The sequence below is a fragment of the Mastomys coucha genome, unplaced genomic scaffold, assembly GCF_008632895.1.
Source record: "Mastomys coucha isolate ucsf_1 unplaced genomic scaffold, UCSF_Mcou_1 pScaffold14, whole genome shotgun sequence".
Classification (NCBI taxonomy): domain Eukaryota; kingdom Metazoa; phylum Chordata; class Mammalia; order Rodentia; family Muridae; genus Mastomys; species Mastomys coucha.
The window spans coordinates 31,552,533-31,619,332 of NW_022196896.1; the positions used below are offsets into that span (position 1 = coordinate 31,552,533).

At 39.9% G+C, this 66,800-nt stretch overlaps 2 protein-coding genes across 5 annotated transcripts; one reads left to right on the top strand and one right to left on the bottom strand.

Annotated features, from left to right (window-relative positions):
* Positions 1 to 7,871: 7,871 nt before the first annotated feature.
* Positions 7,872 to 27,191, bottom strand: LOC116088113 (polyglutamine-repeat protein pqn-41-like). Of its 4 annotated transcripts, XR_004117776.1 has the most exons (5): positions 26,750 to 26,858; positions 11,911 to 12,030; positions 11,028 to 11,070; positions 9,896 to 9,946; positions 9,694 to 9,808 (listed from the first exon to the last, which is right to left on the bottom strand). XR_004117776.1 is itself a non-coding variant. In XM_031366701.1 (4 exons), exons 1-3 carry the CDS (start codon positions 26,978 to 26,980, stop codon positions 9,942 to 9,944), a joined length of 279 nt encoding a protein of 92 aa, XP_031222561.1. In that variant the 5' UTR covers positions 26,981 to 27,191; the 3' UTR covers positions 7,872 to 7,916; positions 9,896 to 9,941. The 4 variants fall into 4 exon arrangements, 3 of the variants coding, with proteins under 3 accessions (XP_031222561.1, XP_031222560.1, XP_031222559.1); XM_031366701.1 differs by lacking the exons at positions 9,694 to 9,808; positions 11,911 to 12,030 and adding an exon at positions 7,872 to 7,916 and having other exon boundaries at positions 26,750 to 27,191; XM_031366700.1 differs by lacking the exon at positions 11,911 to 12,030 and having other exon boundaries at positions 26,750 to 27,191.
* Impad1 (inositol monophosphatase domain containing 1) lies at positions 26,685 to 51,013 on the top strand. Its single transcript, XM_031366698.1, has 5 exons — positions 26,685 to 27,344; positions 37,660 to 37,822; positions 38,918 to 39,013; positions 44,025 to 44,186; positions 45,556 to 51,013. Exons 1-5 carry the CDS (start codon positions 26,964 to 26,966, stop codon positions 45,822 to 45,824), a joined length of 1,071 nt encoding a protein of 356 aa, XP_031222558.1. The 5' UTR covers positions 26,685 to 26,963; the 3' UTR covers positions 45,825 to 51,013.
* The last annotated feature ends 15,787 nt before the right edge of the window (positions 51,014 to 66,800 follow it).

The window sequence follows — 66,800 nt, forward strand, 5'->3', positions numbered from 1 at the left end:
AGATTTGAGAGACTTGGGAAGTAAATTCAGGACCATTGTCTGATTGGAGAGAGGTTGGGACACCAAACGGGGGGAAGATCTCTCAGAGGAGGAGATCAGAGAGTGTCTGAGCCCTTTTGTTAGTAGTGGGAAATGCCTCTACCCACCCTGAAAAGGTGTCTTCCTAGACCAGGAGGTACTTGGCACGCCTGACAGTGGGCATGTGGGTAAAGTCAAGTTGCCAGTCAGTTCTAGGAAGGGAACCTCTAGCCTGATGGGTAGGAAAAGGGGTGCTACAATACTTTGAGTTGGGGTCAGACTTCTGACAGATTTTGTAAGAAGCAGTGATAGATTTTAAGAAGCTTAAGTCCTCAGGAGTAGGCTGTAGGGAGAGAAAGGATTGAGCTTGGCACCTGCTAGAGTCCAGAAATTGGATGACAACAGGAGAATGGTGTTTAGCAACAGAGGGGTTTTGTACGTCCCAGACTTGGGTATCTACCTGAGAAGCTGGTAAAGGAAATAACATGGTAGTGTTAGTAGGTTGCCTGGCTAGGAGAAGGAGCAGAGGAACCGCTGGCGAGCCTGGGTTTAGGCGAATGTGGGGAGCAAATGAAATAGAGGCTCCCAGCCTAGCTAGAAGATCTTTTCCCAATAAGGGGCAGGACACATTGGCACTGCCAAAAAGGAATGGGTGAAAGATACACCCCTAAAAATGCAGCTAAGTGGTGGGGTCTGGAGAGGGAAGTAAGGTTGTCCTCCTACCCCGACAATAGGAGAACCAGAAGGAGAAGTAGGCCCCCAAAACTCTGTCAGGACCAAGTAAGTGGCTCCAGTGTCCAAGAGGAAGGAGATGGACTGCCCACATACCACAATATTTACCCGGGACTCCCTGCTAGTGATGGCAGTGGTCGGGTCAGGGGAGCTCGGGCCTCCTCAGTCAGCCATAGCCAAGCCTAGGAGATCAGTTGAAGGGTTATCTGGGAGTGATGTCCCTTTGTTTTGCATAACATGAGGGCAATCAGCAACCCAATGTCCCTCTTGATGGCACCTAGGGCATGACCCTCTTGGCTTGCGGAAGTTAGGGCAGGATTTTGCCCAATGACCTTTTCTACCACATTTGTACCAGCCTGATGGTCTCTGAGTCTTAGGAGACCATGAGTCCAGGGTAGTGGCTGGGGCTGGTCGGACAGCCTTTTCCAGCATATGGTATTTTAGTTTGCAGACTTTATCATCTCTCCCATGGTACACTTTGAAGGCCAGTGCTAAGACTTCTGCCTGTGGAGTTAGGGGTCTCCTCTCTAGTTTTTTAAGTTTAGCTCTTATGTCGGGGTAGCTCTGGGAGAAGAAGTAGGTCATCAGAAGTTGCTTACCTTCTGGGTTGTCAAGGTCCACATTGGTATGCTGTAATAAAGCCTTCTTAAGGCGTTCTAAAAATTGAGATAGATTCTCTTGTTCATCTTGGACAACCTCTTGGAGTTTTTCAAAATTTATGGGCTTTAAGGTCGCTTTTCTAAGACTAGCCAGAAGGCATGTAATGAACCTGTCTCTGGCTAAAATACCACCTACAGAATTGTAATTCCACTGGGGATCTTGTTCCGGTACTGTCTCAGAGCCAATTGGGTATGTGTTGTCTGTCTGGTGAATTCTGTCTGCATGCACTCTCGCCTCTTCCAATACTCGCCTGCGTTCTTCAGGAAGTAAGTTGTTAGTAAGGATCATATAAACATCATGGAAAGTCAAGCTGTAAGACTGAGTGATATACTGGAACTCTTTAATAAACTTGAGTTAGAAGTATAGGACCCCAGCCTGTTTTCTATTTGGGAAAGTTCACAAAGCGAGAACGGAACATGTACTCTGATGAGACCATCTACTCCAGCAACTTCCCGTAGAGGTAGGACAGTTGCTGGGTCAGGTGTCTTTGGGGAGGAAGGACTTGAAGGTTTGGCTGCAGTCTTAGAGTGGGTGACAGGAGGAGTGAAGGTAGGTGCCAATGTGGGGCATTTGGAGTGGCCCACATCTGGCACAGAAGTTGAGGGGTCTAGAGAGGGAGAGCTAGCAGGCTCTGGAGCATCCTGGTGAGGAGGAGAAACTGAGGCGACAGTTTGGGTTTTTGGCGGCGAGGAGACAGGATTACGGCAAAAAGGGGGTGGTTCATTAGCTGGATCTAGCATTGTAGTGTCATCTAGAGGAGGTTGAGGTTGTGTAGATTTCATGGCTAAGAGAAGTTGGGTTGGGGAACAAGAAGAGCACAAGGAGGGACTGGAACGGAGATAGATGAATGCTTGAACATAGGGAACCTCTTTCCATTTACAGCTTGCTCACAGTATGTCTTAAGATCCCTTAAAATAACTGGATCTAGAGTGCCATTAAGTGGCCACTTTGAATTCCCATCTAGTTGATATTTAATCCAGACCTTATTGCAGAGATATATTAATTTTGATGCCTTCAAGTCAGATGTTAGCTTTAAAGATTTGAGATTTTCTAGGAGACATCCCAGTGGGGTGCATGGAGGAACTGCCGAAGATATTCTGGAACCCATTGGCGGGTGGTTGGATGTTCGTACCAGCGTCCTGAGAACAATCCAAGCACCAAAAAGTTAATTGCCAAGGCTAGTGGTTCAAGTCGTCACGAGAAACCCTAGTGGCAATCTAGCAAGCCCTAGTGAGCCTGCTATGGGAAGGTAACCCACCCTGGATCCAGGGGTTGACGGCTGCAAGAGCCCAGTGAGAGATTAGTAGCAAGAGTTACTTCTGAGGGAGGGGCACCCAATGGCAGAAAAGTCCTAACTTGTATGTCAAAGGGGGCTGTAACTCTGTAGTTTCCAGGGAAGGTTGGCCAGACCTTATCTGGAAAGCTGGAGGTCCTCCCCTTGACTGATCCTATTAATTAAGATGCGAACCGCTACGTTTGAGTCTCGGCACCAAATGATGTGTTGGAATGGCGGATCGCGTCAGGAAGTATCACACTAGGCCCAAACAGTTCCACAAGTAAGAGGTTTAATTGAGAGGGAGTAGGGGTAGTGGCACGCAAAGAGAGGAGAGAGAGAGAGAGAGAGAGAGAGAGAGAGAGAGAGAGAGAGAGAGCAAAGAGAGCAACATGGAGGAAAGTTCCCATATATATATATATATATATGGGTTGTGACGTAGCAGCCACGCAGGTAAAGGTGGGAGGTGAGCCCAACGGATTCTGGGAATATGGTGGCTGTTGTCCTGGCAACAGGTCTGTGGACCCACCCATGTATCACCGTAGGTTCTGGATGCTAACACTGAACATAGTTCTCAAAAGAACTACGAGTGGCTAAGACATATTTTTAAATATTTGACATCTTTGCATAAGGTGAATGAAAATTAAAACTATGTTGAGATTTCACTTTACTCCTGTCAGAATGACTACAATTAAAAACCTAAACCTTACTAATGCTGGCATGAATGTGGGGAAAAGGAAACATTTACTCACTGATGGTGAAAGTGCAAATTGGTACAGCCTCTATGAAAATTAGTGTATTCCCAAAAACTAAAAATAGATCTACCATATGTTCTACATTGACCACTCTTGGGCATATAGACCCAAGGTTTTCTAGATCCTTCTACAGGAGATGTATGCTCACCTATGTCCTTTGCTCAACCATGATATTGTGAGTGCTTTATTACTCACAATATCAATAAAAGTAGTTGAGATGTTCACCAATGGACAATCACAATGTGGTCCATATACTTGCTGCAAGATTTTAAATCAGAAATCCTCTCATAACACCCATGAGCAGTGATGTAGAAGTATATAGTATTTTTCCTCTTGGGGAACAATGTTCTTGGTGTATTCTTGGTGACTGGAAACTAAACGTTGTTGCACAACATTTGATCACACTGTGAACCCCAAGACTGTGTTATTTACTGAAAGAAAAAATAAAACGTGTGCTGTGACTCATCCTTAGCACACAACTTTTATCTAAGAGCTTTCTGTTTATTGTAAACAAGTTCTTGTGATGTGGCTCAGCCCTAGCACATACCTTTAATCCAAGAGTTAAATAAAGTCAACCGCAGGTCAAAAGCAACCAGCCAGCCCCAGGGAGTGAACATAACTAAACAGAAAGTAGCGTCTTTGAGTTGAAGAGTATTTAAGATAGCATAGAGAAGGAGTAAGAGCTTTTTCCTTCTGGGACATTGGTTGAGTAAGAAGGATGCTGGTTGCTTTTAGTGCTTCTCTGAGCTAGCAGGTTTTCACCCCAGAATTTGGCTCCTAAGTCTTCACTGGTAAAATTGAATGACTGGGATTTCTATTTTTTTTTATATTATTTTATTTATTTATTTATTTATTTAGTTAGTTAGTTAGTTAGTTAGTTAGATAGTTAGTTAGTTAGTTTTTTTTGAGACAGGGTTTCTCTGTGTAGCCCTGTTTGTCCTGGGGGATTTTTATTTCATAAAACAACAAAATGGCATGCTTTAAATGATGGCTCCTAGATTTGTAAATGAAATGATCTTTCCAGTTAACCGTTTCTGCTCCACTTACGTTCAGTTCCATGACCTGCTATGGGAAGACATGATATTCAAAGTCCCCAGAGGAGAAATATAGTTGACTACATTTTTATCCAACTCTGCCAACTTGACTCCATTTTCTTCCCTTCAGAGGCTCTTAGGCAATTGTTTTCATCTCTCTTCAGATTTGAGCCTTCTAGGAAACCACTATCTATGGCTTTTAAATGCTTGTAAAGAAAAATTAACAGAAGATTATGCTTTCTGAAGACAAAGTGTATGAGAGCTGACTCCAGATTTCAGAGAACCTGGGTTCAATTCCTAGCACCAACATGAAAACTCACAACATCTGTACTATAGTTCCAGAAGATCTGAAACCCTCTTCTGGCCTTCGTGGGCATTATAGGCACATGATGCATAGATATATGTGCATGTAAAACACCATATACATAAAAATAAAACATTTAAAAATACATTTACTAATAATTGCTTACCTTCTTAGAATTGTTGTTATGGTATTTTCTAAAGAAAATATACAACCCATACCCCAAAGAGAGAAATAATAAGACATTCTTAGCAGCTAAGTAGAAACTCTTCTAGTCTTCCTCTTTATAATTCTATATGCTAATGCTATATGCTATTATATGACAAATACAATTAATTCACTTGGTACTGGCAACCATATATTCATATTAAATATTATTGCCATTCATTCTGACTATTTAATCACATTCTTTAAAATATACAATTAAGGAAAAAATGAATGAGGGTAGTATTGTAAATAAACAAAGCCATGGGATGCTGTTAAGTTTTTATTAACTCTGATAGTCTTACTAAAGGAACCACATAAAGTAACTAAAAAAGTAAAGAAATTTTTTTAACATCTGTTGAAATATTAACTGATCCTAAAATAAGTACTCACTATAAAATGCATCTGGGGTATGCGTTTGTGTGTGTGTGTGTGTGTGTGTGTGTGTGTGTGTGTGTGTGTACCTCAAGGTAGTCATATGATTCAAAATTGCATTTCTAAATGAAGGAACTCTCTGAGTTGCTTGTGGCCATTTCATTCATATTAGTGTGTACACAGGAAGATGATATGCTTTGTGTATAGCAGGCACATGTCTACAGTGAACTAAAAACATTAATTGATAATATCATTTAAGACAGTTGTTATCTATCAATTACTTAAAATTGATTTCTAGACATTTACCAGTAACATTATCTGCAAACTAATAATAAGCATATTTCAAGAACACTGAGGATAAAAGTGAAGTGGCCATATGGAGTCTTGACTTGTTCTTGTTATCCAGAGCCAAATAAATACGTTAAGTTCAGCTCATTCTTTTAAATACTCTCCAAACCTGACATGAACCTTATAAAGTACACAGCCTCCATGAAGGTATTCGACTAATGTGTGACCAACCAACTGGATAGAGGAACTGTAACCTTATATGGAACAATTGCAAGACAAGTTTTTAAGGTCCTGGTGCTGGAGCCTAATGTGCTTGTGTCTGTGCTTTAGCTCCTGGCTCCTCCCTGAATCTTGCAGACAGCTTGTAGAACAGTATACATGCCTATAAAGTGGGTTTCTAGTATCAAATGATAGTGTAGCATCTGCTTCCCCTAAAATTGCCAAGGTGGTGCCCAATGTGAACCAGAAAGTTTGTTTGTTATGGATACCCCACCCCAGCAGCTACCACCCTACATACTCAAAGTGAAAGGCAGGAGATAACTCAACTGGAGATAAAGAACCTGTTTGGACTAGATTATCAGCAACTCTGAGATTTTTGTGGCTTGTTCCCTTAGGCCATCAAAGCTCTGAAGCAGCAGAGCCAACACTAAAGAACAGGTAAAGCCATACGTTTCCCCTCTGTTCTATCCTTTACTATCTCAGGGTTTATAAGTTCTTGTTAGCCCTAAGGATGATCAAGTGGTGATTAGCAATTCCCCATATCATACCCAGGCCACAGTCCAAGTAATGGGAACAATTTTACTGTAGACATGAAGTTTCCTATTAAGTAACTTAACATCCAAGTGCTGTTGGGGTGGGGAGGGTGAATATTTAAAAGCACAAGTGTGACTGGGCAGTGGTGGTGCACGCCTTTAATCCCAACACTTGGGAGGCAGAGGCAGATGATTTCTGAGTTCAAGGCCAGCCTGGTCCACAGAGTGAGTTTCAGGACACCTAGGGCTACACAGAGAAACCTTGTTTTGAAAAACAAAACAAAACAAAACAAAAAAGTAGAAAGTAAAATTCCTCTCTGTGGTAGCCTGTAGGAGGCTTACAGAGAGCCTCTGAGCTCATTATATCTAATAGAAAGAGGGATTACACATTCTACATTTAAGTGAAAAAGAGTTCATTATTACAGCAGCTGAGGAAAATCTCAGACAAAAATAGTTGGTTGTTAATGCAGAACCACCAGCTGCAGGAAGATTTCCTTAAAATTGGCTAACAAAGCCTGCCTAAACCCTGTGAAACTGGGCTCACATCTAAGAGAAGACTTATACAAGAATCTAGCTAGTAAGTCCTCCTGGTAAAATGGTGGATTAGAAGCTGGCTTCAGACAATCTGGTCATGAAGTTTCTGGAAAAGAAAAAAAAAAAAAGAGCCATGTGAAATGGAGAGGAGAGGAGGAGTGTCATTACTTTCCAGAAGTGCTAGGGCGGTCCTAAGGCGGCCCTAATGGGAAAGCTATATATCCCTCTATGTGGCTCACGGAATGTCACAGGAAATGGGATAGAAAGAATGTCAGGACCAGATGGATCGCTAATCATTCCACATCTAATTATGTAACTTTTCAAGGATGTATGCTCTTCATGGAGTGAATGGTGAACTCCTGTACCTAAATTAACAGTAGACTAGAAGTTGGATATGTGCAAAGGGGGCATAAGGGGGCAGCAAGGGAAATAGCAAAGCACAGAGATGTTTAGTGAAAATACACTCCCAAAACCATTTGTTTTGCACTAACCAAAAACAAACAAACAAAAAACCCAAAACAAACAAACAAAAAACCCAAACACATTAAAAGCAAACTATCTACTAAGCAGTAATACTGATACCCTAGCATCTTTCATAGAACATGAGATTTGACCTTAGCTGTTAACTGAGGATCATGAGAGAGCTCTTAGCAAAACTGTTTCCTGAATTAACTTAGGTAGAACCACCAGTGAAATACTTTCACTCTCTTAGCAGTACACAATTGTGAGATCTTATAAAAGATAACGCAGTTTTGTAGGGTCAACACATTTCTTAAAGAAGAAGGTAGTCAGATCTGTACAAGATAGAAAGAGCAGAGTCCAGTGCGATTGGCTCAAAGGGAGCCTATATGATTCCTGGAAGGGCTTTGTCCTCCTTTTTAGAGAATTCCAATGTGATATTCCACCTGGCTTTGTCAGCAGAGGAGAGTCTTCAGAGCCCAGGCTTTTCTGTCATCTACAGCTTAATTTCTTCTCTCTTCAGGAATGTTCCTAGGACAGACATGAAGAAGAAGAGATCCCTGTGGCTGTCATTCCCTTCCAGCTTTATTTTTGTTTTCATGGTTGTAGAGGTAAAAACAAGGACAAACCTGCAACCTGGACACATTCTTTTTCCATACAGCAAGGGCAGAAAGCAAGCATTCCCGAAATTTCTTGTCATGAACATGACAACAGCTTTCAACTGAGACCTGGGTGTTTTCAATAAGCTTTCTAGAAAATCAGTGCAATAGTCCTTTGACTCTTGAGCATATTCTGAGCAGTAGACATTTCTTTGTGAAAATTATGCCCAAGGTCACTAAAGGCCGTGTCCCTGAAATCTTTGGTACTGGGGAGATAATTCCCTACAATCAGGACCTGACTCATCTGTACATACCAGGAGCCATCGTGGAGAAGCTAAAAAACTAGGAGGTCATTTTCCTGAGATGGTTCTGCCGTGGACTGTAAAATTATGATGAATTTGCTTCTTTAGCCATGGCCAAGAAGATTACATTTTAGGAAAGATTCCTGCTATTAATATGCTTTATCTGTTATTATTAACTATATATAGCAATTGCAAGCTATCGGCCCACACTTTTGAGCAGATTTCTGTAGAATAATAGAGATGTACTATCTTGTAGTGACATTATGAGACAAATAGAGGATTTCTTAATTCTTAATAATGATACTAGAAGAATTACTAAAATTATATTAGTAATTATTAAAATCTTTTATAATAGAACTGCTATTAAGCCCTTCCTGATACCAAATCTGCAATGAGAACTCTGCCAATCTTTAAGTGTCATGAGTTAATTGCTTCTGAGGTATAAAAAGGGCACTTACAACTTAGAACACATTCCAAAAGATTATAAAATAATTAATCAAAGGTCATAAAATGGAGCTAATGATTTATTACAGGGCAAGGATAGAAGATAAAATATTGACTGGGTTTTTCTATACAAAACTTCAATGATAACTTAGTTATGGTCTTTTAACTCTCCATGAACCTGTTGAGCTTGTGACAGATAGTGAATATTTAGTCAGATAATTACTCTTAGTGGATGTACATGTAAACAAGTTGTAAACTTATTTAATTTGTAATTTGAATTTATTTTTGAATTTCTAGTTAACTTTTGTAAAAAACAAAGTTGAATAAATGTGTGATCTATTCTCTTAGGAAAGGTACAAAACACTAGGAAAGATTACTTTTCATGGCATTGGGGGCAAAGGCATTGAGAGCAAGGGCATTATTATTGTTACATCAGAGCAGAAGGAGAGGGCAAGATTAGGAGAAGAGAGCAGACTATTTTAGAGAAGAGCCTTCTTAGAGAACTTCTATAAACTTTTTTTCTAAAAACTTTTTTGAAGAACTTCTTAGCAAAAGAACAATTTTTTTAGAGAGAACTTAGAAATAAAGGCTAAAATCACTTTTCTTTTTAAAAATCTTGTATTTATTTATTTATTTATTTATTTATTTTCTCCCCATTCACCCTCTGTTCCACATCCCATACTTTCTCCCCATCCCTTGTCTCCATGAGGATGTTCCCACCCCCAACTTCCCCACCCAACCAGAACTCTAAACTCCCTGGGGCCTCCAGTGTCTTGAGGGTTACATGCGTCTTCTCTGATTGAACCCAGACCTAGCAGTTCACTGCTGTATATGTGTTGGGGGCCTCATATCAGCTGGTGTATACTGCCTGATTGGTGGTCCAGTGTCTGAGAGATCTCAGGGGTCCAGGTTAACTGAGACTGCTGGTCCTCCTACAGGGTTGCCCTCCTCCTCAGCTTCTTCCAGACTTTCCCTAATTCAACCACAGAGGTCAGCAGCTTCTGTCCATTGATTGGGTGCAAGTATGTGCATCTAGTGTCCCTTTTTCTTCAGGATGGAAGTCAGAAATGTGCAGTTCCTGAGGAGATAGAACAAAGGCTACTCTATTTAATCCCTAGCAGTTTTACTATGAGGTACTAAATGCCAAAGACTGAAGTTTTCTCACCTCAGAATAACTCAGACAGGCAGATCAGCTACTACAGCAAAGTGACTTAGACTGAAAGACAGGTAAAAACCTTATTATTAAACAGCAACCATAAATATCTCGTAAGACCAAGTCTTGCCCCTTCTGATGTTCTTCCCCTGTCAGCTACTTTCAAGAGAGAATGAGAAAGAAGAACAGCCAGGGCTGGCCCCCAGCATGTACACAGATTAGTGATGGACCTTGGGAAATGATCTAAACTGTATGCAATGACTAACTAGGAGAAACATCATGGCTTAGTGTGCATAGAGTTCGTCATTTACTAGCCCTGCATGAACAAGAAAGTGGGAGCCTAGTGGTTTGGCAGTGACATAGCCCACTCTTCCCACATTTCTTTGGGCAGCATTAGTCATATGGCACCAACCTAGCTGCAAGGAAGACCGATAAAGGAAGGTTTGAGTATGTGGTGAACATTAAATGTCTCTTTTGTAAGTTAGAAAAATTGAAAGAAAGGTTATTCCACAGTAGAGTCATATTTAGTTAGTACCTGACTAATTCTGTGTTCTGTGGTGACACCAGACTCAGTTTCAAAAACCATGGTCTTTGACATGAGCCTTCCAAGCTCAGTTATTCTTCTAAATTTTTTGTCACAAATGGTGCAGTTCTCTTGGTTTTCTTAGTCTTTATTCTTTGTCAAGAAGTTTTAGTCATCAAGACTAATTATAATGCACTTGCTAATGTTTTCCACTCAGATTCAGTTTAAGCATAGAGTTGGGTTTTTGCTGTTTCTACAAGCATCATTTTTGATTGTTTATTCCATTCAACATTCTTGTTTTCTCTGTTATATTAATTTAAAACCTATCTGAATTGTCACCATAGCTATACTAGCATAATCTTTCAAGAGCTCTGCATGACATGAGAAATGAACAAGTGCCATTGCCTTCTACTGAATCACTGTGTCAAAATACTATGCTTTTTATTCGTGAGCACTTACAGCTCTACACATGGCTCCTGAGGCTCACTCACAGAGTGAATAATGAACTTTCAGAAAATTTTCTTAGAATATTTTCAGGCAAAGATGATAATGTAAAATACCATTTAATTAACAGCAAGTTGATTAGTTAATTATTAACAATATAACAAGAAAATAAATTACCTGCTAAATGTTTTCTCTTCTTTGACAATGTTTTGAACTGTACCTGAGGAGTTATTTATTCCAATGTAAGAAAGAGATAGAATTCTTCCACCATAAGAACATTTCTAACTTCTAATCTGAGTATAGTAATTATTTATATATGAACAAGAATATATATGCATGTGTATTCATGAACAAAATTGTGTATATATACATATGAACAAGAATATGCATATGTGTGTATGAACAATAATATAAATATATATGAACAAGAATATATATTTACATATGTGTATGAATATGAAGCATAATGTATGTGTGTATGTAAACAAGAATATATATAGGTATGGTACAGGAACAAGAATATATATATACACACACACACACACATATATAGATATATGTGTGTGTGTGTGTGTGTGTGTGTGTGTGTATTTGTGTGTGTGTAAACAAACATACCTGTCTGCCACATTGTGGGCTGATGCATTATATCATGGTTTTAAGATACAATAATTTAACTATGTCATTACCATGGGACATAAAGAAAAAATGTTTCAAAGAAATTATAAAGAATATTCAGTATTCCTGGTTTCCAAAGTATTAAATGATTAGAGGTCCCCCTCTCTCTTTCCCCTTGCTTTCCCTCCCTCCTTTCCCTCCCTTCCTCCTTCCCTCTCTCCATCCATCCATCCCTTCCTCCCTCCTATCTCTTTTCTCTCAGTTTTCCTCAATATGTCAGCTGCCATGCTCCAGTTTGCTCTGCAGTGATCTTTTCGTCAGGATCTCTGACTGTAACTGGGTTCCATGGCCATATTCAACCTTCAAAGAAGCTGAAGGCACATGTTTATTACAATTATCTCATTAACCCATGTACCATTTGCATGCTAGACACACACATACCTACCTTGCTCACAGAAACAGGGGTCTCTCAGTAAGGAAAACAAAAGAAGAGTGCAGGACAGAGGCAGTTTGGTGCAGAGTCAAAGGGTGAATGGTTGATCCTAGAGGTAAAGAAGCAGCTGCCCTAAAGGAGAAGTGAAGGTCATTGATGGAGACAGACAGTGAGTGAAGGTCATCGATGGAGACAGACAGTGTGGTGTACTAAGTTGAGGTTCTGCTTCTACTGTCCTTTTCATCAGCTAGATTATCACCTATGACTCTAAACCATGCTTGAGGATAGTTTAATGCTGCATGTGGATTTCCAAACATATTTGTATATTTGCCCAGTGAAAAGAGACATTCAATTTGTTGTTGAAGGTTCTATAGCTAGTGATATAACCCAGATTATGACCTGTACAGTCCAGTTGGCAAAAAAATCTCCGAGTTCTTACCCTGAAGATCTGCCAGATAGGCTATTTTTACTGACGTTAGGATAAGGGTCACACTACTCAAAACCAATTTTGCACGGCTATATACTTTTAACAGCTAAACAGTGTGCTAAGCGATTTATATCAACTATCTCATTAACCTGAAAGCAACCCAATTTTATTTTATGGTTCCAAATAAAGCATGATTCTAAGAAAATAAGAAATTTCTTTGTCATTCTAAGAAGCCCTGGATTACATGTTCTTTTCTTCCTCAGTGTAGTCTCTTTCTGAAAAGAAGTAAGACCAGAAAAGTGTTTGGTTTTTTTTTTGTTTTGTTTTGTTTTGTTTTTTTTGGTTTTTTGGTTTTGTTTTTGTTTATTTTTGCTACTTGGCATATTCTTTTCCACTCTTATTTTTATATTATCTGGTTTGGAGTTGTCATTTTAATGAGAGGAAAAGATTTTAATGAAATATTACTTGTTCTGAGTAGATAATATGCAAAATAGTCATTTCTATTGGCCCAGTGATATGGCTCAGCAAATTAGATATTTGCCCCCAAGCCTGGAAAAACCTCGGTTCAATCCTGGGGACCAACATGGTGGAAGCAGAGAGCTATCTCTCCCAATTTTCCTTCTCATATGTGCTGTGATATGTATACACACACACACACACACACACACAAACACACACACACTAAATAAAAAATCTAAAAGGATGGCACCTTCGTATTTCTTAATGAACTATTGAGTAGTGAGAGTTCAGGATGTTGAATCTCAGAATTACTGGCCAATGACAAATGCAATTAAGCGTTAAGAACAAAACACCATTTGTGGGCCCAACTCTGCTTCTGCCATTGGGGTATTCAAGCACCTTTATGAGTCTGGACGGAATGAAAGGAACTAAGCTTGTGTTTCTGGATTGCTGGCTCATGGTCCAGCAGAGTGATAGCCTGTGAGAGAAGGCCCTCTCTGAGATAGGGTTCAGTGTTACAGCTCTTCTTTATGGGGAGAAGACAGCTCTTCTGCACTGTATTCTGTGAAACAGCAGCTCTCTTTTATTGAGCTTGCACTAGGGCATATAGACCTCGGGGAGTGGGTAGGAGTTTTCAGGGAAAGTGTACATTATTGGCTGAGGTTAGGGTGCTGGGGATGCTTGATTGGCATGAGGAGGGATCCCAGGTGCTTAAATCTGTTATTTGGCCAAGACACTATGACTATGTAACTACCTCAAAAAGGATGGACGTGGGAGTTGTGGAGGTTGTGGGGCTACAGACTGCAGGGCCTAGAGGTGGAGAATAGAGAGCCATGATCCTTTCTATTGCTGGTCTCAAGATGTGAATTTGGTCTCAGAGTGAGACTCTGGGGTTTTGGAAGCTTCTCCCCTCACTCTTGTTCCAGGCTGCTCTCCCTGGCTGTACTTGCCTCACTTCCATTGTAAGTAAAATGCTGGCAGTGGAAAAAGTAAAAGAGCTTGTTTTTAGCTCAAGGGACTGCAGAAGGCCACAGGGTGTTGGGAACTGAGAGTCCATAGTGCTGGGCCACAGAACATTCTATGCCAGCTTCTGCAGAAACAGAGTACATATGGGAGTACTTTCTATCACTCAGAACTCAGAGGCTTGCCCATAAACTCTGGTTCCTAAAGCTTGGAATTTTGTGTGATCAGACATGTTTGTATCACACCTAGCATCAGAGTTCTAGCTAGATTCAATGTTGATTTATTTCTAAGGATCCTCTGCCTTCTTATATTTGGTTGTGAGCCTAGCCTTTAACGGCTGAGCCATCTCTCCAGCCCTATCCTCTGCCTTCTTAAAGCCCACAAAGTACTTACATTACAAGAAAGAAGCCACTTACCAGAACAAGTAGGGCATCAAACAAATGCTCTCACATTAAATAAAATCAAAGGGAAACTCATGGCAGTCACCTTCGTGTGCGACGTGGGGTAGATATACTGTAGCTTGGGCAGAATGTGCGTATTTGCCAGGGTGGGCGTTTCACTTCAGCCACTTGCCTCCTCTCTTCCCCTCTCCAACCCCTTTTGGTATTTATTATTAGTCCTGGAAATCTTCCTATAAGCATGCTCATATATTTACTTTTTGTTATTTTTATTGTCATTTGTCATTAAGATTAACAGTGAACTACTAAAGCAATCATGGCATTTCTACTTTGTTTTTACACTTGTATGTTTGATCTTAGCCAAAAGACCAAGAGGTGTTTCTGCACTGCTTTTAATATTTGAAAAAAACCTTTCCCTAGTGCTTACCAGGCTCTGTCTTGTCTCCTTGGCTGCTTTTGCTTCTCCTACTGAGAAGTGTGGTTTTAAAAACTACTGAGCTTCTACCTGTAGTTAAACTCACAACCATTTGACCATAACTTTTGCCTCTCTATAATTGTCTCTCTTCCTTACCATTTTGATTTGCTTTCCACCCTCTAAAGATTTTATGTTATCAACATATAGTACATACATATACATGCTATACACATATGTATACTAACATAGACATGATGTTCCATCCCTTGTTAACTTTGACATATAAACACTTCACATTAAAACACAGCCTTTCCTTTATTGTTTCTCAAGAGCTCATGTTAACATCATATTTTAATTCAGTGCAGTACAATTTAAAAGTTAATACTCTAAATTTTTTTCAACAATTTAAAAGTCCAAATTCTCTTTAAAAATCTGAAGTCTCTTAACTCTGAAAATCCTCTAAACTCCAAACTGTTACATGTTTTCTTCTTTTAAGAGGGAAGAATTGGGGCATAACTCTAATCGTATTAAAGCAAAGCCCAAATTAAATCAATCCCTGTAGCTCAGCATTCAATGTCTGGAACTCATTTATAATCTTCTGGGTTCCAAGCAGCTTGCATGGTTCTACTTTTCTTGCTCTGCGATCCATGGTGAACACGGCTTGTCTGGTAGGCTCTGGATGACTCCAGTCCACACCTGCTACTGTCCTTGCTGGTTTTTCCATTATCCTGGAGTCTCCACAGCAACTGAGGCTGCACCTTCATCCATGGCTCTTCCTGGTCTCTTTTCAAGGACTTCATGACTACTTCAGTCCTACAAGCTTTAATGCCATCAAAACCAGTACAAATCCAGCTGCCAGCCTGAGCCAGCTGGATAGACCACAGTTTGTAAGGGCTGACCCTGAGGATGGGCTTCCCTAAGATTTTACCTCAATGATTCCAGTCTCTTGAATCACAGCTGACTTTCCAGCCCCAGAAAACCAGCGTCCATTACTCTAGTACAGCACAAACAATTTCACGTTCATAAATTTGAAACTATTATACAAACAGCCCTGGCAGAGCCTGCTTCTCACCGAAAGCTCACAAGCTAGGCCTCCATTGTCTGCACTTCTCTCAGCATTGTCTTCCAAGCTCCCACAGAACAACGCACTAAATTCTAAGCACTCAACAGTTTTTCTAGCTTACTCAAACAGTCTGGTCTGTTACAGCAACGTCCCACTTCCAGTAACAATTTCTATTCCAGATTGAAATGTGTTGTTGAAATAAACACAAAATGTGACTAAAAAGTACCTTGGTGAGAAAGGGGTTTGTTTCATTGTATGGGTGATTGTAGGGAATTCAGGAAGCCCTGAATGTTAGAAGTCCTGAGTAGAGGTATATTGTAAACATAGGGATCATCACACTGAGGATTCTAAGGCCTTGGAGCCATAGGAAACTGGCCAAGCTGGTTCTATGTAAATCAGACTTTGAAAGGCAATGCTTCACATATTTTTCTCTGGTCCAAGTACAAGTGTTTATGGATGATCAATCAATGTGTATAAAAAATTAGCAACTATGGTTTCCTTCTCCTCCCCTGGACTTTTGCAGCCTGAGATTATTTGCCTATAAAGGCTTCCTACTAAAACTAGGTAGCCCCTCCCTATGTGAGATACATAGTAAACTTCTTGAGGTTCTAGGTTGCCAGTGGTAGTAGGTGCCTTCCATCAGAAGTAACATCTTATGCAGATTATAACATATTAGTAATTAAATCCAAACTACCAACAGTGCATCTGTGCCATAATAAGGAAAGAACTAAAATCACTTCCCCTTAGAGTCATGTAACCAAGGGTAAATCCAGGTTTGAATTTTCTACTTCAGTGCTCCTTGTATTCTCAACATTTTCTGTTGCATGAGTCTGAATCTGTGCCCATCTGAAGACTGTCTTATGAATCTGTTTGTTCCTGTGAGTCTGTTTCATGAGTTGTGTGTGAGAGTGTTCTCTGTCTATCTGCAAATAGAGTGGCTGTCTACATCTATCCTTAACAAAGGGCTTTGCTCTGTCTTTGTTGAACAGCATAGAAAGCATCACATGGGGGTAGGAATGGCTATTAGAAATCTTTAACAGAGCTTTACAAGGGATTATGTCACTGGTTTCAACTGATCCCAACTGACCCAGTAAATTAGCCAATGACCATAAATGGCTGTTTTCAACCTTTGTGGTTGAAGCTTCTCTATCTGCTGCTTTCAGCAAATGATACACAAGAGTACTTACTGCCTTAGTTACTATTCTATTCCTCTGATGAAACACCATGACCAAGGCAGCTTATAAAGAAAGGTATTTAATTTGAGGCTTGTTTACAGTTTCAGAGGGTTAGTTTTTATCATCAACATGCGGAGAGGCATGGTGGCAGATAGGTAGGCATGGTGCTGGAACAATAGCTAAGAGATTATATCCTGGCCCACAGGCAGGAGAAAGAGGCTAGGCCCTCAAAGACCACCTCCAGTGACACACCCCCTCCAACAAGGCCACATCTTTTAATCATAAACAAACAGCTCCACCAATTGACGACCAAATATTCAAACATATGACCTATGAAAGCCGTTCTCATTCAAGCCACCACACATACATAATTTAAGATTTCAGCTAGGCACTGACATAGGTTGTGAAAGTTGATTACATGTGAAATCCAAGCCAAGCAAGGTTGATGGTTAGATTGCTCTCTTAAAGGCAGGCTAAACAAACAGACTAAGTACACAATAGGATGTCAGTCTCACATCTTCAATGACATCGAGGTGTATTATTAACTCTGGATATTAAGCCTAGCAGAAATCCCAGTCTCTTAGAAAGAAATAGATATTTTTAGAATATTGTGTACTATACTACCTGACCCAAGCTTTCCTGTAGGTGTGATTCTATGCTGTCCTTTCTTTGCTTCCCTTAATCAGGGTTCCAAGATCCAAGACACAAAAGTTGAGGTAGGTTACCATTCATCATCAAGGGAAGCCAGTGGAGGAACTCAAAGACAAAATATTAGAGTCAGGAATTGAAGCAAGAGCACATAGTAGCATTCCTTGTTGGGTTGTTCCCTGCTGGCTTGCTCAGTTTATTAATCCTGCCAAGCCCCACCTAGCTGGCATGGTGGGATGGACTCTCCTTAACCAACTAGCAATTTAAGAAAAATGCCTCTTAGACATGCCCACAGGTCAATCTGATGGAGGCAATACCTCAATTGAGGTTCCCTCTGGAGGGGATGCTAGGTTTGTGTGACAACTATGACAATATGGCTTTATTTTGTGATATTTAAGATTATTGTAAACTTAGGAAGACAGTACAGAGATTTCACAAACTGATTCACCCTCCACTCTAGACTCTAAGAGCTGATGCTGCTCTAAGGGGGCTTTTCTCTTGGCTTGGCTTTGTCAAGAGCTAACTGACCTTACCTGCCTGCCTGCCTGCCTGCCTGCCTTCCTTCCTTCCTTCCTTCCTTATTTTCCCTCCTCCCTCTCTTCTTCATTTTTCTCCTCTGCCTCTTCCTCTTCTTCTAAAAGGATTTTGTTTTGTATTCCTGGCTGGCTTTAAACTTATTATGCAGCCCAGGCTAGCCTCAGACTCACTGTACTTTCCTGCCTCAGGCTCCACAGTGCTGGGATTGTGAGCTTGCACAATCATTCCCAGATATTCTTTATTTCCAAGGGCCTAAGACCTCTTTTTCTTAGTGTGGGTCTATCCCAACTCTTCTTATTCAAGAAGAGGTAAAGACACTTGCAAGAGAAAGGCTTTGGTAGCAGAAAACACACCATCCAGCAACTCTGTTTAAAGACATCCGTACTCACTTACCTTCTCTGATCATCTACTTTTATGTTCTCCATATCCAGAACAGAATAAATGGTCACATTTTCTTGATAATATATGGCAGCTATATGTTTTCTTGAGAATGTAGGTGTTGGCCCGTCTGCTCAGATAAAAAGATATCCTGGGACTCAGAAGTACAGAAATCACACAACTTGGAGAGGATGCCTTAGTAGGGGCATTGCAGCTCCCAGAGGACAGTATTCCCAGATGAGCTGAGGCAACTCAGGAGCCTCAGCTCTGCTCCACTTCTTCCCTTCTTCTCTCTCTTCACTGCTTCTTGGCTTCTTCCAATGAGAGGGTCACACCAGGTGCAAATCTCACAAAAGAGCTTTATCAGGAAGGTCCAGGGATGGTTGCCTCTACTCTATCTGGGAAAGGACAGTAGGGAACTGAGCACAGTCTTTATACAGGATTTCATAGTGGGCAGAGAATTCCAAGGTGGAGAGTTCCAAGGTGAGGATTAGTGGAATTTCAAGTCTTAAGCTTGGCAGTATTCAGAGATTGGTGTGTTTTATTGTTCGGGGAAAGATGGGATTTCATGCTCAGGGATTTGTAAATTTCTGTGGCAAGCTCAAGGATTATTGGGGTCTTGTTTAGACCTTTCATTTAAGATTAGCATCATCTGGGAAGGGTCCTACTGAGGGGCTGGAGGTGACCTTTGTGACAATTACAGAGGTTTGAAATGCCATTATGACAGTTAGGGAGGTCTGGTGGAGGTGTCTGGCTGTAGGAGCTTCTCAGGCAGGGCCTAGATACTCCCTGCCTTGAGGGTCTACAAAGTTTACAAAGTATTTACTGTTTAAAAGGTATGAAAAGTTTGCAAATGGAATCCACAATTGCTTCCCCCTGCTGCCTCAATGTGGAGAGCCAACAGTAGGCACTCTTTAACTTGTGAACAGCAGCTAAAATCTGAAAAATCTGTTTTAAGGGGAAACAAATAAAACTCTATATAAAGTGTTGCTGCATGTGGTAATACATGTGGATTCTTTCGCTTTCTTCTCCAATCACAATGCATCACTGCATCATGTACTCAGTGCACAGTATCTAGTGAGGCATGTGCCAGATAGCAAGGAGGTTGTGAAGGAAGACTAGATTATAACCCTGGAGAACCAAGAATTGTGATAAACTAAATAATTGGCTTTTGTTTAAACACATTAAGTCCACAGCATTCATGCCAGCTAATGATAGTGAATCAGACCAGCCACCGAAAAATAGGGATATGGGTACTGTTTCCCCAAATGCCAATGTTCTTAAAGGGACAGGAAGATGATATCACAGAGCCTTTTAAGTGGACAGAAAGAGGAAAGTGTTGTGGGTGGCCCTGGTGTTGATTGTATTTTGATGTTAATTCTGCTTTTTTAGGAGGGGTTGTCTGGAACACTGAATGAGTCAAGTACTCTGGTGACTTCTTGTGATCCATCCCCAATGAGTAAAGGAGGCAATCACTAGGCGAGTAGGTGGGACTTCCAGGTTGGATGGGGGAAGAGTGGATGCAGGAAGAGCTAAAGGATGAGATGTAGCTACAAGTGTCTCCCAGTTTCAATGGTGGACCTGCCAGGATTTGCCACTGGAGGATTTAGATTTAATGGCTTACAAGATTAGGATTCTCATTGTTTGCCCAGCAATTTAGTTACCATTGTTTCTGACCTAAGTTTGTGTGGTGTTTTCCTTCATGGAAGTTCACCGGGGTTCCAGAGAGGAAGGTACAGTGGTAAAGAATGGGTTTTCCTGATGTGCCCCACAAAAGGCTGTGAGAGTTTTGAAGCATGAGGCTGGTGTGGTAGTGAACTGCTAGTGGGAACTTATCGAGCTGGGTGGAGAGATTTTGGAGTTTAGAGTCAGAAAGTCTCTACGAGATAAGAACAGGCCAGCCATTGCCAACCAGTGCATGACCAGTCAGCCTGCTGGGGCAGAGAGCAGATGGTTTTATCACTGGATGAGGTCACTTTTTAAATCTTTCCAACAACACTTGATCAGTTGTCTGTCAGTCAGTCCAATGACCACTAGATCACCACAGGCTACTCCATGTCCAAACACTCAGACAAGTGAATTCCTTAGTCAATGATAGATAGCCAGAACAAGTTAACACAATTGATGAATATGGATAAAAGAGAAAAGCACAAGAGAAAGGCAAATGATTGAGAGGATGGTCTAAGCCTTTTGGAAGATGGGCCTTGTTGCTTTGGTTGTATGAAAACGGATGATATTTAGAGTTTTGGGTGTTAGGCATAAATAACTAGGGAGATAATAAAGTGCTAAATGGAGCAGCAAAGATTATGAGCATAATAGAAAGAGAATTGCCTGATAAAGGGAGGTAAGATAGAAAGGAAGCCAGACTCACGGGGTGCAAAGCCTGTGTGGATTTGGCTAGGAAGGAAGAGTAGGGGCAGTGTATAGTGGGGAGAAAATTGTGCCCATAGGGACAAGCAACATCCACTGTTGAAAATCAAGACAAGTTAAAGAAAACCAGTATTTCATGTTCACATCTTTGTTCTCTCTTTTGGCTCAGCTTCACAAACCCTTACCTAGACGTGGCAATTTGGGCTCCAGATGGCAGTAAAGGCTCCAGTGCAGAAACCTTAGGATGACTTCTGTAATTCTTTCTTGAGCATTTTCCACTTCTTCCTTTTGGCTCTAACTTTACTGCATCCAATACACATACACGGTATCCATTTTACACTTTCTCCTGGTGTTTCCTACCCAGGTCAATTTAGAAGGACTAAAGATCACAAATTGACCAGGACATTCTTCTTCTTCAGAATCTGTATTTCACATGTTGTGTGGCCTATGAGGAGACTGAGCGTCTCTCCATCTCCTAGCAGGTACTTCCTCCTCACCCTCATTCCACTTTTGTTCAGCCATTCTTCCTCCCTTCAGGAGTCGATGAAAAGAATGGAGTGCACACCAAGCTGCTCTTACCTCCTTAAGACATTGCACAAGGGCTGTCTTGTTGGGAACATTTCATAGTTTGTGGCAAAAATGAAGATATCACCCCAACTTGATATATATACAATAGTGGTATATTAAAAGTCATATGCAAGATTTGTTTATTTTCTTCTTTTTTTCCAACAGAGTCTCATGCAGGCCAGGTTGGCCTGGAACTCACTTATTTACCCTCAACTGGCCGCAAACTCCTGATTCTCCTGACTCAGCCTAAGTGCTGTGAATACATCTGTGTGCTACTACACCAAGACAAGCTTTGTGTTTCATGTGGCTCCCCCTTCCCCTTTTTCCCTTTCCTTGATGCTAAGGAGCTTAAAGAAAACTAGGCAAGCTACAAGTCAAGAATATACAATTTTTAAGCTGGGCAGTGGTGATGCATGCCTTTAATCCCAGCACTTGGGAGGCAGAGGCAGGCAGATCTCTGAGTTCAAGGCTAGCCTGGTCTACAGAATGAGTTCCAGGACAGCCAGGGCTACACAGAGAAATCCTGTTTAGAAAAAACAAACAAACAAACAAAAAACAAAAACAAAACAAAACAAAAAAACAATTAAGCGATGCCCTCTTCCTTTCTTTTAAAAATGAGTTTGAGAAAGATGACATAGTAGGTAAGACAACAGCCTGCCCTTCCAGAGGGCAGGGGTTAGCTCACAGCACCCACATGGCAGCTCATAGCCATCTGTAATTTTAGTCCCAGGCAATCCAGTGCCCTTTTCTGGCTTCTGTGGACACATGGCATGTGGTACACAGACATGCATGCAACATTCACACACATGAAAATAAATAAATCTTTAAAAAAAAAAACAAAAACAAAAAAAACTAGGCTTGGGCCAGAAATCGCTTCATGTTTAGAGAACTTGGCTACTCTTGTATGGACCCAAGTTTGGTTACACCATCTACTTGGGCACTCAAATGGATGCTCACAAAGGAAGGTAACTACAGCTCTACATAATTGGTTGATATCTTTTGACTTCTGTGGGTACCTACATGGAGGTAGTGCACATATGATCACTTAGGCACATACACATAAAATTAAAAAATATATTTTAATATTTCTATAACAATATTTACCAACTTAAAGTGCTCAACTTGATAAATTTTGGTAAAGGTATCGAGTCAAATAACTACTCAGCAATCATAAAATGGCATAATTCCATAACTTTAAATGTTTCCTAGACTCCTTGCAGTACACCCCCTTTTTTTTCTAATACCTCAGCTAGGGATTCTCTTGATGATTAAACACTGTCACCAAAGCAACTAGTGGATGAAATGATTTATTTTATCTTACAATTCCACATTACAGTTCATCACTGGCAAAAGTCAGAAGTCTGGGAAGGTACTCAAATAGGGCAGGAACCTGGAGGGGAGGCAAAATCTGATGGTGAGGCAATGGAGGAACAACACTTCCAGTTTTACTCCTCATGGCTTCTCGGCTGCATTCTTATAGCATCAGGACCAGTGCCCAGGGGTGGCACTGCCCAGAGTGGGTTAGCCTCCCCCATCAATCAAGGAAAGTCCTCCTTGGGCTGGAGGTCCTAGGTGCTATAAGAAAGGAGGCTGAACAAGCATGAGGAGGAAGCCAGTGAGTGGCATGCCACACTCATTCATAGCCTGTGCATCAGCTCTTGTCTCTAGGCTCCTTCCCTATTTAGGTTCCTGTCCTGACTTCTTTCAATGATGAACAATGTTGTAAAAAATAAGATGAATAAGCCCTTTCTTCCACAAGTTGCTTCTTGGTCATAGTGTTTCATCATAGCAATAGTAACTCTAATGAAGACAAATTGGTACCAGGAGTGGGATATTCCTGTGACAGAACTGACCATGCTGTTTTGGGGAGGCTTGGGAAAGAACTTTGGAAATTTGGGCTAGGAAAGATGTTGAGTTTGAAGAGCTGCTTGAGCTGGTCTACTGGAGCTTGGGAAATAAGAATGTTGATAGCATTGCAGATGAAGGAGGCCTAGATTGTGAAGTTTCAGAGGGGAAAAAAAATACTCTACTGGGCCATTTTAGTTAAGAATTTATGATTCTAGTTACCTGGGATTGAATACCTGGATGTTATTAAAATACTGGAACTACTAAAGTAAACCCATTACTTTTCTAGGGTATTGGATGGTGATTAGCTGGGACTGAAGAATCCGATGTGATTAAGAGGACAGATGCATTATTAAGGTGAAGTCTTCTGGGACACGCTTCCTTGGGACCGGCAAACAGAAGCTGTGTTTGAGAAGGCCAAGGTTGTACTTCCTGTTGGCAGCCAAACTTGATAGTGTAGGGGTCATTCATGTGGTACTGACTTTAAGGACATGAAGGGATTATGGAGGACATCTGAGGCTTGGTGATGTGCGACAGGGCTAGAGTCCCTTAAGGAAGTCTGGGAGAGGCTACTGGATATAAAAGCACACCCCAGTTGTAGTAGAAGACTCTAGAAGTTGGACAATGCTAGTACTATGGGAATGGCCTCCAAGAATAGCAGCAAAGGTAGAGTGGAGATGGCCTGGCCTAGAAGACACTCAGTATGTGCTGCAAAGTGGGGATCCAGAGAGTGATCCACAACCTTTAGCAGGGTCCAGAAAATCATCAGTGAATCCCAGACATTACACGTGGAGTTAGTTATACATTTGGGGGTTTGATTTTTGCTTTGATTTGATTGTGGCTGTGCTCTGGTTCTTCTCTCTTGAAGTAAAACAAAACAAAACAAAACAAAAAAACAAACAAAAAAAACAATTTATTTCTGATTTTATAGGAGTCCAAAATGAGAGATTTTAAAGTTTAAAAGACATTAATTTTTTTTAAAAAAAGACTATTTTATAGAGACTGAGTTTTTAGTTTTTTTAAAGATTGGGACTTTTAAATTTTGGAATGTTAATGTTGTAATATTGATAGTAATATCTAACCTTAGACAAACAAAAAGGAAAGATTACAATATGGCTTAACAGTGATATGTTTGTGTATCAAATTCACAAGGGGGCAAATGTGCTGGCTCATTTTATGCCCACTTCATACAAGCTAGTGTTATTTGAAAGGTGGGAACCTCAGTTTAAAGAATGCCCCTTGAAATCCAGCTGTGGGGCATTTTGTAAATTAGTGATCAATAGAGGAGGGTGCAGCCCATTGTGGGCACCATCCTTGAGCAAGTGGTCCTGCATTTTGGTTCTCATTGTTCTCAGAACCCACACACAGTTTTCTGGTGATCATCATCATCCTTAACATGCAGGGTACAGGCTTGTTTGCCACAGATCACATGCCTAATTGACATCCCCCTTCATATGATGTTTGAAACTTCTGATAACCTGCTACTATAAAGGAACATTTTATTTAATCATATTTTTATAGAGGCTTTTACAACTCTAAGGTGAGGAATGCAGCACCATGATGGATAGCATACCTTGGATACCATGAGTTCCATCCTTAGCACGCACATCCTTACCACCCCCAACAATCCATGTGTAGTTAAATGTCTTCTTCCATTCATACTTTCTCTTACTATTCCATCTGTTATCCGTTATCACCACATTCTGAAGTACTTCTTAGAGCACCATTTTTAAACTTTTCTGTGCCTTGGTTTTTGTTTCTTCCTTGGGTCATGAATGCCTTTCTTAAGGCAGAGATGCTCAAGTACCTCTTGTTGCCTCAGTTATCTCCACAGTACAATAGACAGTGCTTTCACTTTATTCTGATGCACATCACCAGACTTCCCGACTTTGAGCCTTTCCTGATTACTACCTGTCTTGGAGTTTGTTTGTTTGTGTTTGTTTATTTTGATCTCAGTTGGAGGTAGTCTAGTCTGTAGACCTGAGCTAAGGCTTCCTCTTTATGCTGGGTACACTCTGACCTCACTTGCAGATCTGTTTTGAAAGTAAGTGACTTGACTGTGATTTTACACTGTGTGGCATCACACTGGCTCCTTAGGCTCTGCTGCTGTAAAGGCTTGAAGGACTGTGTTTTTACTGGGTCACCTGGATGGTTGATTTTCAGATGGTCTTAACTCTTAAGCTAGTTAGTAGGCAGGGAAAATAGTACAATCTAACTATAGGTAAATTCTAGAGGTGCCTGATTAGTACACAAACTTAAAGGTCAGAGGTCATAAGACTTATCAACAAGCAATGGATCCCTACAACTTTGGATACTTAGTCTTTACAGTGATTAATATTAAAATACATTTTAAACCAATACTTTTAAACTGAGCGGCAAATGGGTTGTTTTTTATTGATTTTTTAAAAAGACTTCCACATTTAGGAATTGTATTTTTCTCATGTATTTGTTTGGCTTTGAGGCTGAATCTCAGTCTTTAACCCAGGCTAGCCCAGGACTTTTGGGCTAGCCTCAAACTTGTAGCAGTCATTCTGCCATAGTTTCCTGAATGTTGTTTATAGGTATGAGTTACTGTGGCTAGTTAGTATAACATCATAAGTGGTTTTTAAAATGAAGGGGAACTTCTGAATACTTAGCACTTACTAAAATTTAGAATTTGTTGTTGTCAATGATTGGCAGTTTTGTAGATGGCAGTTATTCTCTCCAATGCATCTGCAATATACCACTTTTGGTGAACATTTATTGCCTCACAATGATGTAATCTAGTCGTACTCTAAATCAAGTGATCCTGGTCCCCCAATTCTTCCCCCTCAACCGCTGCACTGAGTGCAGGGCTAAAATTTCCATGAAAAGGAGAGAATCCTTGAAGTGTTTTCCCTAATTAAACTCTAGATCAGTTAATGCAGCTTCACTGTTTCATAGAGTATGGCAAGTTTAGAAGTTTAAACAAAGAATAATCTACACCTCAACACATAACCGTTTAGACCAGTGGTTCTAAGCCTTCTTAATACTGCCTTCATCTAATACTGTTCCTCATATCGTGACTCCCAACCATAAAATTATTTGTTTCTACTTCATAATTTTGCTGCTATTATAAATAATAATGTAGATATCTATTTGTTCAACCCCAAAGGCGTCTTAACCCACAAGTTGAGAGAAATGCTGGCTGAGACCATTCCTCACAAGGCCAGTGCTAGGAAGAACCAAGTGACTTCCTCCTTCAGCATCAGTCTCTCCCAGCTTAGAATCCTAAGGAAAGGTGATTTAAAGCTTCGGGACCACAGTACTCTGGGCCATGGGGGAGGCTCAAATTGGTTCGTTTTAAAATGCCTTGTCGCTATCTTTTGAATAATCAGAGTAATAGAAAGGCACTGTCACTGTAGCTCTATTTCAAACACTTGTGGTGGCACAAGAGGCAGCCTTGCCCTAAAGAGTCACCGCGTGCGTGCGTCTTCACCACCTCCTAGAACCCACACCAGCAACCTCGCCCAGGCCCCGCCCCTAATTATGGACCCGCCCGAGGGAGGGGCCTGTTTGGACAGTCTCCGCCCTCTCTCCCCTCCCTCTCTGTCCTAACCCGGATCTACACTCTTGCTCCCCTTTCACCTCACGGCCGACTGTTGCCCTACGCGGGAGGCCGATCAGCGGGCTGCTGGCTGCTGCAAGGCAGGGGCGTGGGGTACGGGGCGTGGAGGGTGGCGGCGGCGACGGCACGGCTTTCCCTGAGCGGTGATGGCGCGGCAGGGCGCCAGGAAACGGGCGCCGCTGTAGCGGACTCCGCGGCGGGCCTGAAGCGGCCTTAGCGCCGGTCGCGCGCGCCATGGCCCCCATGGGCATCCGCCTCTCCCCGCTGGGGGTGGCCGTTTTTTTCCTGCTGGGGCTCGGGGTGCTCTACCACCTCTACTCGGGCTTCCTGGCCGGCCGCTTCAGCCTCTTCGGCCTGGGCAGCGAGCCGGCGGGCGGGGAGGCCGAGGTGGCGGCCGACGGGGGTACGGTGGACCTGCGCGAGATGCTGGCCGTGGCCGTGCTGGCGGCCGAGCGCGGCGGCGACGAGGTGAGGCGGGTCCGCGAGAGCAATGTCCTCCACGAGAAGTCCAAGGGGAAGACGCGCGAGGGCGCCGAGGATAAGATGACCAGCGGCGACGTGCTGTCCAACCGCAAGATGTTTTACCTGCTCAAGACCGCCTTCCCCACCGTGCAGGTAGGTGTTGGGCTGCGGGCCCAGAGCGTGGTCTGACCTGCTGAGTGGGATCGGGAGACTCCGAGGTAGTGTGTGCAAGGTCACGCACACGGGAGCCGGGGGAGCTTGTGGCTTTTCCACTCCGGGCCACGCTCCTCCTCCTCTCCCTGGTTGTGGGCGGGCGGGTGTTGACCGCGCTGGGGAGAGCTGGATGGGCTTTGGTGTCGGGATGCTGGGAAGTGAAACACACGTCTCTCACAGGCTGCTTTCTAAGTGAAGGGATTGAACCCCTTGGTGGACCTTTGTATTCTCAGAGGATTTTATGCCTTGAGGTGGATCGTTGCTGTTGTGTTCGTGTTAACTGGCAGGCAATCCAGACACTTAGAAGGGCAAGGCCTGTAGAAATCTTTAGTATGCCAGAGCAAAGAGAGGAAGGGGGGTGTGCTCATGAATAGCTGGAGCTGTAGTCGTAGCAAGGCCCTGGTTTATAAATGCTGTGTAGTTTGGGCTACCTTTCAAGGAAACATTCGGAGTTATGCTTTCTCACAATTTCACTTTGGTGTATTCTCGCACTCAAGATGAGCAACATCTCCCTTTTCTGTGGTGTGCTTCTTGGATAGGAGTTGACATTGTCTTAATCGAAGCATTTTACCCCCTCTCGGAATCCTTTCACTACAACTTTGTCCTCGCCCATGTGCTCTTACACACTTTCTTGTGGGGCCTTTTAAGTAGGCCAGGAAGACCTGGAACTAAGCTTCAACTTGAATTGAAGATCCACTGCCTCAGCTTCCTGATTGCTGAGAGCTGGGGTTACCTCCAGATCTGCAACAACCTCCGACTTTTCAATTTATTTTGTTTTCAGTTTATTTTACTTCTGGGGAAAGAGCTCAACATAGTGTAATAGAATCTTAACTGTATCATGTAACAGTAGATAGGTTTTGGCTTCTAGAAACAAAAGTTGCTTCCTATAGTGTTATTGATTATATAGAAAGTAAAAATTAAACCCAGGTTTCTTTGGAAGGCATCCGACTTGCTGATCCTCAAAGAATTGGTATTGTCATTGAAGAATATCACATCTAGGTAATGCATCGTCCTTTCTTACATTGTTGGTTTGGGTTTTATGTGGCCCTGCTTTTGCTGTCACTGTCTCCCCGTTTTCCTCCATAAACATTGGATGTCAGCTGCTGAATACCAGATGTAATTGACATTACTGGGCGATTAATTTTTTTCAAATGCCTTCCCAGACAAAACACTGAATATTTCCACATTTTCTTGTACCTTACCTTTTTATTATTGTGGCGAATGACACCTCTGTTTGCTTCTAGATGTGAGGTATACTCATGAAATACCTTGGTCTTCTCAAAATACATGTACTTCCCTAAAAGTTAAGGGAAGAAATAGGAATTTGGGGGGTTGATATGTAATATTTATATGGTACTGTAATGAATACACTTAATGTATTCTAGCTACCAGCTCAGATACTGGTCATATAGAACTTTAGCTGAATTAAATAGCAATTTTTAAAAGTATGTTTTATTTGTGCCCATTTTCCAAATCAGTGATCTGGCTCATGATACTCCACAGCTTATGTGAGCTCCTCTTGGACAAAAAATATACAATTATTATTGTAGTGATGGTAAAATGTAGCAAGCACAGCTGTTTTATCTAAGGTAAAGTCAGCTACGTCAGAAGATTTGAAACACTTCTCTCTCTCTCTCCCTCTCTCTCTCTCTCTCTCTCTCTCTCTCCCTCTCTCTCTCTCTCCCTCTCTCTCCTTCTCTCTCTCTCTCTCTCTCTCTCTGGGTGTGTGTGTATACCACGTAAGTGCTCAAGTTTTCACATATTAGCAAACAAAGAATAGCTGCCAAGGGTAGCACGTGACACTGTATTAAAACAACACTCAGCTTTTGGATTTTGATGTTAACTTAGCACCTTAATGGAAAATAACTCTTCTTGTGGCTGAATCTTTGTCTGTCTGCCTTCAGTGTTGAGGTTAGGTATTGATTGGTGTAACAGAACGCTGTATTCATTTATGTACATTGGTGGATTTAGGATGTGTAATACTAAGCTATTTCCTTTTATTCCAGTTTATTAGACTAGATGTATAATGGAGCCATTTAAAAAGTAGAGACTCAGCTTTAGGTTTTTGGTTTGTTTGTTTGTTTCCTTTTCTCCTCTCTTCCTATGTCTAAGCACTATCTTCAGTGCTGGTTACTTTTTAAGCCTCATCCCAATTTATGTATATATTTATTTATTTTTGAGAAACTTCATGCTCTCCAGTTAGTTCATTTTCTAATGCAGAGTAACCATTTACAAGGCACAACTATGTCCTCCCCTCTCTTTTAAATCTTACTACCTTTCAAAATGAAAGAGGTGTGTTTTCTTTTTTCACACTACTACCCTGTCTGGAGTTTGAAGTATGAGATTGCCTGTTTTGTGTTCTCACCTTAATACAGTATAGTGGCAATTACTCTAGAGCACTTTCGGGGTCAGGGGGTTGCTCCCCAAGAGAGGCCAGTGACACTTTAGGTTGCCACACCCAGGAGTAGAATGCAATCATCAAGTGGATAGAATAAACATCCTTTAATGACCCCAGACAGCCCTCCGTAGCAAATCAGTATCTGGTCATTTGTGACATCATGCTCAGATGGATGGCATCCCAAGAAGTGCATGCTGCCAGTCAAACCAAAGTTCATTCTTCCATTGCTAGGTCTCCTTTTGTCATCAGATGGTCTCAGATCGGGGATCTATGGTCTCAGAGGCAGCTGCTCCACTCTAAACAGGTTGGCGCTGCTTAATTCCACTGCTTCAAAGAAGTAATCATTGAGAGCCATCTTACAACTGCCTGCCTGGTTCTAGGTAAAAGCAATATAGGTGATAGAGCAGACTCTAGTCATAACTACAGTGCTTTGGACAAATGGAAGAGCATAAAGGAAATGCTCAGAAAAAAAAGGAGCATAGTATTTTAAGGAAATCAAGAGGTTTGTTTTAGTGGGTTGTGGTAGTAAGTGATAAAGATAGATAAGGATAATGAGTTTTAGGGATGCATAAAAATGACAAAACTGGACCTACAGCTTCTGGTAGAGGAGCATCTACAGCAGTGGGAAACACTGCATTCAGTTCTCAGCCCTACAAGAGAAATGACTTGAAAGAAATCTCTTCTTTTAAAGGAAGCGTTTTTTTTTTTTTTTTTTTTTAAAAAAAAAACTATTTGTTTTGATTGTGTGTGGGTGTTGGTATATACACATGAGCACAAGTGCCCTCAGAAACCAGAGATGTGTGTCTTGTGTCCCCTTGGAGTTGGAGTTAAAAGCATTTGTGACCTGCTGGACTAGGGTACTGAAAACTGACCTCTTATAAATTTAATTACTTATTTACTTTTTCAGTGCTAGGAATTGAACTTAGAGCCTTACACTAACTTGGCAATTGTTTAAACACTCAGCTATATTTTTAGCCGTGAACAAAGTCTTTATGGTACTCCTTTGTACACTTGATTAATTCTCTTTGGTGAAGGTGTCTTTGGTAACATGGTGTGGAAGCAAAGTTGATAAGAAGGTGAGTAAATCGAGGTAGTGCATAATGGGAAACAAAAGAGGTTGTGCCTCTGAGGAGTTGACGCAGGTGTTATGTGGGACTAAGAAAAGTCTCGTTTTGTTTGTTATTTGCGAGAGAGTAGTAGTAATTATTACAAGGTTGTACTTAAGAAGCAGTTGAAACAGGTATAGGAGCCACTTATTTTTATATTTTGAAAGTAATGATTCTTCACCTGATGGATATTTAGTAGAAGAACTTGGCTCCTTAAGAGGCCGGGAAATTACAGTCTTCAGCCTGCACACTGGAGTCCCAGGAGCTTGCTGGTGTGGTTCAGCCAAAACTCAAAGGCATAAAAACCGTGGACCCCATTGTGTAAGTCTTAGCTGGAGAACAGAAGAGTCCTGTCTCTCAGTTCCAGCAATCATGCAGAAGGGGCGCATTTCCTCTTCCTTTCCCTTTTATTTATATTCAGATTTTCACAGGATTGAGTAAGACCTGTTAACCTTACTGCATCTGCTCTTTCAAGTGCTAAATATATTGCAAAACACTCAAGCTACACCCAGAAATGATGTTTAGTCAAAAAATCTGGGTACCCTATCATCCATTAGAGTGCATATACAAAATTATATGTGAGGTGTTATATCTAGTACCAAATTAATTATATAATAGTTTATGGATAAATGATAGATGGTTGATTCTCCCAAAGGCTAAAAGCCCTTTAACCCCAAATAAACTGATCTATTATAACTGCATCAATTGGGTTTGGGGGCCTTAAGGTTTCATAGTACTTGTGAAAAATAATTTGTTTCTCCTTTCTGAAGCCCAAGTCACAAGACTAGCCTGAATACTTGTATAAATTGTATATGTTTTATATATACATGTAAGTATGTATTATGTACTAACTTAACAACTTTTATATTCAATAAATATGTTTATTGCTGATCCCTGATGTGGTTGCACAAATTAACATTTTACATTTATAAAGTTATAGATCAATTCTGTTTTATAGCTGTCTCGTATATATCACAAAAATTTGGACACCCTATCATCCATTCTAGTGTATGAAATATATCTAAAATTATATTTATTCTCCCTTAAGCTTTTTATCTCTTAGATCTGGATCTACCATTTTATTGTGTTATTTTCTATTATCTTATAATACTCCTACCTCCCAATCCACTTACAATTTTTCCCTTCCATTGTTCTTCTATGTTGAGGTCTAGAGGAAGAAAAATTAAATTGAATCATAATGCAATAATGCAAGAATTTATCCTGCCTTTTAAACTGCTTAGAGTATTAGATATGAAGAGCTCAATACATTCATTAGGAAAGTCTAAGTAGGCAGTGCTGTCCAAGGTCTTTTATACTGTGACTGACCCAGTTGATGTTGTTCATGTGTGATTCTGCCATGTCAACATGTCAGGAAAAAAAGGAAAACTAAACTTTTTATCAGTCGTGAAGTTAGATATGACACATTTTTGTCCGTATTTCACTGGCTACAATATCTAAAGTTTTTCTTATTATAAGAGAGATAAACTGAACTTTCATATGCCCAGGAAGGAAATAAGAACTGGATTTTGTGATTACTAGACACACATATAGAAGAACAGCTAGACAAAAGAAGTCTGTGTTTAATAATACTTAAGGCTAGTAAACAACAATGTCAGATAAGCAGTTACCAAAAATGGGTAGAAACTGCAATACTAAGATATCATTTACAGGCATAACCTATATGGTCAGTTTGGAATTTTCTGGTTTCTAGAAACTTTTTATATCACCTACTAAAATCATATCTTCTTTGAAAACTGCAATTTCTATTCCTATAATAAATGACTTCTTTGAGAGTAACCAGACTGAGGTAAGAAAGGGTGGAAGTGCTTGGTGAGAACTGTTTGTAGAAAGTCAAAGGCTTTCTGTGATTTTGTTATACTTAGCTCCTGGTTTAATCCCATGGACATAGATCATCAATGGGAGGCTTTATACAGCATCTCTTAAGAGCAGATGTAGAGACCTACAGCTAAGCATGGCTTACAATCCCCACAGAAGAGGATTGTAGGAGCTAGAGGGATCGAGAACACAAGAACACAGAATCATAGTGGTTCACAGAGATGAATCAGCCATCAGGGAGGCTGTATAGGTCTGAGCTAAGTCTTCTGCATATATTATGGTTGTGTAACTTGGTGATCTTGTAGGACTAGAAACAGTGGGTGTAGTAGTAGCTCTGACTTTCCTGCTCTTGAGACCCTTCTCTTTTTACTGCATTGCCTCTTTCAGCCTTGATATGAGGGTTTGTGCCTAGTCTTATTGCATCTTGTAGGGGAATTTTAATCCAGCAACATGGTTGTCTGGCAAGGGACCATATCCTAAAATCTTCTAGGTCTCTTCTATTTGGCTAGATTGCAGCAGGCCACACACCTCTAATCCCTTTGGCTAGAGTAAGACATACTTAGTACATAACCAGCTCCCATGAGAACAGATAAGAAAGAGAGGAGACTTTAAGAAATCAGTACAGAGAGAAAGGTAAGGGAGTGGAGGGAGGCAGTTTTACTGAGACAGTTTTGCAGAGACAGGTTGCAGGTGAAGACAGAACAAATAGAGAATGAGAAGGAGCTAGAAGATAGAACAGATTCTTGTTGGGGGTCAGAGAATCAGTGCACAAACCACTCAGACACATATCTCAGTCAAACAGGGCTAGTTTATTGAACATACACTCCAAGACTGTTCAATAGGGATACAGTCCAGACTCTGGAGCTGAACTGCGACCTCTAGCTAGAGTCCTATAAAGCTTTTAAACCTGAAATCCACAAACATCTATGCCAAATTATTCTACCACTCAGGATTTAGGGATAGGCCATTAGGAACATGTCTTTGTTTTATACTTACTCTGTTTCCATTGTTTGAGGTATTCATGGGGGACTTGACTTGCATAACATTTGTGCCTAAACTTGCCAACCAGGATGTCAGTTACCCATGTATATTACTCCTTCTGCTACTTAGGATGTCAGTTCCCAGGCAAGTCTTAGAAACTTGGAAACTTATACTGGAGCAGCTGTTTCTCTTACATTGGGTTACAGCCCAGTGGCAGCTTATATATGCAAAATCCATAAGAGCTCACACACAGATGTAGGAAGTACTACCAGATAGTTGGTTTGGGTACAAGCTTATTGTGGTTAACTGTACAAAGCAGTTCTGAGTGACTTCTATTGTGATTGGTTTCCAAGAACACCAAAGAACAGTACAGAACACAATATGCAATCAACTCGTGAGAAAGTTTCTTAATAACAGCACAAAATGGCTGGCTAGACATGCAGCAGTTACCTAGGCCTTAACTCTTGCCAGAGTTAGTTTGGGGCCAAGCAGAGCAATTCTGTGAGAAGCTGAAAGAAGCCAGATTGAATCAGTAAGCTTGGAGAAGAGTTTGAGCCAAAATAGCTGAGTTGAACCAATCAGAGTTCAGAAAGAGCTAGAAAGGGTGACTTTATTTAGCAGTAAGACTCTGTGACAACAGTTACATCTGGCAAATAAAAGTTGCATTTCCATCTTGTTATGCCATGCTTGGTTGACATCCTTGGTAGTTCTGCTCTTTTCTGACAGGACATGGAGGAGCAGTGGATTTGGGGAAGAGGAGGTTGGAGGAAACTGGGAGGAGTGGAGGGAGGGGAAACTGTGGTTGAGTATAATGTATGAGAGAGGAATAAACTTTAAAAAGTAATTAAGAAAAAAGAGTAGCTTTGTAGAGGAAGTGACTTTGATTCGTCATATTCATTATTCTATTTTGGTAGCCAAAATAGTTTAGATACAACAAACTGGATATTTATTGAACAAGTGAGTGAATACAGTACAGGACATGAGAAAAATATAAAGGCTATTATAAAAAGGCTATTACAAAGAATCAAGTGAGGAAATGATCATAGTGGTTAAACAAGTATTTTCTTTATTGGGAGGTAGAATCTTCAAGACTCACTCACCAACCTGTGGGAAGAGGCCTAGGCTCTAACCTGTGGGAGTCTGAGGGGTTCTCAGAGACCACTACTCAGGTGTGCTGGGATCCTTGACTCCACACTGCACAAACGTTAGAGGAGTCAGTATGAAACAATGAAAATTAAATATTTGTTGCTAGTATATCAAAATGCATTTGATAATAAGTATTTTGCATCTGACAATCTGGAATTTTTCTTCAAGTTCTTTTGTGTTGTCTCATAGGTTAATCATTAGCTGCATATCTTGGTTTGTTTCTTGCATTCTAACTTATCTCCCTCACACTCTTTCCTCCTCTGTATGTTGTTAGTATATGTTATAAGAGCAGGCAGTTGGCATTGCGTTGTGTGCAGTAGCTATGGCTTCCGGTACTCTGACCCGGTGCCCAGTGCCTTTCACCCAGCCATGCTTGCCTCCCAATTGCCCTACTGCTCTGAGAACAAACTAGGAATGGTCTTCAGTTCAGAATCTACGCTTGTTATTTCAAGGGGTAGAATTCACTTTCTCGAACGTGCAGTGCTCTCTTTTAGGTCTTAAGTCAAAAGCCACCTTTCAGGATTCTCCAGCTAACCTGGTTTTTGTTTATTTATAAATAATTTTATTACAGCAAATTTCTTTTATCACAAAATCTGTCCACTTTGGTATACAGTAATTTTGGTAGGTTTGCCAGGTGGTCAAACCAGAACCATCATCATTATTTGGTTTCAGAATGTTTTGTCTTTATAATAGTCTTTTTATTTCTAGTCCCTGCCTCAGGCAACTACCATTGTATCTTTCTTTTGCTTTGTAGACCAAAATTCAACAAACTCATAGGCTATTATGGTTCATAGGTCCTTCTTTCACAACGCTCCAGGGATACCCGATCCTTTCCCACTTCCCAGCCTGGGTGCTGAGGTCTATACTCAGGAGTTAATGCTTCTACAGCAAGCATGCACACGCACGCTACAAACTAAGTCATCTCTTCAGCCCCATTAGCCTAATTTTAAAGTGCAGATAAGTTATTTGCTTTACTGTATATATTCTAATTTCTAAAAGTAAATGAAATTCTAAAACATTTTTCATCATTAATTTATACAAATGCCACATTATTTAAAATAGGTATTAATAAACCCACAATTTTTATAATTTTTATCCTTTGAAGATTTTATACATGTATATAGTGTGTCTAATCATATCCACCCTTCACTACCCTAGTACAACTCCTTCCAGGACCTTCTTATGAGGTTGTTCTTCCAACTTTGTGCCCTTTTGTAATATTTACTTTAACCTATGGTCAAAGTAGTACTGCCCATATGTACATGACATGACTTGGGGTCATCTACTGGGGTATAGGCATACTACAGACTATTGTACAAAACATAACTCTCCTTACCCCATTATTGATCAGGAGCCACCAATTGCCAGTAACTCTTGTGCTAAGGGGTGGGATCTTTAGGTACTCCTTCTGTGCCAGTATTTTAAATGGATCGATTTTATATCAGGCTTGTGTGGCTGCTGTTCATGTATGCAACTTCTATGTCATATACAGAGGACAGCGTTTCCGTCAATCCTCCAGCTCTTGCATCTAACCAGGGCTTCAGTAAATCATCTTACGATGCACATGATGAATAGCTTCACAGCAAATCTATTCACTCTAAGCAATCAGAGGTGCCAATGTGGAAGTGTCAATTTAAAAAAAAAATCTGCTGTGTCCTTTTCTTAATAGAACTTTTATTATACACAGTACTATTTATATGCATATGTATATGATGGCTTGTGGAAAGTACTAGCTCTAAAAATATGTTTGTTGAGGGGTAGAGAGATGTCTCAGCAGTAAAGAGTACTTGCTGTTCTTAGAAAGGTCCCAGATTGGGTCCCAGCATCCACATGGCAACTCATAAACCATCTATAAGTCCAGTTCAAGAGGGTTCTACACCATTTCTGGCCTCCAGGGTACCAGCCACATGTGATAACATAGACATACATGCAGGCAAGACACTCATATACATGAATTAAGAACACATTTGTCTGCATTCTTTTCCTCTTTCACAATTTTATGTATTTATGCAAAATCAGATTTATTTTATGTTTTAATTTTTGTTTATATTAATACAAAGATAGAAATCTTTACCTTCTTGCCCTTGGATATATCTTAAATATATAGTTTAAAGTTAACTAGGTATTTTTTTTCTTTTTTGCCTGCTTATTTCAATTTTATATAGGTTTTATAATGTTAGTATATCTACTTAGTAATCTCCAGGATTCTTTTTCCTTACTTCTTAAAGGTACATTTTAAGCCACCAATTTCCTCAGTTATTTTATCCCTTTATACTCAAATTCTCTATTTTTAAGACACATCTCTTCCATAACTACATTGTAGATGTTCTGTTTGCCTCTATGTGTAGTTTTTTAAGTTCAATATTCTATAATATATCTATTTTCATACTTGAGGGGTTTTGTTTTGTTTTAGTTTTAGTTTTAAAGTAAGTCTTATAAATTAGACTAAGGTGGCCTGAGACTCCCACATCCATAGCACTGGATGGTAGACATGTGCCAGAGCTTCAGACCCTTGGCACTGTTACTTTTGATTTAGCCCTGGGTGACTACCTTCTCTGGGACATGTATTTAGTGACTATATTTTGGGTGTGTGTTTTTATTAATCAAAACACTAAACTTGAATATTAGATTAGAAAGTATTTGAAGATAAGATATCAATTGTAGTTTTTTTTATATAGTGCTTTATTGAATTCCTTGAAGTATTTTAAGGTTTTCATTAATAAGAATTTGTGAGTTCGCATATAATAATGATTTTCTCCTTTGTGTCTAACAACTATTTCTACTGTAGATAAATACTGAGGAACATGTGGATGCATCTGACAAGGAGGTCATTGTATGGAACCGTAAGATTCCTGAGGACATCCTGAAGGAAGTAGGTGCTCCTAAGGAGGTGCCAGCAGAAAGTGTGACTGTCTGGATTGACCCACTTGATGCTACCCAGGAGTATACAGGTGAGTCTCAAATGTTAGATTGCCATTTGACGTGAGAGAGCTTTTCCAGTGAAATTTTAAGAATCCAGTTAGATTTTCAAACAAGCGAACTAGATCATTAAGGTATTATATGAACCATTTAGACAAAATAGATGATTCTCACTCTTCTTTCCCATACCATAGCATATTCCTCTAGTAACATTATAGATCATTCAGGATCAGGAGCTCAACTTGATACTTAATAGCACCAGCTACTGAGGAAAAATTGTTAGAACAGAATATAGTATTTAGTTTGGATATTGGGAATTCAGGTTTTATTATACATACAAATTCTTATATTGATATAAGAATTCAAAGTTGTAAATTGTATAGAGCCAGAAAATGAAAAGTAGCAAAACAAGATTAATACCACCAACCCCCAAATTCATGCCTAGCCCAAGTTTCATCTCTGTGGTCTTACCTCAAGCTGTTTCTTTCACAGAAGTATCTAATTTCTGCTTCAAACTTTGATGTATGTTAAAGTTAGTTTGTCCCACTATATGACAAGGCCCCCAGAGCATGGGAGTTTGTAGTTTTTCACCTTGGCGTTCGGTATACTGATCTTGAACCATAATAAATACTCAATAGATTATTACTATTGAGAAGAAAGAGAAGATACAAGATGAATGCTTAATAACTAAAGTTGTAAATCTAATTTATATGAGTAAATAGTAGAAACATAGAATATTGAGCTTAATTGCAAAAAGAATTTTTCTGAAATAAACTAGCCTGAATATATAATGGTTAACATATCCCTTTGTCCAGGACTATTATAAACTTCTAACTTGGTTTTTAAATTTGATTATAAAATTAAAAGTTAATTTATATTTAAAGATGGATAATTGTTAACTATACTATACAGACTAGGAAACTAAATTTCGTTGACTTTAATTTGGCCCAAGAAAAGGATTTACTGAGTAAGTAGGTCTCATAAGTACTTAGCAGCTCCTGTGTTTTGCTTAGGACAGTTTTGCTTTTAACAGGTGTCTGACACATCTAAACTCTAATGAGGGAAGTATCCTATTGTGTACTGATTAAACGGCACTTTAACAACCATGCCTTTCTGTTTTCTTCCAGAGGATCTTCGAAAGTATGTCACTACCATGGTGTGTGTAGCTGTGAATGGCAAACCTGTGGTGGGAGTTATTCATAAGCCATTTTCTGAATATACAGGTATGAAGTACGTGAGCACCTTTGAGAGAGTGTGGTACTGAACTGTTTGTCTATATTACTCAGCTATTATTCTAGGATTTTAAAAGTTGAAGTCTATCCTCATCTCTTACCACTGACTACAGTGAGGATTTTATGGTTGACACTGATAGTATGTAACAACACAGCTTCCTAAAAAAATCTGTTGAAATACTACTAGGTAGAGACATTCTGTAGCAAGGTGTCTTGTGGTTTTTTCATGGTGTTGTTGGAGTTGAGGCATAGGATTCTTATACTGGCTTGTGAGGTAAAGCTGATGTTCTAGCCAAATCTATTGTATTATGCAGAGCTCAGTATTGTGATAAAGGAGATTGATACTTAAACATCAAAAGTGAGAGAGTAGACGTGTTAAATTTAAATTACAACAGTAATTTAAAAACAGTAAATAGTACAGTGGCCAGAAGTCTTCCTTTAGGAACAAGTTGCTTGCCAAAGCGTCTTTGTAAGCTCCTGAGGCATCCTCTCTGTCGTGAGCAGCTAGCTTACTCTGCTCTTCCCTTCCCTGGAAAAGGACGTGCAAACATAGCTTACTCCAGGCTATGGCAACAGTTGACAAGACCAAGAAAGGACTGCAGTTGTGTCTAGCTCAGGGAACACTAGATCTGGGGTAATTTATTGGAGAAACGAGGTTGAAAGGTTATTTACAGGGGACTCAAAAGTGGCAGAGAATGAATGAGTATCCTACTCATTAACCTATCATCCTATACATTCTAGTACCACCCAAAAGCAAGGAATGGCTGGGATCCTAGAGGGAACTCCTTTGCTATACTGTATCTAGCCATCATTGTTTTGTGTCTCATATTTTGTTACCATATCTTCAGGGCTAAGTGTACTTCTTCTCTACCATGGGAATGAGTTGCCCATGTTATGCCTAGAGGGGAAAGCTGTATTGTAACCCCCATCATATTAAAGCAGAAGTCAGAAAACACAACTTCCACAGTTATGTCTGGGTTGCAGTACAGTCCTAGATGGAAGGTTTTGTTACTTTGCAATTTTGATCCTATGCTATATATTAGTATTGAAAGAGTGTCAGTGTTATCAGAAGTTAGCTATAGTTAACTATAATGGAGCTCCTGATAGGAATTATTGTTGTTGCAATTGGAATAGAACTCATCAGAATTCTTGCTTATAATTCTTATTTATAATTAATTCATTAAGCTTGAAATTCTTAGGGTTTTTTGAGTGCTTTAGTGAAAGAATGCATAAATGTTCCTAGTGGAAATTTGTAGCTACTAAAAATATATCAGAATTCTATGTGGCGAACTATATCAGTGGCATTTATTTTCTACTGTGTTTGTGTTTTGAATCAATTTGCTTGTTTTGTTGTTTGCTTGTTTGTTTGTTTGTTTGTTTAAACAGGGATATGTAGTTATGGCTGGTCCTAAATTCAGACTCCTAATTCTTTACTATATGTAGAAAGCAAGACCCAAGAATGGGACTCGGCTTTTCTGTTCAGCGTCAATTTCCAGTCACTAACCTACTGTGGGTCTTAACTGTTTTCCTGTGTTTTAGGCAATGGATGAAGCATAGATTTAATGAATAAGACTTGAAGCTATTTTTACCTAACATAAACAATAGCTGGGATACACCATTCATTTTTTCCTTTCTCTTTCCTACTTTAGAGACAGAATTACTGTAAAAGAGAGAGCCTGTCTTGACCACTCAAACAAATAACAGCAGCAGCAAGCAAACACCCTTTAAAGAACAGGAAGATTCCATAGCCTTACCCTAATGTGTCACTGTAGTTCCCATTTTATGCTCCTTCCAGAGTTGTGTGTGTGTGTGTGTGTATACATATATATATATATATATATATATATATATATATATATATAGTGTGTGTGTGTGTGTGTGTATGTGTGTGTGTCAGTGTACTTTATAAAGTGAAAAAAGCAAAAGCAGGCAATAGTGTTTGAATCACTGAACTACACCTACTTTTTGGTCTTACTTGCTGAACCAGATGCAATGTAGACTGAGGAGCAAGAGACAGCATCCTTCTGCCTGGGGCGTCATGTGCCAGATAGCCAGTAGGAGATGATAGTGAGGGGCCACTCCCTGGCCTCTACTGGGTCTTTCTTTATCATTCATAAAATAAACATATTCTGTAGCTGCTCCCTTACCTTATCACCTAAATCTAATTTAAATATGCCCATTGGAGCTGGAGAAAAGGCTCCATGGTTCAGAGCACTTACTCTTCTTGCAGAGGGCCCACTTAGTTCCCAGCATCCATATTAGGTGACAGACATTTAACCACCCAAAGCTTCTGTTCCACGGGATGGGCATCCTCTTCTGGCCTCCTAGCACCTGTGCTCATATGTACAGACAGAAACATAATTTAAAATAATGTTTTGAAAATAAGTTGTCTAAGTGCTGTAAGTTAATGTATTGTGCATTCAAAACAAGGACAGCCTTTTAAAGTGCTTAGTAATTTTGCTAATATCCTATACAATACTGACCCCTACAGCTAGAGAACTGTAAGTTCATTTCCTAGTAAAACAATAGTTAACAAACCTTAATTAGAGAATTTAGAGAATTTGGGGATTTTCTTCATCTTTTGAAATTTTTTTGTAAGTAATTACAAACATAAAATTATGATAAATACTCCTGAGCTTTTTCCTCTAGTGTTCTTTAAGTTACAAGTAATATATTTTGCCTTCAGTATTTTCATTTCTCTGCATTCTGTTCCTGGAGGAGCTGCCTTCTTAAAACAAGATCCTATCAGGTGAGGCAGGTTTCTTCTAGCCACTACATTGCTGTACTCTGTTCTTTTAATAGGCAAGAGGTTCTTTACTTCTTAGCCCTGTGCGTGCGTGCAGTTTCTTGCTTTAGAGAACACCTAAGTTGTCTGGGGCAGTGATAGGATGCCACTGGCTGCTCCTCCTTCAGGAGCTTTCTCTCGTGTGTAGTGGGGAGGCTTTGACTTTATTTCTTTGGTGTTGTTTGGTCTTGTTCCTGGAAGGGCACCTCTGCCTTTCCAAATGCAGAGGTGTCTTCTTCCTCTCTCCTCCCCAGGTTCCATATCATTTCTAAGCCTTTTCTTCTAAGTGTTTTAGTGACTTATTTCGGGTTAAAAAGGATTAATATTAATATTAACTCCTGTTAGCTGAGTTTTCCCATCACTGAGAATTCTCTGATCTCTTAGCAATTCGAAATTCCCACTATCATACCCACATTGACATTGCATCTGGCAGCTGTTGTCCTGGTCTGCTGTGTTTAGTTCTGTGCCTTCTCATCAATTTGGATTTGTCCTGTCCTTCATGTCACACTTACTGTGTAGGGATAGATGAAAGGGTTTTATGTTTACTTTCTTTGTGGTTGTAGATTGATTTTAGAAGGAGATGGCCATCATCCATGGTGACTCAGACACTCAGACTCTCCCTATTTTTCTTTTTTTTTTTTTCTCATCTAGCTAGGAATAAGCTACCATATTCATTGATAACCATGATATTCCAGAGTGAGTGAATGTTAGGATAGCAGTTTTACTGATTTACTTCTGAGTTAATTTGTTTTCCTTCATCATTTGCATTATAGTGAGGAAACCTTGAACCCAAAACATATATGCCAATTTATCTCTGAAAGCCCCCCTCCCTTTTAAAGTTCTTCCACTCCCACCCTGCCTTCCCCCTTTTCTTATGTTTCTTTCTTTGATTCATTCTTTTTGAGTTGGGGTCTCACATTGTATACCAGGGTGGCTTGGAATTCACTACACAGCCCACAGTAGCCTTGGACTCATAACACCCTCCTGTTCCAATCTCTCAAATGCTAGGATTGTAGGCAATATCTAGTTGTCCTTTTCTTATACTCTTTTCTACTTTGATTTCTGTTGTTGTGCTAAACATCATGACCAGAACTAACGTAGAAAGGAAAGGATTGATTTCATCTTGGAAATTATAGTCTGTTATCAAGAATAGCAAAGGCAGGAGCTTGAAGCAAAATGGACACAGGAGTGCTGTTTCCTGGCCTGCTTCCAGGCTCCCACATTCAGCTCCCTTCCTTAAAATTTTATTTATGTCTCTAAATGTGTCTCTGTGGTTGTATGTCACTCACATACATATGAATGTATCTGTAAGGGCACCCACAGAGGCTAGAAGAAGGATCAGATTCTTTTGAATGGAGTTATAGGCACTTGTGAAATACTTGACATAGATGCTGGGAACAGAACTCAGGTCCTCTGGAAGAGCAGCAAGTCCTCTTAAAGGCTGAACCATCTCTTCAACTGCTCAGCTACCTTACTTGCCTAGGGATGGTCCTGTCCATAGGCTGTATCCTCCTGCATTAAGTAGCAGTCAAGAAAATCCCCTATAGGCATGCCTTTAGGCCAATTTGATAGAAGCAATTCTTCAATTAAGGTTCCCTCTTCATAGGTATGTCACCAGGGCATGCTCCTTCATAAGACAAACTGTAAACCTAATTCACTTAGTTTGTGTATTAAAGCCAGCTGGGAGAATTGTATTGCAAATAACATATGAATGTAGGAATAGAAGAAAGTCAGTTTTAAGTTTTGAATTATTGAACCAGTTGTGTTCTTGTAACAGATTATTCTCCCTGAGTCTGACTTTTGACTTCAGTGTGCAAGATATTTGCTAAGAGCTGTACTGAGGTGAAATGTCTGAAGTGGAGGAAGAAAATGGGAGAAGTATAGCTAGGAATTGAGTTACAGGTTGGTCACAAGAGGTTACAAGAGGCTCATCTGGTAGTGGGGAGAGAACCAGAATTCTTATACCAAATATTTGATAACCATTCTTAATTGTGAAAGACACAGGATATTTAGAAGCTTTGTTTCAATACACTCATGTTATTAAAAAAAAGTTACTTTTAATTTTGTACGTATAAAAATAAAACATTTTAATGGTTAAATCTGTAGAAAGTGACTTTTTCTTTTTTCAGTTACTTGGTTCAGAAGATTGTAATTTATGTAATGCTTTGGAGTTGTAAAGCTTCAATGTTGTTAATGGGTATCCTGTTTGCTTTTCAGCTTGGGCAATGGTAGATGGTGGTTCAAATGTGAAAGCCCGTTCTTCCTACAATGAGAAAACCCCAAAGATCATTGTGTCTCGCTCTCATGCAGGAATGGTCAAACAGGTTACTCTTCAGACATTTGGAAACCAGACTTCAATTATCCCAGCTGGTGGTGCTGGTATGTTCCTTCTGCTTTCCCATCTTGTGGTTCCATAATATATTTCCAGCATATGTGATTATTCCTCAGGAGACGAAATTATTTGTCTCATGCATGGACACAAAATAAGGAGGCAATGTACTTTCAAGACAGGCTCAAACTCCAATGAGTGGGGTTGTCTTACCATTAGGCATGTCAGAAACCAAGTCTTACATTAATGATAAATCTCCCTAAATCACCACAAAAGCATAGTACCACCATAGTTGAAGTATATAGTGGTGACTGTATAGCAGTAAGGTTGCTTTTTATATGACATGACTTCAGAGTAATTGTCCTTTGTGTTTATCATTGATCTGTCAGGAGGAAGGATGGAGGACTTGATGTTTCATGTGGCAGAAAGCTGTCGTGGTTCACCTAGGGACTGCTAGAATGGCTAGTCTGTGGACCACTGAGCTCTTCAACTTGTCCATTGTAGATGAATAAGTTTTATATTCACCAAATTTATCATATATCTTGCTCTTATACTATTTCATTATATATCAGAGCCCACAGTTCAAAAACCAGACAGTAGTAAGTAATCAGATATTGTGAGCCACATGTAGTTTTTGACATATTATCATCTGATTAAACCACCTTCTAAAATGTTTAATTTCATTACTGTGAGATGTCTATAAGAGCAGAACATAACTTGCATTTAGCTTGAAGAGGCTACTTGAATATTTATCATGCCTAAGTATTAATTCAGGTAAATAAATTAAAATCAAAACATTGCAATTGCTTTTCAGCAATGCTAAGCTAGAAGTGGAAGAAATGACACTTTCCAGCCTGGTGTATTTAATTTGCCAGTTGTACTGTCTGCCTTTCTAGGTATAGAGGATGCCTTGCCTGTTAGTTAGGAAAGGTGAATGTCCACAGTAGCCGGAGGGTGGCGTGAACTAGATTCTAGGTGTGGTAGTGGTGCACTTGTCATCATCGCTGCCTTCACCACCACCACCTCCCCCTCCTCCTTCTCCACATCTTCTTTCTCTTCCTCCTCCTTTCCTCCTCTTCTGCTTCCACTTCCTCCTTCTATGCAAGTGCTATTTCATTATAAAGAAAGTGGGGTAGTACTCCTAAGATAGGTGTCATAGGCAGGCTTGTTGAAATTGAGAAGAGTTTAATTAGTAAAGCTTATTTTCATTACAGTGTTCCTACATCAAGCGTAATATTGGGTTTGTTATTTGTTAACATGATTATGTTGAGAAATGATTTTAGATTTTGTCAAAGGGAGTGTAGAACACTCATATGAAGACTTTACTCTGTTCCATATGTTTAACTTATGTTCTTGAAAACATTACACACTTTTTATTAAGTCATTTGAGTAATGATCTAAATTCTGTTTGTCTTTTAGGTTACAAAGTTTTAGCACTCTTGGATGTGCCTGATATGACTCAAGAAAAAGCAGATCTATATATTCATGTGACATACATCAAAAAGTGGGATATATGTGCTGGCAATGCCATCTTAAAAGCCCTCGGTGGGCATATGACCACTCTGAATGGTGAAGAGATCAGTTATACTGGGTCTGACGGCATTGAAGGGGGACTCCTTGCTAGCATCAGAATGAACCACCAAGCTCTGGTCAGAAAACTTCCAGATTTAGAAAAGTCGGGCCATTAGTAAGCATTCCTGACCACAAGCTGCAACTCTTGCAGATGTGAGTTGTTCGGCCTGGCCTGTGGGAAGCTTTGAAGCACTGGTGGAGACTATGCATGGTTAAAGCCGTCGGAAGGACTTCGGAAGGACTTCGGAAGCATCAGAGACTTACTTTCCCTGTAATAGGACACAAAATCAGGGAAATTAGAGTGCTTCATTTCTCAAGTATTGTCTTTATTTTTGAGACTATTTTCATACAGTTGTCATACACAAGGCGCATATATATACATATATACATATATATAGGCATATATATGTATATATGTATATCTGTGAATTAAAAATCTAGAGCTGAGTCTACACTATTATGAGTCACCATTTTCACACAACAAATGATGAGTCTGCACTTTGATACTTCCATATAGAATTGGATTTGAGGAAGGAAGGCTTGGTTTTATGTAGAGTTTAGTGTAACTTTGAGGTTGTATGTTATTAAAAATAAAATCATTGGTGATTTTTACTCCTCAGATGGAAAGCACAAGAAGTCTCATATTCATTAATATGCAACAAGTGCTCTGTTCATCTATCTTTCTATGAATTTAATAGAAATGGCTTAAATAGGTTATTTTCTTTGAAATTTTACTAACAGATTCACCAGCTGGTAGAAAATAGACAAATGACTTAATTATAATTGTAATTACCTAAGTGTTGCTGTTGATTTTCATTTCCCCACAGAAGGGGCCATTTTCAACCTTTCTCCACTGACCAGGACTTAGGCTTCACCAGAAAAGTTGGTTTTAAGTTTCAGTATTAGTCCCACGATTTGCTATATTTTCTCATTAAAGATGAAATATGCTGTAATATGCTCTAAGAATATAAATGATTTTGTAATAGTTGAGAGTTACTTGACACAGTAAAATTGAATAGTTTTAGCTATTTTTCAGGAATTATGTTTTAGTTAATTTTTGAAACCTTGCCAGGTTTATCTCTAGACATTCTCTTATTATCAAGAATGGGAATTTTTTTCTTAGCTATTAATAGACTTACTGAAAATACCCAAATTACCAAAGGAATTACTTTTGACACAATTCTAGTTTTCTCATTGATTAAAAAAAAGTTTCCACTCAGCTGACAGAATGTGGTTAGAAAAAGATATGGTAGCATTTGTCATGTTGCTATAACTAAGAACTTGTTTTCTAAGTTGTATTTGTTGGTGTGAGTAGTTTTTCTTAGTATGGTCTAGAAAAAATGATGTAAATAATCATGTTTTTTCATGTGGCTTTGATGCCCTTGTAAACTTTAATGAGGAATTTCTCATTTTTTTCTTTCTTAAAAATGTAAGCCTAAAGAAAATTTCTATTTATTTTCCTATTTCAGGACTAAAATTGGGCAAAGGATGGACATCCTAGTCTGGTATATTGTGCATACTTTAGGTTTGCATGTCATGGGGCCCAAATGTCACTACTCAGCAGTGGACTGAATCTTATACAGTACAAGTGCTTTCTCCCATACTTAACAGCTGGTAACAAGTACATTAGATTGGCCTTTGTATGGTCAAAATTGAAAGTTTTGGTATTTGGAAGTTTGGTATTAATTTAACAGGACTTGTTAGTTTTTAAAACAGTTTCAGACAAGTAATTTAATCACTAGATAATATATCAAGAGAAAGGAATTCTGCTTTCTCTGGTGAGATGCCAGAAGCAGGTACTCTCACCAGAATCCTGTGATAGGGGCATCTGTGGTCACTGTAATGCCTCAAAGCAGAAAATGGAATTTAATTGGGTATTTCTTAATGTGTAAAAACCTTATCATTTACTACAAGTAAAACTAGTTCAGATTTTGTAAGCCCAATTGCTTTTGTTTTTAGTTTCATTAATAGTTATCACTAAGAATAAGAACTTTGTGTGTTGGGCTCAAAAGTAAAGATGCTGGCTGAGAGATGAAAGTAGTTTTTATAATTTGTTCTGTGTTGTCTAGCTACTAATGATATTATGTACTTTTATAGGCAGTTTTTTTTATTTAGATTTTTGTTTAAGAGCCAATACACACTATAAGGAAAATAGTATTTATTTATATGAGGTATTATTGTGCCAGAACATATCTGCTGTGGAGTATGAAATATCTGTCAGAATTAATATTGTTTTATTTGTAAAACATAACAAGTTTATATTTAGAAGCTTACCTATTTTCCACTTAGTAGAAGCAGAGACATCCACAGCCTGGACAGGTCACACCAGCTGTCTCCGCCTCACGCAGCTCCTTTTTCCTTTTTGGCTCTCTTTCTTAGCTATTATGCAACCTTGCCCCATGCTTAACCCAAAATTCTTTTATAAACTCATTCTTCTATATATTGTCCACTGAACAGGTAGAATTGAGACTTTGGTGTAGTTCACAGTAAAAGTGATCAGTCCCGGAAGAGGTCTAGTTAACCATTACTTTTGAGGCTTCATGAGATGTAAAGAAAATTACCTTGGAAACCATAAACATTTCATGCTGTTATATGACTCAATACTAACATTTTTTACAAAGCACCTCTTCCTACCCTTCTCAAGCGTCTAAGCCTGGAATGTGCTAGTGAATTGGATAGGTAAGCCTGCTTGAGGACACCTTGCTTTTCTGTTGGCTTTTATCCCCAGCCTCCACTTCAATTGAGTTTACAAGGCTGTACAGACAGTCATACTCGTCTTTGTGGTTTTTCACCTTTCCCCAGTTTTATGTTGTTGTTGGTGGTGGGTTTTTTTTTTTAACTAAAATACTAAATGAGGTATTAGTGATAACTAATAAATTGAGAATTCATGTGTATATGACTATTATGGGGCTTCTTTGTTTCCTAGGGCTCCTTTGGACTGTTCTACAGATTATGTCAGAAGAAGTAGGTAGGGCCAAGGTTAGGAAGAGATGGAAGATTTGGAAGCTCAGGGCAGAGAGATTAGTGAGGGTGAGAGGCTAGCATTTGCCCTGGCTCCTGTCCTTACCCTGCTTTTAGATGCAAAGTTCAAAAATAGGATAACACTCTAGCTATGAAGGTAGTGCTCTGGTAACTCAGGCAGAAGGACAGTCGAGTGCCAACCATTTTAACTTTCTTGCTCATAGTTGGTGGCCTTCCTGGGACAGCCTGGAAGGGTAAAGCAAGAGCTATCGAGATTATTCTGGCTGTAACTACCAACAGTGGCTGTGCATGTCATTGCTGTGTAGCAATAGTAGTAGTTTTCATTTTAGGTCTGATTAAGATGTTTTTAATGCTATACCTGCAAAGTGGCTCTGTCTTAAAACTGTGTAGAAAAAAAAAAACAAAAAACCCTAATCTTTGGGAGTTTCCCTAAGGAAAAAAAAAAAGTTGTGCCTTAAATAGGGCATTGTATGTTAATAAAACAAAACTTTTTTTAATGAGTGGGGAAAGTAGCTTTTTCCCATTAAATTTTAAGTTCTTTTAATGTGTTTTGTATCAGAGTTGGGGGAAAGTCATTAAAATTAAATAAACCTGATGAATTATTTTTGCATAATGTAGCATTTATAGTTGAAGTACATTTTTCTAAGAACTGGATCATGATGTATATAAGTCTGAAATGATGTTTCATCATTTGGTTTTTAATTAAATGTAAGACCAGGATAGATTGCATTTTACAAATTTTACTTTTAAATAAATTATTTCAGACAACTTGATAGTTCTCTAATTCTCTGGAGTAACTTTGGTTAAAAACCAGCTGTTAGTGGTCCGATTTTGGTGGTCTCTTAATTAAATAATTACTGTGTGTTGTTACATAACAGAGTTCCTAATGAGGGAAGGATTCTGATCTTGACCAGCCATGGTTGTGAGGGCTGCTTCACAGTAGTGAAGTTCAGCAACTACATGGTTCTGGGAGGTGCTGATATATGTGTAAATTGTTCTTTTTTACATTATCAAAGCCTAGCAGGTATATGTATTCAGACTTAGCATTGACACATTTTGTTTTGTTGTTGTTGTTTTTTTTTTTATTATTTTTTTGAGTTGGACAGTAAGTTAATTTAATGGAAGAAATGAGATGTTTGCCTTTGAAATAATACAGGACAAACTCTGAATAAGAATGATGAGTAATACTAAGACAACTGATTATATAGTGTTTGTGGTCATTCCCTGAAGTATTATGTAATATATCTTATAAAGTGCAAAAGCAGGGGCTGTAATGTTTTGTCTTGTCAATATATTTAATTAATATTTTAAGTTGTAGAACAAAGGACATTCTGGAAAGACTTGTTACTCCGTATTTAAAAAAAAAAAAAAACTAGGAAAGAAACACATTAAGTTAACATGAGATACTTAACCTGAAAACAATCTCATGTCCCAAATATGGTCTTCAGCCTTTATAATGTGGGGTCATTTGGAGAAGGGCCCTTCATGTCCTGTACTTGGAGTGGCCAGCACCAGCCCTTGTAATGTAACAGGGTGTCATGAGTGATGGACTACCTATTCATGGGGCTTGTTCATATTGGCAGTGCTGCCTTGAGTAGCCTATGCCTGTGTCATCAGAACTGTGTCCTTTCCCTGATCTTTTAAACTATTTTTTTCATCCTCTTTTCCAGTTAATCCATTTCTCAAAATGGGTCAACAGTGAGAGAAATTTAAATATTTACCTTTGAATACTTCTTTCTTTTCATATCTATAAAGCCATGGAAGAAATAAGCCGTTTTCCTTTGGCAAAGATGCCACATTTTCTTAGCAGGCTCTGACCTGCCAACCCACTTCACCAGATTGAAGTGGAGCTCAGTGGTGTCACGTGAAGAAACATCCCCATCCATGGCCTTAGACGAGTGCTTTGTGCCTCACCATACACCACTTTCAGAAGTGCTAGTGTCCTTGCTAAGGAGGTTGAGGAGGATGTCTGGTTTTGTGTATGTGTTTTCACCATATCCCCAGTACCTAGTGTCTTGCACAAACTCAGTCCAGACTGTGTTAACTAAAGGGTCACTACTAGTGTTAGCATGCTTCATACCTCAGTAGTATAAGCTAGTCGTTTCCTTTGCTGATACTTGTAATTATCACCCCCACACACTACGTCGTTTTTGTTGTTATTTTTAAAGTTATGCCTTTTCTCTAGATACTACCCCATGGTCAATTAACTGTAAAAAAAAAAATGTGATTGCTTCTAATGAAATAATTACCCCAAACCCTTCCCCTGAATATACTTTGACAAGTGAAATTTAAATTTGTCAAATAAATCAGTCATGTCTGAAAAGGTTAGTATGCTGTGTTGGTGTTTCTCTATTATCAATTTACATCTTTTTAAGATGTATAATTTTGTAGCATTAAGAGTATCTATAATACTGGGCAATCTTTGGCATCCATTTCCAGAACCTGATCCACATGTCCAATCAGAAATGTTACTAAATAGTGACTTCCATTCTACCTTTGTAGAGTCACTGACAACTTTTGTCTCCAAATATATGTGCTTGGAAACTGGGATTCTCTGTTCTTACAACATACACAAGAAGCAATGCTTGAGAATGGGTAACAAAGAAAAGGAAAACTTCTAGTTGCTTTTTGACCCATTTTTGAAACATGAGGGAGGAAATAAATACAAGTCCTGAAGCAGCAGGAATAAGGGTCTCGAATGCTGTGGCATTGACGAAGAGGACTGGGGATGAGAAAGACGACAAAAGCACTAGCTGCGTTCAGAAGATTTTCATACACAAGCTTATTAAGTCCAGCATATATACTGTTGGCAGGAGGAAAATGGGCAAGATCAGCGGAGCTAAGTCAGACAGTGTTGGAAAAGAGCACAGGCTAGCTCAGACATAGCTGCATTGGCACTGATAACCACAGCCAAGGGCCGAGGGTTGGGTCCCCAGAAATCCAAACTTTGACTCTTTGAAAGCACTGGTTCCAAGAGTAGACTGGCCTTGTTCAGTCTTTTCCTACACAAGGACACAGCCAAAGTCCATCTGAGCATCTGAGAAAGTCTTAGATCAGTTTGCCTTCCTACAGATACATACCAAAACCAACCAAGCAACAACAACAACAAAAACCTTGTAGAAATATATTGCATTTTCTTTTTATTCCTATAACAAAATGTTTGAGTTTGGAAGTTGATTAGTTTAGCTTTCTGGAGGTCAGGACACAACACTGATGGCTTTGCTGGGGTGAAAGCTTTATAGTAGATGGCATGGTGGGAGTGTGTCAGAGCCAAGAGGTTGTATCACAAAATAGGAAGGTATTTATAACTCATTCTCTAGAACACTGACAAGGTTACAAGAGAACTTCTTTAATCCTGAGGATTTGCTTAGGATTTGCTAGGTCTCTATTACACTTGAGAGACAAATGCCTCAAATAGAGCAAGTGATGTTATGATGGAGCTATCCGACTGGTCCAGTGATATAGGCCTATAATTTCACCTTCTTAAAAGAGGTGGGGCAAAAAGGGCACAAGTTCAAGGCCAGCTGGGCAATTTCATGAAACAGTGCCTCAGATTTTTTTAAAGAAGTGACAAGAATGTTGGGGATACATAGTGTTTTCCTGGCATGCACTTTTGAGGTGCTAGGTTCAATCCCCAGCACCAGAGATGGGTTAGGGACAAGAAAGAGCAGTGAATCATTGCTGGAAATAGGCTAATTTATATATTTAGCATCCATTTGAAGGCTGCTGTTCACCCAGAAAATCTTTTCTATTGCTAATGAGTACTGATGAGCTTTCTGAGTAGTTCATTCTAGTCTCTTAGATTGTCACAACTCACCTTTGTGGGTCTACCTCAGTGACACATCATGGCTTGAAAAAGATGTTGCTTGGCAGTCAGCAAATCAAGTCATTTGCTCTGGCCCTCTGTCAAAATCAACATGTAAGGGGCGTTGACTTCTTGGCTTTGAGACAGTTTATGTTGTGGATTATGTGAAAGCAAATGTACTGGTCTTGATCCCACCAGGTGAGAATAAATTTACTACCACAAAAAATAAAAATACTTTTATACTTCTTGCCTCTGCCTATTTGTGATCAAGCAGATCCCATGCAGTTAAGGCAACCAACCTTGTTTATACAAGTGAAAATACATTGCTTGTTATTGTCAGTGAACAGCCCCCAGCATTCCAGGCGAGTAGGGCTTACTGGTTTATCTGTGCTTGGGCAAGTCGGAGTTTACAGGCTAGAGGCATTTTATTTTTGTTTTTGTTTTATAGATGTGTTAAACATAGTAATTTAAACTTAAAACATAACTTTAGGCCTCACACCTGGAAGGAAGGTGAGGCAGTCAAAGGGACAAAAGAGACCACAGTGGAATTTCTGCCATTACTTATGGAAAGTAACTGCATTACTTTATTGTTGCTCCGATAAAATACCATGAACAAAAGCAACTTGAAAGTTCCAGATGGAGAATCCAAGATGGTGGCGAGAACACAGCAGGAGGAGCAGGAAGCCAGCTGATAACATGTTCTGCTTGAAAAAAAAAAACAGCAAGAAGGAAGTGAAAAGGCTATAAACCTGCAGAGCCTACCACACCCACCCACTCCCATCCACTCCAGCCCAGTGATAGACTTCCTCCATTTTAAGGCTGCACCTCATCATAGCTCTAACAGCCAGTGACCCTCACATCATAGCTGTTTGTCTTAGGGTTTTTATTACTGTGAAGAGGCAATATGACCACAGCAACTTTTATAAAAAAAACATTTATTTGGGGCTGTTTTCTAGTTTCCGAGATTTAGTCTATTATCTACAGTCATGGCAGGAGGCGTAGCAGTATGAAGGCAGGCATGGAACTGGAGAAGGAGCTGAGCATTTTCTACATCTTCATATGCAGGCAGCAGGAGAAGATTGTGAGCCACACTGGGAATAGCTTGTGCATTTAAGACATCAAAGCCTGCCTCCACAGTGACACACACTCTCTAACAAGGCCACACCTCCTAATAGTGCCACTCCCTATGGCCAAGCATTCAAATACATGGGTCTATGGGAGCCATTCCTATTCAATCTATCCCAGGACCTCGAGGTGTAAAAGGTATTTAGTCCAATTTTAAAAGTCCCCATAGTCATTAACAGTCTCAACACTCTAAAGTTCAAAGTCATTTCTGAGACTTAAGACAGTTGCTGTTAGGTCCCACAACCACTGGACAAAAAGCCTGAGGTGCCTTATTAACAACAAATCAGACTCAGACTCTGGTGAGCTTTCACAGTGTCATTAAGTACCAGTAGCTCTTCCTAGCACTTCTCACTCTACCCCTACCCTGAACCTCTCCCTCCCAGGGCCTGGACTTCTGATTCCCTTCCCTCAGCCTGATCCCTATATAATTTAGCTATTTGCCTACAGCAGTCTCCTGGCCAGGGTTCCTCTCTTGGTCAGTGGCTTCTCTCTTGCTCTCCCTCCCTATTTTTCCTCTCATGGTCCAGTTTAGTCTGCCAGCCATGATCAGCCTGGTCTCTTTCCTCTGACTATTTTCTCCTTTATATCTACAATAAAAATCTACAAAAAAAAAAAAGAAAAAAAAAAAGACATGACTACTTTAGGAGTAGTCATGTCCTCCTCTTTTAATTTCATTTTTTTCATTCAGTCCCTTAATCATGACCCCTTTACAAAGCAAATTGATTACCTCAAATGTACAACAGCACAGAATATCTATTACCATTCCAAAATGTAGGAATGGAGAAAAGGAAGGAAGGATTAGACCAAAGCAAGACCTCATCAGGGAAACCCAAATCCTATAACTCCATATCTGATGTACATGTATTGTTTTCATTATCCATTCATCAGTTGATAGACTTCTAGGTTCTTTACAATTTCAGTATCGATGAACAAGTTCTCTCTAGAGTAAAATGAGGGATACTGTAGGTGTATACCCAAGAGTTCTATATAGCTGTAGGTGTATACCCAAGAGTTCTATATAGCTGTAGGTGTATACCCAAGAGTTCTATATAGCTGTAGGTGTATACCCAAGAGTTCTATATAGCTGGGTCTTGAGGTAGGTTGATTCCCAGATTCCCAAGGAGCAGTCACACTTATTGTCACAGTAGCTGTGCCAGTTTACATTCCCATCATTTTTGTCTTTCTTTTTAGTTTTTGAGGCAAGGTGTCATAATCCAGGCTATCCTCAAACTTAGGATTCTCCTACCTGAACTTCCTAAATTCTGAATTCAGTATGTGCTGAAAGCTTACATTGTTAAACCCCATAAAGCAGGAGTCAAAAAGTCTATTTTAGAAATAGTGTTTGGATAGATAGCAAACAGTAACTTCTTTTAAACTGCCTAGTCTGAGCGAGTGCTTGACTTGCTTGAGTTTCACTGTGTATAACTCCGTTCTGCTTGGCTTAGTTATGGTTACCATTGCAATGATAATTGTTTGACTTACATGTCCTCAAACCAGTGAAGGTTACAAGACAGATGGAGCAGGAAGCTGGAGTCAAGAACTGATACAGAGGCCATGGAGGACTGCTGCTTGCTGGGTTGCTTTTCATCACTTTCTCAGCCTGATTTCTTATATAGCCTAGGAGCACAACCAGGAATTGTACCACCCACAATGGGCTTCCATCTCCTTGTCAATGACTATTAAAGAAAGTGCTCTACAGACTTGTCTACAGGCCAGTCTTCTGGAGGCCTTTCTTCATTTGTGGTTTCTTCCCCTCAGCTGTGTCAAGGTGCCATAAACTAGCCAGAATACTTGTAATTATCTTTCCACTTCTCATTTCAGTGACCTCATACTGACTTCTTTTTCCTTCTTTCATGTTAGAGCACTCTCCAACTATCCACGTGTCTCTGTTACCTTTCTGTTGTTAAACGCTGTGACCAAGGCCACCTTTAAACAAAAAAGCATTTACTTTGCCCTATAATTTTCAGGGTTAAAGTTAGAGTTCACCAGTGACACATTTGTTCTAATAAGGCCACACCTCTTTATACTTCCAACATAGTTTTGTCAGCTTAGGACTAAGTATCCAAATACATGAGACTGTGGTGACTGTTCTGCTCAGAATAGCACACTCTTCTTTCCATTTATTTCTACTCACCATATCTATTATAGTCTCTCAAGACTATTTCCAACTGTCTCCTCTTTGTGTTTGATCCCCAGTTTGTATTTGTTCCCACTTTAAATAATTTTTCCTGTCTTAGACCTATATATTTCAAAGCAGGTAATTTAATAAACTATACTATAATGCCTCTCAACTAACATGCTTGGGCCTAAAGTAATTGTATTTCACTGCACAGCCTCTGTAGTTTCCTTAGCTAAGAAAATCAGTTTACAACCTCTTAAACCAAAAAAAAAAAAGTTATTTTTCTGTCATCCTCAGCCTGGAATGGTTTGAAGTGGAACCGAGAGTTAGAGACTGATGGTCTGAAGATATTCCAGCTAACTATACGGAATGCTTGATGATAACCTCTAAAAGGCATAAAGTTTTTCTTGCTCATTCTGAGGGTTAAAAACCTCTGTTAGGTGATTAACACATGTATCCTAAGGGCTAGAGATTAAGTACATTGGCATTTATTCTGTCTCTGCAGGAACTGCACAGCTCTAACTCCCAGCCTGCTAGCTGGAAGAAAAGGGGACACTTTGAAAAGGAATTTTAGCTTTATTTCTAAGTTCTCTGTAAAGGTTTTTTATGAAAGTTCTTTAAGAAAGTTCTTCTCTAAAAGGTTCTTCTTTTTAAAATGTTTTTTTCTAAGTTCTGTTTCCTCTGTTTGTCCTCAGCACTTATACATTTTTTAGAATACATGATCACATGGTAAAATGTCCACCATAAGTTTATACATAAATTCAAATATAAATTGAATAAGAGGTTTACAACAGAGAATACCTACATGCATATCCATTATGAATAATTATCTGGCTAAACATTCATTGTCTGTCACAGGCTCAACAGGTTCATGGAGAGTTAAAGACTATAATTATCATTGAAGTTTTCCATAGATTAACCCAGACAATATTTTATCTTTTGTCCTTTCACCTATAGTAGGTTAATTTCCTTTTTATGACCTATGGTTAATTGTTTTAAAAACACTTTGAATGTGTTCCAAGTTTAGATGCCTTTTTTTTTAATCTCAGAAGCAATTAACTTGTCACACTTGAAGACTGGCAGAGTTCTCATTGCAGTTTTGACACAAGAAAGGACTTAATAGTAGTCCTAGTATAAAAGATTTTAATAACTACTAATATAATTTTAGAAATTCTTACAGAATTATCATTATTAATTAAGAAATCATCTATTTGTCTATATAGCACCGCTACAAGACAGTACATCTTCCTTGTTCTAAAGAGATCTGCTCAAAAGTGTGAGCTAATTCCTAGTGATTGTTACATATATTTAATAACAGGAAAAGCATATTAATAGCAGGAATATTTCCTGAAATGTAATCTTCTTGGCCTTGCTTAAAGAAGTGAAACTGTCATGGATTTACAGTCCATGGCAGAACCATCTCATGGAGATGCCCTGCTAGTACTTAGCTTCTCCTTGATGGCGCCAGGCCATCAAGTTTTCTTTTTGCATGTGTATGGTATACATGGCCATGTATGTGCGAATGCATGTGGAGGAATAGCATTAATTAATGTTTCTAGTCTCCATTTTATAGGAGGAAATCAGGGTCTTTTGATTGAATTCAGAGAACTCTGAAAGCATTAGTGTGGCTTGCCAGTTTCCTCGGGATTTTTTGTCTCCACCTGGGATGCACGTGACCCCCCATAACCACTAAGCATGTATGCTGGCTCTGGTGACTCTGCTGTGTTGCTTAGGGTTGTATGACAAGTACCTTGTGCCTGAAGCAATCTTCCCAAGCCCACAAACTTTGTTTTAAAAAGTCAACTTTAGTTGCTGGCCTGTTTTACATTTTCACCTGGAACTTCTAGTATTTACCAAATGGATTTGACTGAACAGTTTTAGACTCTGCCATTAATTCAAGGGGTTTTAATTTTATTTAGCAAGCAGAACTTAAAATAATTCTTGCTTTAATAAAGTTTTCTATTTATTAGCAAATAAAATATAGAAAAGTACAATTATTCTTTATTTTGGTGTTGTTTTGAGACAAGACCTAAGCTTGTATGTAGCCTAAAATGGCCAGGAATTCACAATCACCCTGCCTAGATGCTGGGATTACAGGCATCTTTACATATTCACAACTCCTTAGAGCTGGTCTTTGGCTATTTTGTGGGTTCTTCTTTCACCATTTTCTACCCTTTTTTCATGCTTTCAAGCCCCTATCACTAAATAAGAGAAAAAATGATAGAGACAGAAGGAAAGAGATCCCTGAATAAAGTCAGAGGTTGGAAAGGGAGCAATGTTATCCTAAGGATAACTATTTCCTGGTGATTAAGAGCATCAAGTTCCTTATGAAGAAATTTGGACAGGATAGCTAATTTCTTCTTGTTGTTTCTTCTTTGCACATGACTAGCTAACAAACCATGCACACCAACCAGCAGCCAACCAGCAGCCAACCAGCAGCCAACCCTGCCTTTTGGGACCCTAGCACTTATTTACTCTCTGAAAAGTTCCCAGAATTTCAAATGTCACACAATTGCTGAAACTATCTGTAGTCAGTAAAATCATGCTCCTGCTAAAGCACGGGGCAAATCATAGTCAGCTGCTGTGGACAGATTGACGCAGCCCCACACCCACACCTAGGACACAGTCAGCTGCTGTGGACAGTCTGAAGCATCCCCACACCCACACCTAGGACACAGTCAGCTGCTATGGACAGTCTGACGCAGCCCCACACCCACACCTAGGACACAGTCAGCTGCTGTGAACAGCCTGAAGCAGCCCCACACCCACACCTAGGACACAGTCAACTGCTGTGGACAGTCTGAAGCAGCCCCACACCCACACCTAGGACACAGTCAGCTGCCGTGGACAGTCTGACGCATCCCCACACCCACACCTAGGACACAGTCAGCTGCTGTGGACAGTCTGACGCATCCCCACACCCACACCTAGGACACAGTCAGCTGCTGTGGACAGTCTGAAGCAGCCCCATATCCAACACCTAGGACACAGTCAGCTGCTGTGGACAGTCTGACGCATCTCATATCCAACACCTAGGACACAGTCAGCTGCTGTGGACAGTCTGACGCATCCCCACACCCACACCTAGGACACAGTCAGCTGCTGTGGACATTCTGAAGCATCCCCACACTCACACCTAGGACACAGTCAGCTGCTGTGGACAGTCTGAAGCAGCCCCACACTCACACCTAGGACACAGTCAGCTGCTGTGGACAGTCTGAAGCAGCCCCATACCCACACCTAGGACACAGTCAGCTGCTGTGGACAGTCTGAAGCAGCCCCACACCCACACCTAGGACACAGTCAGCTGCTGTGGACAGTCTGAAGCAGCCCCACACCCACACCTAGGACACAGTCAGCTGCTGTGGACAGTCTGAAGCAGCCCCACACCCACACCTAGGACACAGTCAGCTGCTGTGGACAGTCTGACGCATCCCCACACCCACACCTAGGACACAGTCAGCTGCTGTGGACAGTCTGAAGCATCCCCACACCCACACCTAGGACACAGTCAGCTGCTGTGGACAGTCTGAAGCATCCCATATCCAACACCCGGGATTAAAAGTAAAACATATTCTGATAACATTTTTGTGTTTTTTTTTTAAAGAAATCAAAACTCCAAAATTATTACAACTTAATAATGAACCATCATCAATAGACAAGATCTAGTTGTAGAAAGAATACCAAGGGTGGATGGCAGGATCAAAGTAATGCAACCTTTAGATAACAATGAATAAAATTATCAGAGAGTATAACATAACCACATATCCAAGAACTGTGGAATAGGATTAAGATATCACACCTAAAGATAGTCTGAGATAAAAACTGTAATTATTAAATACCCATCTAGCAAAATCAGAGCAAAATCCCCCTCAGATTTAGAGAAAGAAATGAATGGCCAAACATAAGAAGATCTTGAAATCCCAAGTAGACATGGTTAGAGAATATATCCCCTTTATGATACAGTAAACATGTAAGCAGCACAAAACAATATTAAAAGCTAGAAGAGAAAAATGTCAAATACATTTACAAGGACAAACATAGGAATAACTGCCTACCTCAAAACATGGGATTTATTGCTGCCAGTAAAAGTTATATATCTGGCATAGAAATCTTTTCAAATTAATGGAAACATAAGGATTTTAAAATAAACATAATTTAACAGCCTTTGTGAGCACCAAGCCAGCACCATGGAAGATACAGGCAATTCGAACAGAAAAGTTAGATAGTCTTATTTATAAGAGCACACAAAGCCAGGCATAGTGGTTGCATGCCTTTAATTCCAGCACTCAGGAGGCGGAAGTATGCAGATCTCTGAGTTCAAGGTCTGCCTGGTCTTCAAAGTGAGTTTCAAGAAGCCAACGGTGTTACACACAGAAATCCTGTCTTTGGAAAACAAAACAAAACAAGCAAACAAAACACAAAACCAAAACAATAGTAAATCACATGAAGGATAAAATTTCATGAAAGGACTAGATTAACAAGGAAAACGTAAGAAAGAATCCACCAGGGCCAACTCAGAGGACTAGCAAACCCTTAATTCCAAGGACAGAGAAAGAGAAGACCAGTAATCTACTTAAATAAGCAATCAACAAAACTACAGAAATTAACAAAATTATCCTTATATGTTATTAATATCCTTCAATTAATACCTTTCAATTAAAAATTTCAGTCTGGCTGATTGGATTAAAAACAAGACCCAACTATATGTTGTCTCCAAAAATTACCTCATTGGTAATGATACAGCTCAAGTCAAAGGATAGATGCCAGTATATTAAGTGAACAGAAGTCAGTAACAATCTGGCATAGCTCTATGCATGTCACATAAAGTAGATTTCAAAACAATAATAAAAGAATAGCAAATGCCACCATATATTAGTAAAGAAAATAATTGAGTAAAACAATGTTCTCTTTTAATTTTTATAAAACAAACACTGGACCTGGTCAAATAGATTCAGATACTACATTGATTAGTTTCAATACTCGATTTATCTATACATAGAAAATCAAAACTAAGAAACTTAACAAAGACACCTCAAGTTAAACTAGACTGTAGATCAAATGGACTTAACAAACATCTACAGAATGATTCTATCCAACATACATTCTTTTTATTGGACTTATGGAGCCATTTCTAAAATAGAACATTCAGAATAAGAAAGTAAGTCTTAAAAAATACTAAGCACTATTTTGGAGGTCACATTTGTCTAGAAACTTATTTTTTTCTAGTGTTTTGTGGGGCAGTAGGCTATGCAGACAACCTGGTCCCAGTAGAGCAAGAGGTCTGGAACCCTGGAGACCTAGGGGTGCTAATTTCTGCCTGCATGGGACAAGGTGTTCGATCAGGATGCCTCCTGGTCCCCGGGCTCCTGTCACAGTTACAGCCCCAACACCACCGCCACCCTCCCCCCCGCCCCCCGCAGAGGTGTGTGTTATTATCGGTCATGTATAGGCAGCACTAAGTCTTCTCACATGCAAATAAGGTTTCCCCAAGCTCTCAGTACAAACCAAGGAGAAGTACCTGCTGCTGCACCCTGAATCACCCTCAAAACTGTATATAAATCCTATCCAGGGATTTACTCTAACCTCCAAGAGTTTTGTTCTAAGAGCTGTAACACTTGGCGAAGAGGTCTGACTCTCCTGACGCCTGAAGCTCTGCCACACTCCTCATTGGCTAAGGCCACTCGATGGCCGGGACAGCGTGGAGTAACTGAGCTACCTGGAAAACAGAGACAGAGGTGAAGCCAATGGTAGCTGAAGAAGCAGCAGAAGTGACTGCCTCTCCCTGCTCGCACTCACTTCCTTTTGACAGAACTCTCATACCAGGCTAGGCCAGAGATCTCCATCGAAAGCCTCTGGTACACGGACTTACAGTGCTTCCAGTTCAAAGAGCATGTTTTAAAATTTGTTTTTAATGACCCTCTGGAATTCACTGGTTAAAAAATGGTACAATAGCTTTTTTTTTTTTCATTTTTTATTTTATTAATTTTAGCCATCTCTCTCTCTCTCTCTCTCTCTCTCTCTCTCTCTCTTTAGTTTGACTGCAGATTTTCTTGGTGTGTATTTTCTCCCTAACAAAACAGTTCTTTGTTCCATAAAGCCTGTATATTGATCATTTATTCACTACCAATTTTTTCCCTGGTTTTGATTACTTATTGCAGTCTACTACTTTTTAATTTAAATTCCTTTTTTTACTCACAGGCTTTGTGGTACATCATTAAATTATTTATGAGAGGCCTCTTTTTTTCAGGCTAAAGGTATGTATCAGCTACTGGGATGTATTGCTGCTCACAAAGAGGACCAATTTCATCGCATCCATATTGAGTGACTTCCAACTGCCTGTAATCCCAGTTCTAGAGGATCCAAGACTCTCTTCTGGCCTCTGTGGGAAAGTGTACTCATGTGTAGACATCCCCACCCAGACATATATTCATTCATAAAATTAAAAAAAATAAACCTTTAAGATCTCTTTTACATGAAAACCTTCTTATCTTTAAGACTTTCTCTTATACTTGACAAATTGTGCTGCCATGTATATTTGTCATGTGTATTTGATGCTTTTAATTTTCTTCCTGAACCAAGGAGTCTACAGGAGACCCTGGGAGGGAATAGCAGTTATAGATCCAATAGTTTGTCCAGGACAATGAAGTTCTGGACACCTTCTGAAGGTAATAAGAAAAATATCTGTCACTTTCCAAACATTCAAAAACCCCTCTTGCAGCCTACATGACTGAGAACATACAGAGGAGAAAACAGTTCTCTCTAATCTAACCCTACTTCTGACACATTGCAAAGATATCAGAGTGCATTCTTGACACCCTGGCAACACATACACCTCTGTAGGCTAGTTTCCCAGCAGCAAGCTCATGAAGTTATGATCCTGCCTAAAGACATAATTAATCCCTCTATAATAAAAGTGGGCAACCTTATCCACAAAAAACAATGCACCATGCATTTTAGACTTGAAGGTGTTGCACAGTGTTCTTTTTACAGCTTATATAAATCCCCCATCCCATAGGACTTTGAGATTCTGTAGAATAAGTTTTGTGATATAAAATAGCTTTTACTAATACATTTTATATCTAGTGATAGAGAAGTGGGAGAAGGGAAATATCTCTATCAGTAGCAATGATATGACAACATATCTTGGACCATGTCCCTTATAAATTAAGGAGCTTTTTGTTTCAGTTCCAGAAGCTAAGCAGTACATGACCAAGGTGCCAACAGAGTCATTGTTCCATGTCTTGTATCCTCACATGGAAAAAATCCCTGAGAAGGAATAAATGCTGTTACGCATTAGAACTGTGGGCAATGAGGAGCAAAATTGTCTTAGAGAATACCAGGCTATAGTGGGTGATGCTACTCTCATTCCCACAGTGCCACGCACACTTTGCATGACGGCGGTATTTGAGGCGTAAACTTCAAGGAAAGTCAGTCTCCTGCCTCTGCATTGTCGCCTGGCACCCCAAACTCAGAGGTAGCCCAGATATGTCCTCGTATTTGTGTGCTAGGGGCCCACCAAGATATCATTTCTTTACAGCAAGAAAGAGAAATATTGGACATTGCTCTCTTACCTTCACCAATGTTCCAACGTCCTAGTCAAACCCTGGCTTGGAATGTTAAGCCATTCTAACTAATTGCCTCCAGCATTGTGGGTAGGGCATTAAAGTTTACAGAAAGAGAGACAGCATCTGCATTCAGCATTCAGCAGCAGGCAGTTTGCATTCAGCATTTGGACTCGCTCGCACTCGGATTAGACCCAACTTTGGTGGACTAGGACTTAAGATTCATGTAGTCCGTAGCCCCCCACCCCCGGCCCAGAGTGCTTGGGCCCGGGGGGTGCAGCACCAATCGAGATTCAAGAGATTGAGCATTCAAGATTCGCGTATTCAAAATTGAAGATTTGAGCATTCAGCATTGAGGACTCAAGATTCAAGCCTCTACCCTCCTGGCTCGTGCACGCGCAGCCCCCTGGGACTCTGGCCAGGACCATGCAGCCTGAACATACTCTGAGCCTGGGGGTGCTGCACCAGTCCAGAGGAGATGGCTGATGTTTTAGATCCAGTGTGTTTTAGATGGCCTCAGATGTACCTCGACTACTGAGCTGCCAGATTTTTCATTTCTCTTTTGCAATGATTGTAAAAGCCTCACGTCATTTTTAAAGAAATACGCTCAGACCTTACACCACTCGTGTTGAGTCTGTTTGTCAAAGCTGAATCCCGTGCACACCTGGCCAGAACCCATCGTCCTGCAGAACAAGGGACCCCGTAAGAAACCCCAGTCCGTGGCACCACAGCATGCCTCCCAGACAGGTGAAGTCTGTATAAGTTAAATGATACAATGAGTATTAATTTCAAGAAGCTACTCCACCTGGCACAGCTTCCTAGACGTCAAGGCACTGCCACCTAACCAATGCCATAACAGTTTTTAAAATGCTTAGGCAGATGCTGCTTCGAGAAGGCAACAGCGTAAGAGCAGCAAACTGTGAATCAGGGCTCACTGCTGTGCTTCAATTGCTATCAAATAAGTTCCTCTATCAAAAATCAATTCTTTGTACAACACTGTGGCCAGGGAGGAAAGTCACTGTGGACAGTTAAGATATGTATGCATTTAGAATATGTGACCATTTTCATAGCAACCAAACCCTGCCTTTTCCAGATGGAATTCATCCCCTGTAATCAGTCTACCATCGTGCTTATTCCTTCAAGGAACAGCTCCATGTCTGACCCCTACAGTAAGGATGTGCACTCAGTGGCAGCTAGAGCCAAGCTAGGCTGGCCTTATAAATGTTTGTATTTCTGAGTACATTCTAATTTCTACCACTGCCGACCTGGCTATTTTGTTTTTCTTGAGCATATGAGACAAGGAAGGACAAATGAACAAGGAATCTGGCTAAAATTTAATGAGCTCATTGTACTAAAAAAAAAAAAATTTAATGACGTGCTAGTAAGCACTCACAATGGATACAAATTTCATCATACATCACGTGCATTTGGATATCTGCTTTATTTCCATACTCCTTCCCAGCTCCTTGCCACAGATTTTCCAGTTGGGTTATTTCGAAGACATTGATTCCATCTAGTAGCCAGTACAGACCCATGTCTGTGATCATCTTTTTTTTCAGTCAGAATGAACGGTCAAACGCACTTCATAAAGCTCTGTCCATGAGAGGGGGTTCCTCTTGCCTCTATTCAGAAACCTGCACTAGAGGGCTGTGTGACACAGCTAAACCTTTGGGTGGTCCTTGCATGTCCTATAAGATCATGTGTGAGCTGAGGCCAACTTTTTTTTTTCCTTCGCTGAAAAAGTCATAGGAAATTCTCATAAAGAGATGGCTGTGGGCTGAGAAAGAAGAGATAAAGCAGAACCAAGGTCATGGAGACATGGCCACCTCTTCTTCTACCTGACTCACCCTTTATAGGTCGGGTGATTCCAGACCCACAGAGAAGAGCCACTAACTCATCCAAGATGCTGGAGCTTCTCCAGAAACTTATTTCCAAGATGACAGAGAAAAGAATTTCCTGTTCAATCTCATTGACACACAGCAAAGGAGTGGACTACGAGAGAAACTCACTCACATCTTTTAAGATCCTTAAGCCTTCAGGTAACTTCCTTATGGCATATTAAAGAAGTTCTGATATTTCATATATCTCATTTAATATAGATCACTTGGGGCTCAATATTTCAGTTGACCAACCAAACTGGTAGAGCCAAATACAGACTTTCAATCTAATACAATAAGGCTGACACTCCTGATTTATGGACCAAGTTAAGAACTTCAAGCTAATCAAACCTTGTATTCCCTTAAGTTCAATCCTCTATTGCATTTCCCAGGATTATGCCATTATAAATGGACATATTATTCTATGTTTTAAACATTGCATCTCTCTCATGTGTATGCTTTATCCTTTGGGTTCTCTGAGGAAACTTGATGGAAGTATGCAGTAGGAATTACGAGCAGTGCCCAGGAAGCAGGTAATTCAGAAAAGATTGTTATAGCTAGGGGCAGACAAATCAGGGGCTTCAGGCAGCAATGGTGGTAATGTGTTCTACAAACAAGAGGCCTGCTGAAACTTTGAATTATAAGAATCCCAAGTGCCAGGTGGTGGTGGTGCATGCTTTAAATCTCAGCACTTAGAAGGTAGAGGCAAGAGGATATATGTGAGTTTAAGGCCAGTTTGGTCTACAGAGCAAATTCTAGGATAGCCATGGCTGCAAAGAGAAAGGCCACCTCAAATCAATCAATCAATCAATCAATCAATCAATAAATAAATAAATACTCCATGCTTCATGACAATCTATCTGCATCACCTATTCCAATTTTTTAGATCCAAGTTTTTCCCAAAGATACTGGTTTGTTTTCTATACTATATATATGGACCTATTTTGATCATATTTCTGGAGGTTGAAAAGCATAGCACCAGGCTGTATTTGACTCTAGTATGGGTCATCTTGCCACATATACCATGGCATTACTTGTGAATCATTCATTGTAGGAGTCTACATGAGAGGGAGAGATTACATAGGCAGACTAGAAGGCCTATCACATTGGCCTTCGGTGAACTCACTCAAATCATAGTGCTAGCATATGCTTCCCTTTGACAAAGGTGACTGTAGAGGATAAAGCACTCGCCTTGTCTTGCAGTACTTGCCACCAGCAAGACTGAACTTGTTCAGACAGTCACTGTTCAGAAGCTCAATCATAAGTCACAGTCCATAGAAATCACCTGTGTTCTATTTTGTCTTGTGTTTTTTGAAGGAGTCATGCTTTTCAGGCCTGTTATGTAGACCCTAACCTTGAAATTTCAACTTGTGAAAACTTACCTTTTCTCATCTAAGTCCTGTAGTGTGCTTAGAAGCACCCACCCTACCCTGTTTTACTTCTTACTTTCATTAAAATTTTCTAGAGTAACACGCACTTTACCATCCAGGGACCTTGCTTCCCTAGGTACAAAAGGGTGGCAATTTGTGTAACTTCTTTTTTTTTTATTTATTTATTTTAGATATTTTCTTTATTTACATGCGAGTTTCTCCATTCCCAGTTTCCCCTCCAAAAAACAA

What these genes read in the sequence shown, in the direction of transcription:
- Impad1 (XM_031366698.1), top strand. Translation starts at nt 26,964, where the DNA reads ATGGCCCCCATGGGCATCCGCCTCTCCCCGCTGGGGGTGGCCGTTTTT. An exon ending in CCGCCTTCCCCACCGTGCAG is followed by an intron (nt 27,345 to 37,659) that starts GTAGGTGTTGGG and finishes TTTCTACTGTAG; the next exon opens with ATAAATACTGAGGAACATGT. An exon ending in TGCTACCCAGGAGTATACAG is followed by an intron (nt 37,823 to 38,917) that starts GTGAGTCTCAAA and finishes GTTTTCTTCCAG; the next exon opens with AGGATCTTCGAAAGTATGTC.
- LOC116088113 (XM_031366699.1), bottom strand. Translation starts at nt 26,980, where the DNA reads ATGCCCATGGGGGCCATGGCGCGCGCGACCGGCGCTAAGGCCGCTTCA. An exon ending in GGGCAACAGTCGGCCGTGAG is followed by an intron (nt 12,031 to 26,749) that starts GTGAAAGGGGAG and finishes CTTCTCCTTTAG; the next exon opens with GGCAGCTGCTTCTTTACCTC.